The 69,741-nt window shown below is 43.3% G+C and overlaps 3 protein-coding genes and 1 non-coding gene across 5 annotated transcripts; 3 read left to right on the top strand and 1 right to left on the bottom strand.

Moving 5' to 3' along the window:
• Window positions 1-10,497: 10,497 nt before the first annotated feature.
• Window positions 10,498-26,603, top strand: Kel (Kell metallo-endopeptidase (Kell blood group)). The gene is made up of 18 exons (XM_036182844.1): window positions 10,498-10,521; window positions 10,773-10,914; window positions 11,186-11,362; window positions 11,780-11,904; window positions 12,217-12,363; window positions 15,050-15,112; window positions 15,196-15,384; window positions 15,821-15,969; window positions 16,729-16,858; window positions 22,383-22,493; window positions 23,630-23,728; window positions 23,910-23,987; window positions 24,385-24,485; window positions 24,611-24,721; window positions 24,870-24,937; window positions 25,145-25,314; window positions 25,641-25,736; window positions 26,442-26,603. The coding sequence occupies exons 1-18, from the start codon at window positions 10,498-10,500 to the stop codon at window positions 26,601-26,603; spliced, it is 2,142 nt and encodes a 713-aa protein (XP_036038737.1).
• A 1,035-nt stretch (window positions 26,604-27,638) lies between these two features.
• On the bottom strand, window positions 27,639-28,623 carry Llcfc1 (LLLL and CFNLAS motif containing 1). 2 transcript variants are annotated; one of them, XM_036180511.1, is made up of 3 exons: window positions 28,588-28,623; window positions 28,367-28,490; window positions 27,639-27,814 (listed from the first exon to the last, which is right to left on the bottom strand). In XM_036180511.1, the coding sequence occupies exons 1-3, from the start codon at window positions 28,621-28,623 to the stop codon at window positions 27,639-27,641; spliced, it is 336 nt and encodes a 111-aa protein (XP_036036404.1). The 2 variants fall into 2 exon arrangements, with proteins under 2 accessions (XP_036036404.1, XP_036036405.1); XM_036180512.1 differs by lacking the exon at window positions 28,367-28,490 and having other exon boundaries at window positions 28,588-28,600.
• Window positions 28,624-32,391: 3,768 nt separating this feature from the next.
• Window positions 32,392-58,419, top strand: Trpv5 (transient receptor potential cation channel subfamily V member 5). The gene is given in 16 exon segments (XM_036182727.1): window positions 32,392-32,501; window positions 36,258-36,355; window positions 36,495-36,617; window positions 37,120-37,257; window positions 37,482-37,580; window positions 37,803-37,975; window positions 38,118-38,264; window positions 40,437-40,649; window positions 50,638-50,724; window positions 50,820-50,896; window positions 51,726-51,891; window positions 52,081-52,147; window positions 53,842-54,110; window positions 57,342-57,448; window positions 58,121-58,196; window positions 58,198-58,419. Coding segments are annotated over 16 exon segments (2,172 nt in total).
• Trnak-cuu lies at window positions 51,087-51,159 on the top strand. The gene has a single exon. It is a non-coding gene; the product is annotated as a tRNA-Lys (tRNA).
• Window positions 58,420-69,741: the final 11,322 nt, after the last annotated feature.

A 69,741-nucleotide genomic window follows, 5' to 3' on the forward strand; every position in this document is an offset into this window, starting at 1 on the left:
GTGACTTGACAGCATACCTGAAAGCCCTTGAACAGGAAGAAGCAAAGTCTCCCGGGAGGAACAGATGCCAGGAAATTATCAAATTGAGAGCTGAAATCAATAAAATAGAAATAAAGAGAACAATACAAAGGATTAATGAAACAAAGAGTTGGTTCTTTGAGATCAACAAGATAGACAAGTCTTATCCAAACTAACCAAAAGACAGAGGGAGAGCATCCAAATTAACAAAATCAGAAATGAAAAGGGGGACATAACAACAGACAATGAGGAAATCCAGAGAATCATCAGGTCATACTTCAAAAACCTCTACTCCACAAAACTGGAAAATCTAAAAGAAATGGATAATTTTCTGGATAGGTACCACATACCTAAGTTAAATCAACATCAGATAAACCATTTAAATAGTCCAATAACCCCTAAGGAAATAGAATCAGTCATTAAAAGTCTCTCAACCAAAAAAAAAAAAAGCCCTGGACCTGATGGATTCACTGCAGAATTCTACCAGATCTTCCAAGAGGACTTAATACCAATACTCTTTAAATTGTTCCACACAATAGAAGCAGAAGGAATATTACCAAACTCCTTTTATGAGGCTACAATTACCCTGATTCCCAAACCAAACAAAGATGCAACAAAGAAAGAGAACTACAGACCGATCTCCCTCATGAACATTGATGCAAAAATACTCAATAAAATTCTGGCAAACAGACTCCAAGAACACATCAAAACAATTATCCACCATGATCAAGTAGGCTTCATCCCAGGGATGCAAGGGTGGTTCAACATACGAAAGTCCGTCAATGTAATATGCCATATAAACAAACTCAAGGAAAAAAACCACATGATCATCTCACTAGAGGCACAAAAGGCATTTGACAAAATCCAACACCCCTTCATGATAAAGGTCTTGGAGGGATCAGGAATACAGGGAACATACCTAAACATAATAAAGGCAATCTACAGCAAGCCATAGCCAACATCAAATTTAATGGAGAGAAACTCAAAGCAATACCAATAAAATCAGGAACAAGGCAAGGCTGTCCCCTCTTCCCCTACTTATTCAATATAGTACTTGAAGTTCTAGCCAGAGCTATAAGACAACATAAAGAGATTAAGGGGATACAAATTGGAAAGGAAGAAGTCAAGCTCTCCCTATTTGCAGATGACATGTTAGTATACATGAGGGACCCCAAAAATTCAACCAAGGAACTGATGCAGCTAATAAAAACCTTCAGCAACATTGCAGGATACAAGATCAACTCAAAAAACCAAAAACCCTTCTATATACAGTAGACAAACAGGCTGAGAAGGAAATCAGAGATACATCACCCATTACAATAGCCACAAATGTTATAAAATACCTTGGGGTTACTCTAACTAAGCATGTGAAGGACCTATATGACAAGAACTTTAAGTCCCTGAGAAAAGAAATTGAAGAAGATGTCAGAAAATGGAAAGATCTCCCATGCTCATGGATAGGCAGGATTAACATAGTAAAAATGGCGATCTTACCAAAAGCAATCTACAGATTCAATGCAAGTCCCATCAAATTACCCACACAATTCTTCACAGATCTGGAAAGAATAATACTCAACTTCATATGGAAAAACAAAAAACCCAGGATAGCCAAAAGAATCCTTACAGTAAAACAACCTCTGGAGGCATCACAATCCCCGACCTCAAGCTCTACTATAGAGCTACTGTAATAAAAACAGCTTGGTACTGGCATAAAAACCGACATGTGGACCAATGGAATCGAATTGAAGACCCTGACATTAACCCACACACCTATGAACATATAATTTTTGACAAAGAAGCCAAAAATGTACAATGGAAATAAGAAAGCATCTTCAACAAATGGTGCTGGCATAACTGGATGTCAATGTGTAGAAGGCTGCAAATAGATCCATATCTGTCACTGTGCACAAAACTTAAATCTAAGTGGATCAAAAACCTCAACATAAATCCAGGTACTCTGAACCTGATAGTAGAGAAAGTGTGTAGTACTCTTGAACGCATTGGCACCAGAGATCACTTTCTAAATATAACACCAGTAGCACAGACACTGAGAGAAACAATCAATCAATGGGACCTGTTGAAACTGAGAAGCTTTTGTTAGAGCAAAGGACACGGTGAACAAGACAAAGCGACAGCCTACAGAATGGGAAAAGGTCTTCACCAACCCCACATCTGACAGAGGGCTGATATCCAGAAGATATAAAGAACTCAAGAAATTAGACATCAAAATGCCCAACAGTCCAATTAAGAAATGGGCTATAGAACTAAACAGAGAATTCTCCACAGAGGAAGTTCAAATGGCTTAAAGACATTTAAGGAATTGCTCAACATCCCTAATTATCCGGGAAATGCAAATCAAAACGACTCTGAGATACCACCTTACACCCATCAGAATGGCTAAGATCAAAAGCACCGAAGACAGCTTATGCTGGAGAGGATGTGGAGCAAGGGGAACTCTCCTCCACTGCTGGTGGGAATGCAAGCTTGTACAGCCACTTTGGAAATCAATATGGCACTTTCTTAGAAAATGGGAAATCCATCTCCCCCAAGACCCAGCTATAGCACTCTTGGGCATATACCCACGGTATGCTCAATCATACCACAAGGGCATTTGCTCAGCTATGTTCATATCAGCTTTGTTTATAATAGCCAGAACCTGGAAACAACCTAGATGCCCTTCAAGTGAAGAATGGATAAAGAAAATATGGTATATATACACAATGGAGTACTACTCAGCAGAGAAAAAACAATGACATCATGAGGTTTGCAGGCAAATGGATTGATCTAGAAAAAATCATCCTGAGTGAGGTAATCCAGACTCAGAAGGACAAACACAGTATGTACTCACTCATAGGAGGATACTAGATGTAAAACAAAGATGACTAGACTGCTTCTCAACTCCAGAGAGGCTACCTAGAAAATTTGGGACTCTAGGAAAGACCCAAGGATCACCCAATGACAGAGAAATGGATGAGATCTACACGAACAACCTGGATGACAGTGGGAGTAATGAAGGGCAAGATTTGTGGGAAAGAAAGCTTAGGGGATCAGGAGATCCCAGCTGGATCAAGAACAGAAAGGGAGAATGAGGAATAACAGACCATGATAAATGAAGACCACATGAAAACAGGAATAGGCAGAGTGCTGGAGAGGTCCCCAGAAATCCACAATGATATATCCTCTGTAGACTGCTGGCAATGGTCGAGAGAAAGCCTGATCTGACCTCATCTGGTGATCAGATGGCCAAACACCCTAACAGTTGTCTTGGAACTCTCATCCAATAACTAATGGAAGTGGACGCAGAGATCCTCGGCCAGGCCCCAGGTGGAGCTCCAGGAGTCTAATTGTCGAGAAAGAGGAGGGACTGTAAGAGTGTGAATTGTTCAATCCAAGATTGCAAAAAGCACAGGGACAAATAGCCAAATGAATGGAAGCACATGAGTTATGAACCAAAGGCTCTGGAGCCCCCAGCTGGATCAGGCCTTCTGGATAAGTGAGACCATTGAATAGCTTGATCTGTTTGGGAGGCATCCAGTCTGTGGGACCAGGATCTGTCCTTAATGCATGAGCTGGCTGTTTGAAACCTTGGGCTTACACAGGAACACTTTTCTCAGCCTGGAAGGAGGGGCCAGGATCTGCCTGTACTGAATCCACCATGTTTAAATGAATCCCCAGGGGTGCCTTGATCCTGGAGGACATGGGAATGGAGGGGAGGGTTGGTGGAAAGGTGGGGGTGGGTGCAGGAGGGGGGAGGACAGGGGAACCCATGGCTGATGTATAAAATTTAAAACATATAATAATAAAGAAAAAAATTATTTATTAAAAAAAACTAAAAAGTAAGTAATAGACTTATGATAATGAAGGTGAATATAGGAATTTATCTTGGTCTTCCAGAAGTGAAGGATCTAAGTGCATGCAAACCAAACTATGTTACAGAACTCAGTCTGAGTTCATGTTTCATATTAGTGAGTGGCTGAGACATGCACTGTAGGTATAAAAGAGGGGGCAAAGGCAAGTGTCAGAATCAGTGCCAGAACAAAGGGCACCATCAAAGGCCAATATTAAAGCGTTGCTGGGAAGATGGCTTGTGGATAAAGTACTTGCTATGTGTACTTGAGGACTGGAGTTTGGGGTTTCCGGAATACACGTCAAAAAGACTGATGTCATACACATGTCTGTAATCCCAGCATGCTCATGGTAAAATGGGAAGTGGAGACAGGAAAATCCCTCAAAACATGTTGACCAGCTGGTCTGGTGTATGATGCAGTGAACAACAAAGGAACCCTGTCTCAAACAAGGTGGAGGGTGAAGACGAGCACACAAGAATGTCCTCTGACCTCTGCATACATGCTATGGCACACACATGCTCACACTCACAATCATGTACACACACATATACATACATTACTCACATCATATGCACACTTCATATACTTAATTTTTTAAATTTAAATATATTTATTTATTAAAATTTTTTTCATTTTCCATATCAACCCCAGGTCCCCCTCCCTCCCCTTCTCCTGCCTCCTCACCTCCCTCACACTCTACCCCCATCCACTCCTCAGAGTGGGTAAGGCCTCCCATGGTAGTCAATGAAGTCTGGCATACCAAGTTAAAGGAGAGCCAAAAAAAAAAAAAAAAACCTGTAAAAGTCTTAGAAAAATTATTCTGTGTAAAAGCTAACAGCATTTTGACCATGAGTAGGCCAAACAGTTTAAAGATTTAGAGATGAGGGCATGCTATGCTAACATGCTCTCTAAGATGTACTTTAGGACTAGAGCACATGAACGAGACTCCCTTTTCATTAGATAGTATATTTCTCAACATTTCCCTCATAAAAGGGTGATCCTGTCTGTTTCTTGGCATTTCATTTCTTTTGTAGATTTGATGGTTTTCTGTAAGAATCAATTATTATGATGATGTCAAACATGATGACTAAATTCCCTTATCCTTGCTAGAGAGTTTCTGAGACCTTCAATAAAATGAGTACGATGGTACAGATTCATTAATTGTCAAATATTCTTTTGTCTTGCCCTCTTGCTATGAGTAAAGCACAATTCTGGCCTATTGACTTTGCATTTGGCCAGTGGAGTGTTAGCAGACATGGTGAACCATCATTAGCTGTAAAAGTTGCACATGTTTGATCTGTAGTCTTCACTATGGTGAGTCTTTGTGGGAAGACATGACCTGCTGAATCTCAGCGCTCTGTATCTCAGAAGCTTAGCCTAGAAAAGCACGTGTGAGATAAGCCTGTGTGAGCTCGTGCTCTGGATTTAAACCCCTCTGAATACAGCCAGTAGCACAGAACACAGCAGGGCTCAAAAGAGCGTGAGTTAGCACACAAGGCTTTGTACATGTGAGGGAATGCTTGCTTTGTACCATTGAGCTGGGGTAGTTATTTCAAATCATTATCATAGTGAGAACTGACTAAGACAGGGGGGTTAGCAAAGTCTTGTGAGAACTCTTGTTGAGGAACCATAAGTTGAATTGACACAAGTTATTAGAGCTTCCTGTATCCAGAGTACTGTTTCAGCTACTGGATTAGAAAGAAAGAATGGCAGCATGGATGCAATAACAGAATAGGACAAGGATCTGCCTTCTGAGATGTGTCTCTGTATCCATGGATAGCAGATCTTCTACTTCTGAGTATTGCCTTTAATAGTTTCGGCATATCAAAGAACAAACAATCTCTACCACTCACCATCCCTCTCTCTCTCTCTCTCTGTGTGTGTGTGTGTGTGCACATAGTCTTCAGAAAGTAGAACTGAATGTTCAAGTATATATTATATACTCTATATTGATGCATATACACACACACACACACACACACATATATATATATATAAACATATGCCTATGTGCACACATATACACACATGCATACACACACACACACACACACACACACACACACACACATATGGGGCAACAAAGACTCACTAGAGTAAGCTGGCCTTGAACTCACAATTTTCCTGTCTTCGTTAACCGAGTGCTGGAACTAAAGGCACACATGTGCTAGCAAACCTGGCTTACTATATTTTAAATTTACTTACTTGTTGAATTAAATAGGGATGCTTAAATGTAATATTTCTCTAATAATCAACCTGTGGAAGAAAAATTCACATGAAAATTAAAACATTAAAAATGTTTACTGTTTTAGCAGTGAAATGATTTCATAAAACACTTTCTGTCCATCTGGGCATGATAATCAGAGCTACATAAGTGAGACCCTGTCTTAAAGCAAACACACACACACTCACACCCACACAGAAAGATACTCAAGTTATCTTCCTGGGTTTTCAATTTCACCTTCTGAAGACAGTGCCTTTGTTGCTGACCCATAATCAGCTGTAGTTTGTAGTACTTAGGGTTTCAAAAGTGAAGGACATTTATGTACATGCCATGGTACTCAGATGTGCACACCAGTGACGATTTTGAGATCATCTAATTACACTGACAACTGAGAAGCTACTCATGAAGGTGAATTATACCCAGTTCTGAATGGACCAGTGTAATCAGTGCTGATCTGTCAAGCAGTGCTGAGGACTTCAGCGAGAGGACAGGGAGACCCAGGTCCCTGCATACAGGTTTAGGACTTTATAATTTGTCCTTCAATGGATGAGAACTAGAAATCACAATTGAGATTAAAAAACAAAAGATGACTTTTTGCACTAGTATAAAGATCTGAGTTATAGTCCCCAGCACACATGAAAAAAAACAGAGTATGGTGGCGTGGGTCTATAATTTGAGCTCAGGAAAAGCAAAGATAGGAAGCTCCAGAGAGCTCAATGGCCAGCTAGTGTTGTTAACTGGTAAGCTCCAGACTCAGTCTCAAAGCTAAGGGGAGGCCAGGAGAGAAAGACACATGCTATTGACCTATAGCCTCAACACATTTGCACACATGTGCAAAAATATATACATATATGAACATGCACATCTACTATACACACAAATAAATATAAAAACAGAAGAATTTGAAGAATGTGGCTGTGGATGTAGATTAGTATTGGAGAACTTGTCTAGCATATTGTATGAGCATGGAAAACAAAGTTTTGGAGAATAAAAGAACACCACTCCCACCCCCAATCAATGCATAATAATTCAAGGCAATGAAGGACAGTTTAAAAATTAAAAGCAACTAAATTTTGACTTAAAAAATTCACTAAAACAAATTTAATGTCAGAGAGGCTTAATTGTTAAGGCTTTGGTTCAATTCCCAGTCCTGATTAATTGTTATTTTATAATAATGTACAAGCTTACCATACTTCCATATACCCCCACTTTCATCTGAAAAATGGAGTTATCAATAACTCTTATCTCCTCCCATAGAATTGCTATATAGACTGATAGGAAAAATATATATGGTTGGATTATTCTACACATACTTCACTCACAGAATGTGGTCTGTGGATGGCAGATACTATTGCCATCAAAATTACTACTTGCTGCTGATATGGCATCAGGAAAAAGATCTTGGCATTAGAATCAATGATAGAGAGGAATTAGAGCAGCTGGGCTGCAGTGTCTGCAGAGGGAAACATGGTCGCCCCACGAGGTATACTCCGTTCTCTCCCATTGCCCAGCTTCATGATTTGGCTGCTCTGCACATGTGTTGGGCATGGCTGTGGTGGTGATGAGTCACCCAGAGCAGGACACAGCAGATAAGGAGGCCTCGCTCCTGAGGCAGCTTCAGGAACAGTGGTTCTTTCACCATTAGGAGCATCTTGGTAGGGAGGGGTGAAGCCACTTCCCATCGTCATAGCTACTGAACCATTATGATTACTGGCTCAATTTCACCAACAAGGAAAGAACCTAAGTTCAGGCCAGGGAGGCTGTCCACAGGGCTGGTGTCACACAGCACATTGCTTCTTCAAGTCACTCTCATGTGTCAGCACCATGCTGCAGCAGGGGGACACCAGCTGACACTCATCTAATCTGAACTATCCCTGGGAATCACTTTCCTCGAGAACTGCCAACTAAAGACATTGGCTAGGAGCAAAACGGGAGAAAGTGAATAAAGTATGAGTGCTCATGGAGAGCATCAGACTTCCCGAGAAAGGAACACACCTTTGTGTGCAGCAGAGCTGAATAGACCCTTTTACATTTGTGAATGTGTGTGTGTGTGGGGTGGGGGGGAGTACTCATGTGTCATAATGCACACATGGACATCAGAGGACAATTTTTTTTCAGATTTATTTTTTAATTGTGTGTGTGTGTGTGTGTGTGTGTGTGTGTGTGTGTGTGTGCATATGTGCATGTGTGCCCCCATGTGAGTGCAGGTGCCTGTGGAGGCTACAAGGAAGGGTCAGATTCCCTGGTGCTGGAGTTATAGGGAGTTGTGAGCCATGTGGGTGCTGGGAACTGAAGTCAGGGTCTCTGAAAGTACGTTCTCTTAACAGTGAGCTGCTTCTCCAGCCTACAGAGGACAACCTTTGGAAGTCACTTCTCCCCTTCTGCCATGGAATCTGGGCATTAAATTCAAGTTGTCAGGTTTGCACACACAAGCTTTACCTACTGAGCCATCTTACTGGGCCCCAAACTCTTTTGACATCCTCAAGTAACAATTTTCCCATAGCCTGATCCTCATTCCCACCCTTAACCCAAATTTCACTTCCATCCCTGACCTCACCGTTGTCCTAGCCATCCAAGACCACACTGAAGTCTGTCTGTGACCTTTTTACAACCTCTGTACCCTAACATCAGATTCCATGACCATATTCCTACACAGGAATCTTTTTTGTGTGTTCTTTTCATTTGCCGTCAGCCTGGGCCAGATCTTACTTCATCATAGCACACTGCCAGCATAGTCACTGTCGTCTGTGTTTTCATTCAGTCCATCCAAATCCTCAGCACCGCATCATACTTTCTCAAACATTGTTTTATTTTGCCACATCTTTCCCAATGGACTCATTGTTCCCAATATCTTGCTTTCTGTTGTATGAAGTCTGGACCTTTCTTCATGACTTCCTTGGTACTACACCATGGCCCAAACATCACGCTAGCTTTGCTTTACTTTTCAAATTGCACAGCCACCCTGCTGCCTCCATGTCCCTCCCAATGAATCCAAACTGAAGATCCAAGTAAGAAGTTTTCCTTTCATGCCATTATCTTGGCCATCCTAATACATCACATTTTACCTACAAGAAAATACAGGGAACAGACACATGCTTGCATTGCTGAGACCGCTGATGAGGTCCCAGGGTGATATGGGAAGGAGGGTTTGGGCTTGACATTCCATCCATCCCTACTACATATTTATGAGACATCTTGAGAGATTATGAAGGAAAAGGAATACCGTATCTGCCACAAACTATTTTCAACCAATAAGGAGATGAAAAGACAAGTCTTCGCCATAATACAGTGCAGAGTAAGGAAAGAGATGCAAAAGGGCTTCATTCTTTTATAGCAGGTATGGAACTCCAGGAGGCGGGCATGAGAAACTATTACCTTCATTTTCCAGATGATAAAACTTGCTTACCTTCCTGAGAGTGCAAGAGGCTAGTTTATTGTTACAGAGCTAATCATTAGCAGATTGGGGTCTGCTAGCTGGGTGATCTTTTTAATGTGTGGCTCTGACTACAGCCAGCGGGGCCATGGCCCACGCGGAAAAGCAGTGAAGCATGCTTGGGAACAGTGGTGAATGGGTTTGGGGCTGAGAGGCCTCCCTGGCAAGTGGCATTTGCCTCGGGAATGAAAGACTCCAAGAGATTTCGATCAGGAAAGAAAGTAGAGGAGGAAAGGCTACTCTGAAAATAAACAGACAGGTGAACAAAGTTACAGACCCCACACAAGGAGCAGGCAAAGTGCAAGATTGCTTGCTGAGTGGAGATGCCTCCCTCTTCCCCCTCTGAAAAGCTGAGATAAAGGAGGAGGTGAGGCCTGAGTGTTCCCTCTCTGATAAGCAAGCTCCACCCAGAGGCCAACAGCACACATTTGGGGACAGAGGAGTAGACTGGAAGGGGTGCCCCTTCTCCAGGGCCACAGGGGCTGGAGTAGGGGCCAAAGGGATGCCATTTCCAGTAAGCTGGCTTTAGATACAGCACCTGGAGCAGAACCAGGGAGGATTCTGGGAGCCAGAGAGAAGCAGAGACAGATGGCAAGTGTCCTGGAGAAACATCCAGCTTCTGGAGCCAGAGCCTAGGGTGGGGGTTAGGGTGGCTTTGTGCAAATATCTTGTCCCCTCAACACACACTGGGGAGGAGGGAATATGAAGCTCTCAGAATAGAAAAAGGGAAAGGCAAGGCCAGTGATGAGCGCAAGGAGGTGGGGAAGTTGAACACCCGGGGAAGGGGTTCGTTCTGGGGACTTTCTTGAGACAAAAATGTGAGGAGGGTGAGTGTCAGTGTGGCTTGACAAATCTGTCTTTGACACGTCCTTCTTTTCCAAACCAGCTTCTCTCTCCCCTCGATCCTCCACTCACATCGGGAGGAGAAGGACAGAAGTGCGGAAAGGCTCATGGAAGAGAGCCAGGACAGTAGAATGGGACCTCCCTGGAGCCAGGAGGTAAGTGGCCTCTGCTGTGACCCTGGAGTCATCTCTTCTATCTCTAAAGTCCTACAGACCCTGTTTGATTCCGTTTTTTCACAGAACTGCTGTCTCATGTACTAGAGGTCTAAAGAAAGCTGGATCTTAGAGAGAATAAGCAGAATTACCCCTATACAAAGGGACACTAACATTACCCCCTCTCCCCCAGTTCTCATCATCTTATCTTCTCTGTCCCTCCCAGACGTGTCTTATTTGTTTTCGCCCACTAGAGTTCTCCAGAAGAGGGGCTTCCCACCGAATGGAGCAGACCGTGGACAAGAGGCAGACGGGTGCTGATAGCTGGCCTGCTCTGTGGCCTGCTCCTCGGTTCCTCTGTGCTCTGGGTGTACATCTTCCGGAACTGTGGTCCTCGTAAGGAAGATTCTGAAACACCCCTGCCCTAGGCAGCCCTCCTCATATGCCCTGGCCCTGACTCCTGAGGCTCCTGCCCCATGACTTCCTTGCCCCTATCCTCATGGTTCCTGAGAATCTAGAAGCTTTCACCCTGAATCCCACAGCAGGCCCCGGGCAGACCATTTCCTTAACTCTCCTTTGTTCCTCACTAGAAGTCCTTTGCCAGCCCCTTGGGGGAGCCCTTGTTCAGGTCGCTCTTCTTTCCTAGCTCTGAGCTTTTGTTTCACAGGCCACTGTGAGACACCTGTGTGTTTGGATCTCTTGGCCCATTACCTGGCCTCTGGAAACAGCAGTGTAGACCCCTGCACTGACTTTTTCAGATTTGTCTGTGAAAAAGCCAATGGGACCAGCGACTCTTTGCAGGCTCTTACAGAAGAGAACAAGAGCCAGCTGTGGAGACTGTTGGGTGAGGACACAGGATGGCAGACTCTCTGGGCAAGCAGACAACTGAGTCTCAAGTGATCTTGATAGCTCTAAATTCTGCAAAACCTCCGGCTTGCTCCTCCACATCTACCCAACATTCTCCTTTTCTCCCATCCCACTTAGTCTTTATCTTTTTGTTTCTTCTACCTCTTTTCTTTCTTGCTTCTCTTTCCGTGTTTCCTCTCTGGTCCTCCTTTTTTTGTCTTCACTCCATCTTTCTGCTCTAATCCTGCGGTCAAGCTGAGCTGTTAAAAACTGAGAACTCTCCTCACTTCACTCAGCTTGATCCTCTTCTTGGCGGCTGTGGGGAAGTTTCCTGAACATCTCTATAAAGTTCCCATCTCCTGTTTGTCCCTGTACCAGTATCCACTCATTCAATATCCCCATGTTTCCTTTCTAGAGACCCCAGGGTCTTGGCACCTAGGATCTGGGGAGGAGAAAGCCTTCCAATTTTATAACTCCTGCATGGACACAGATGCCATTGAAGCTGAAGGAGTAGGTCCCCTCCAACAAATTATTGAAGAGGTGAGAAAAATTGGGGTGTCAATGTTTCTGAGTAATTCACATGACCAGTGAGTGCTTGAGGGCTTGCCATGATTTTCTAGAACGCAGGTCTCTTTCTTAGGGATTCCAAGTTCTTGGAGGGAGACAGACAGACCTGGAAATACTTTCTGAAGCATTGAGACTTGGAGTAAAAGTAGAGAAAGAAGTAGAAGCCTAGAGGGAACAAAGGGCTCAGAAACCAGGAGCTCGTGGCTGTGGGGAAAGGAAAGATGAACATATTTGGGGCTAGCTCTCACAGGTTCCTAAATTCAGTTCTGTCTCTTTTCTTCCAAGCTTGGAGGCTGGCACATCTCTGGCAACTGGACTTCCTTAGACTTTAACCGAACTCTGAGGCTTCTGATGAGTCAGTATGGCCACTTCCCATTCTTCAGGGCCTATCTGCGACCTCATCCAACCCCTCCACACACACCAGTTATTCAGGTGAGGGATAAACTGACAAAACCACAGTTACACCTGAGCCTGTCTCTAACTCCAGGCTATCATAGCTTAGAAAAGAGATTTCAGGCTGGGAGATAAGACATCTGTGCAAAGTAGAGAACAGCCCTATCTTAAGGGGAAATTAGTACTACACGGATCAGGTGAGACTGGGAAAAGGTGTTGCAGGCTGGCTCTGAGAAGAGTGGAGTACTTTCAGACTTCTTTATTGTAAATAAGAATTTTTGTGGGACCTCTTCACTAGTTCTCCAGAACTGCCTTTCTCTTATTTACTCTTTATTTTCCCCTACGGCACCTTTCTAAATTTAAGAGATAAGAGCCTGTCATTTTAATCGATCACCCAGTCATCAAGATATGGCCCCTAACCTTCAGCAAAGCATTGCAAGTTTGTGATCTGACCCCTACACTTATCTCCTGTTAAGTTCCGTCTTCCCGTTATACTCTACGCTCTGCTGACTCACATGTAGTGTCAAAAATATTCCTCTTCTCTTTGCATATGCTCCTTTCTTGCCTGTAACAATGCTAGAAGGCTCCTACATGTTTCAGATGTTAGCTTGGAGAGCCTCCTCTTTCAATAAGTCTTTCCCAACTCACTTGTTACGATTTGGGTAAAGTCCCTCTGTCACCCGTTAAATGCTCTCAGCATCGACTACTCTGAAACAGAGTGTGGCCTCAACAGACTAGAGTTCTTCTCAGCAACCAGTGGCCATACTAGGTGTTTGTTTCATTTGTAAATAAGTAAATGACGGAGCTATTACTGCTGTGGTAAGCACTGCAGTGGTCTATAATTGTCACTGAATCCCACAGCTTTGTACAAGGTGATTATTCAAGAATTCATGGCAATCATTGTAAGGTATTCCAAGATTCTGCTTTAACATGTGGATTTGTGCATCTAACTTTTATGGTTTGGTGGGATTAGTTAAGATCTGAAATGATTAAGGACAGATTTAGAGAGGAGGATGTCAACAGAGTCTTGGGGTATAGCTAATTATTCAGGAGAAGAATGAAACTAAAAGACACCATCAAAGGGTTACAGGAAATTTCTGAGCCAAAGGAAGTATTTGGAGTGGTGGGGCTTCTGCACAAGGTCAATGAGAAACTGGCCTGGAGATTGGGTGTGAATGAAAATATGAGATTCAGCCAGAAATTATTGTTGGCCCAGCCAAGAAGAATGAATAACTATTAGCATATGGTAAAAAGAGGAGCTTCTGAATTCTTTCAGATATCACCATGGATTTGTGTAGAGCTCAAGAATAACCAGCTTTGCAGGCAACCTGAAGAAGCTGAGGATTCTAACTGAACATATTTGAGTTTGGTGAATAACAGCAAAAACGAAAAATAAGAGCTGAGCATGAGAACATGGTCAGTTTCAAGACATTGTAAACGGTCCCAGAGACTTTCCAAGGTTGACAATAACGGGAGGTGATGCAGAAACTACTGAGTCATGGAATCAGTCCCCAGTCTGGATAGTCTCTTGAGTGAGCTTAGGGAGAAGGAATAGACTGCAGAGGAGCCCATGGGATGCTTAAGCAGGAGGAGTGGACAAGTGCAAGCGATCATGGAGGTAGAAGATGGACCACCATGTGTGGGATCAGAAGGCAAAAGGGAGGAACTACTGAAAGGAACTATGAATTCCAGATATTCTCTCACATACAGGGTAGAGAACTGGAAGATGCCATTGAAAACGTGCAGCTAGTCACAAAATTTTTTTCTAAGACTAGACAGAGATTGTAGCTGGAGTTCAGGAGGACAGTAAAAAAATTGTAACAATAGGCAAAGATGCTTTCTCCTCTCTAAACTTGGGACATAAAATGCAATAAAAGGGTCAACTAAAAGATTATTTTCAAGATGGAGGAAAAGTGTGGAGGTCAGAGAGGAGTGGGACATTGAAATTAGAAGAGAGGAAGGAGTGCATGACCACAAATAATCTGCGAATCAAAGAACAATGGGGCCTGGGCACTTGACTGGAGTGCAAAGTTGGACAGATCACCTACATATAGTATTAATATAAACCTGAATACTTTTAAAAATATAAATTAATGCAAAATCTATGTGAACAAACTGTCAAGTTTTCAATTCTAAATATAATTTCTTTCAAAAATGATCAAAACTATTATGGTTCTTTGAAAAACAATTCTATTTACAAATAGAATAAAATAGTGTATGGAATTCGGTGCAAGGGGCCGAATCCAAGGCCGCATCTGTGATAAGCAAGTACTGTAGAACCATGCTTCAAGCTCCTAACATTAGAGAATTTATCTTTAAAAATTCATGATAAGGAAAGTTATGATGTTTTATTCATGATGGATTTTCTGCATTAATTTTGTTTTAAAAGCATGTATTAAAATGTGCATCTTGTTACTGAATTTGAGTACTTCTTAATTAGTGCACCTGACATGGGTGTCTCACATCCTGACTCTAGATCTACACTGGCACAAAGAGTAGCTTCCTCCAAACAAATCTGTGTGTTCCTCAGTTGCTGAGAAGCTCAAAGTTTGCATGCATAGACTTTCCCCATCCCCATAGTCCCTGTCTTTCTTTGTATAGTCTTTCCTCTCTCTCATTTCTTTATTCTCATTTCCCCATCTTCCGTGGTACCTCCCCCACCTTCCCACGCCTTCCCTCTACATCCCCTATGCTCCTACTTCTCTCCAGTCTCTCTTGTATCCAGATAGACCAGCCGGAGTTTGACATTCTTCTCCAGAAAGAGCAGGAACAGAAAATCTATGCCCAGGTAAGATTCCACACAACACACCCGCTCTGCTGCCAGGCAAAAGGCTGCTTCTAGCTTCTAAAACTAAGTTTGCTGTCTTCTAGATCCTGCGGGAACAGCTGACTTACCTGAATCGCCTGGGAACTTTGCTGGGAGGTGATCCACAGAAAGTGCAACAACACGCTGCCTGGTTCATCTCCTTTACCTCACGGCTCTTCCAGTTTCTGAGGCCTCTAGAGCAGCAGCAGGTCGAAGACAAGCTCTTCCATGTGGTTACTATTGATGAACTGCAGGTGCCTAGAACTGAGGGCCTTAGGGCTTGGTGCTTGATGGTTTCTCAAAACCTTTCTCTGTTTTATTTTCTTCCTCCTTGTACCCTGAATTTTTTTACTTAAAAAAATGCATGTGTTTATTGATTGATTGATTGATTGATTATGTGGAATGCTGGGCATGAATGTGTCAAGGTGTGAATATGGAAGCCAGATAACAATTTTCAGGAGTTAGATTCTTGCCTTCCATCATATGGGCTGGAGAGACTGAACTCAGGTGGTCAGGCCTGGTGACAATGCCTTTGACCACTGAACCCTCTTGCTGGCCCCTTACCCCTTTCATTTCCATTCTTCCATAGCTCCAGTTATGGGGAAATCCTCCAATCCTTCCCCATTCCCTCTCCATCCTGTGCCTTTCGTTGTCCTTTCCTTCTCTTCAAACTTGTGTCCTTTCTCTCAGGAAATGGCCCCTGCCATCGACTGGCTGTCCTGCTTACAAGCCACATTCACACCGATGTCCTTGAGTCCTGCCCAGACCCTTGTGGTCCGTGACCTAGACTACTTGAGAAACATGTCACAACTGGTAGAAGAGGAGCTGCTGGCAAACAGGTTTGCCCAGGTGGAGCTGGACAGATATTGAGCATGGAAGGAGAGTGAGGTCACATAGGTGTCGGGGACACCTTGAGTGAGAGGCACCAGCCACAGAGGGGGGCAGAGAAGGGTAGAGTGGGTAGCATCAAAGTAGACATAAAAACCAAGAATTATGTAAGGCTTTGGGGTGTGAGGACCACGTGACACTTGAAATGAAGGATGTAGGGGTGAAACAAGATGAGGTGTCTACCAGGAATTTAACATCCACCTTTAAGAAACTCCTGCACTCTAGGTAATGCCCGAAAGCCCAACTTTGAAAGGCACAAACCCAAGCCCTTCTGTATAGCATCTCAGGGGTGATATTGTCTAGAAATCCTTTATAGGGGAGGCAAAGCAGCAATCATGTGGCTTCTGCAGTTTTATAAGTGTGCCTGAAAAGACAGCTTCTGGCAGGACCAAGGCAAGCTCAACCCAGCTTTGCTGTACTTAGCCATCTATCTTCAGATGAGCTGAGGTTTCCTGGATGTGGAAATAGATAAATCAAGTCCTTCTCTCCCTGTAATTCCAGAAGGCAACTTCTGAACTCTCCTCTTCTGTCACCCCCAAAGCCAAATCAAGAAAGACTGTTCTTGATGTTTGGGGATATATGGCAGTTGGTCTTTGTAAATATAGAGGACAGGGCTGCATACAGGTATACCAAGGTGATTTACTGAAGGGATTCTTCATTGGGGCATGTTGAGGAGCACTGGTTTTAGGTTGAGAATTTTTTCTCCACAGGGACCTGATACAGAGCTACATGATCTTGGGGCTGGTGGATACCCTTTCCCCAGCCCTGGACAGTAAATTCAGGGAAGCACGCAGAGAACTGAGACAGAAACTATGGGAACTGAAAGAGCGACCACCCCTGGTAAGGAGAGAGGGTGATGGACTTTCTATATTGGGGAAAATATTGATGTATTTCCAGAGGTAAAAAGGCACAGGAAGAGAATTCCCACTATGTGGAATTAGTCAGGATTGGAAGACAGAGTCTCTCTTTAGAACCAAGATACCATCTGGCTACTTCCGTGGCATTTTGCTGAACATTGGAATTTCAATACAAAAGTGAAATAAAGAAGGACAATTCCTTTGCCATAACTCGTGAACAATGTGCTGTTTTCCTCATCTCCTGAGCTCTATGGTTTGAAGACCTGGACCTAAAGTTTAAGATATATTGTGTTTAATGGTATTTGGCACACAGTAACCACTTAGAAGATTCCATGTTTGGTTTCTAAATGTATATCAAAGAGTTCATCTTTATTTCAGTGAGATTTTATTTTCTTTTACCTTATTTTGGTTACAAACGAACTTGGTTGGTCAGATCTTCCCATATCTGAGGAGAAAGGTGTACAGGAAGTGTGTAGAACCAATCAACCAGTTAGATAAGTTATCTGAGAGGCACAGATCTGCCCTCAGAGAGTTCCTTGACATTCTATGTCACATCATTTCAAATGCAAGTGGAGATGTCTAGAGCATTGGGTACATCCTTACCTCAGTGAAGGTCTCAGTTTACAGTCTTGAGGGAAAATAACCATTCTTCTTGTTAATTTGTAGGCCATTTCTCTACTTCAAAAAAGTCCTTCAAAATATTTGTTGAATTCTGGGGAGATGGCTCAGTAGCTAAAATGCTTGCCACTCAAGGTTGAGGATTTGAGTTTGAATACCCAGTTTGATGTAAATTGCAGTAGTGGTGTCTATAATCCCAGTGTTTCTGTGGCAAGATGGGATGGAGACAGGCAAACCCCTGGACATTCAGGGCCTGGTGGTCTGGTGTATACAATGGCAAAACAAAGAAACCCAGTCTCAAACAAAGTGGAAAATTTGGGATTGGCACCTAAGGTTGTCTTCTGAACTCTACTCATGCATGGGTAATTAATGCATATTCTCTCTCTCTCTCTCTCTCTCTCTCTCTCTCTCTCTCCTTAAATTTATAAAGGGAAAATGTTCTCATAGAGACTGAAATGTAGCTGTTGATTGTTTATGGTTTATGAAAGCTAGATAATTTCCTTTATTGGCTTAATCCTCAGTTTTTTTATGAGGTAACATAAATACCATTATATGTTTTTATTTTTTTTTTAAGACAGACTCTTACAGTTCTGGCTGTTCTGGAACTCACTCTGTAGACCAGGTTGGTCTTAAACTCACAGAGATTTGCTTACCTCTGCCTCCCAAGTACTGGGATTAAAGACGTAACAATACACCCAGTTCATTTTATGTTTAGAGATGAATCATTGACTCTGAGGGAACCCGACTATAGTAATAAGTTAGATCATCTCTGGCTGTCGGCTTCAAGGTTAGTTTGCTTCTTCAATGCCTTAGACCATTTTCCTTTAGGACAGTCACTCAGTGTGGGGCAGATTCACCAGAAGCCTATCTCTTGATCAGATGTAGTCGAGCATAACACCAAATGCAAACTTCCTGGCAAAAATAGCTTCCTGTAAATGCCAACACTGTGGCATTAGGTCATGTCTTGGAAGTTATAAACATGTCAACAGAGATTCATGCGTAAAGAATGTAGAAGGCTTACAAATCCTATAATCACCATACTTTCATTGGGGGTATATAACTGCAAAATATGTATCATGTTCTGCCAACACATAGTAATATGACAACCTTGGAGAAGCTACTTCGACTTTCTGAACAGTACAAAAAAATGACACAGTAATAATGTTGATAGCATCTGACTCTTAAGTTACTATCAGGCATCTGTGAACACCACTCACTAAAGATGATTATATTTAACCTTCCCAGAAATGCTCTGGAGTTTTTAGTTCCCATTTCTCAGATCAGAAACAGGTGTGAGAAAGACAAATAACTTCCCCAAGATTGCGTTGCTCTCAAATGAAGAAACAGGCTCCAAAACAAATCTGGTTGGCTCATGAAACTATGTTTTTAACACAATGGGCAGGATTGAGAAACATGTGGGTGCTATAGCATTGGGTTAGGAAACTCTTCTATAAAGGGCAAGACAGCTAAGTATATTTGGCTTTATGTTCCATATAGTTTATGTTGCTAACACTTGACTATCCTAGTGTCACAAAAGACAGAGCTGTGTTCCTAAAGAACGCAGTTTGGACAGTGCATAACTTTGGTGGTTCCTAAAGCAGGGTGATTGGAGAGGGTTTGTGTATCAGTAGGATCCTTTAGTAGCAGGTGAAACTGAAGCAACGTTTAAAAAAAAAAAAAAAAAAAAAAAACAAGACATTTCCTTGCCTTCTCTCACAGGAGTAATTCATGAAGCAGACTGGTTGAAAACTGGTCTAGTGTGTAGGGTCATCCTCATGCCTCTGGCTGAAAAGTAACAACGGGACTTTGCATGTAAGGCTGTGCCCAGTGCTACTGCTGAAGTTTACTCTTGGTAGTTGAGAACTGGATCAGCAAATAGGATAACATTGAGGTGGAAATCAGAGAGCAGAGGGGCTGGCAGGATGCTTGCTTTTCTTTTCATGAAATAAGACATTTATAGAATTTAATCTGATTTATATTTTAGAAGAACATGTTTCAAGATAAGCAATGGAATTTCCTGGTTTGTGTTTTAAGAAGTAAAATGGAGTCAGGGGCAATACCAGATTCTGGGTTTGATTTTTAGTTCCAGACAGTGATTATCAATTGAAGACCTCTGACTCCTCTGTGAAATTCTAATGTATGTCCTTAGTTTGAAATCCCAGTAAGTGTCATATCTGAACTATTTATATTCCACCTAACATCCAAATTTATTTAGACAATTAAAAAATTTGTTTAAACAAGTCATTTCAGTTACCTTGTTTCTTGGATCTTGGGTCATCTGCAATTTTACTCAATATTTCTTAAATCAGACTATTATTAATATCTTGTTAGCAAAGCATTAGGTCAGGCTTTATTTAGCTACAGATTCATCTATTCATTTATGTGATATTTTGTTGTTTTTCAATTTTTTTTGAGATAGGGTCTTACCACATCACCATGATGGCTTAGAACTTCTAATCCTCCTGCCTCGGCCCTTCCACTGTAGGATTACAGATGTGTGCCACCATTCATGGTATGTGGGGGTATGTGACAATATTTGTTGAGTACCTATTATTAAAAAGAATGCTTCTCTAGGCACCCATTTTGTAACAGTAAACTAAATAGACAAGCATCCCTGCCTTTGGGTATTCATAGTTCAGGAAAAAGAGAGATAATAAACTGTGTCTGCTGGGTGGTGTTAGGAAGAAAAGCAAAACATAAAATGAAGAAAAGGAATGCAAGAGAAAGAGCAGTTATGATTATCGGTAGGCAGGTCAGAAAAGGTCAAATTAGCTGCGAGTCATTCTCATGGCGTTTGGTTATGGTTCAACCAGACAAGAGTCCACTCACATTGCACCATCATTCTACATCTATTTCTTCATCTCATTTACCAGGACATGATTTGTGATTTAACCAGATCCTTTCCTGATAGTGAGATGATGTCACCAGAGTGGCAATAGAATTTAAAGAGTAGTGCTAATGGAATTCCAGTGGAATTTAGAATAAACAGTGTGATTTTAAGGACTTATGTCACCTGATCTTTAAATCTGAGAGGAAAGTAGAGAAGACATTGTTCTTGTTTGTACAACTGGTCTACCTGAAGTACCTGGATTTAAGTTAATAGCTCACATTGGTAAATGCTGGAAACTGTGTTTAAGGGCAATATTGTAGTGGTCTTTTAAGGACAAATTTAGTTTACAGACAGGTTTCATTGGCATTTGAAGTAATTTATGTTGAAAGATAAAGCAGGTGGCATTCTAATAGATATCCATGTGTGCATTTGTGTAAGCAAGCAGTCCTGGACCAACCTTCTTCAGTGATGCTGCTCATTTCTGATGGGTTCACTCTCCAGTTTAGTGCAGCGCATCTGTGTCTTGTGCTGCTGATATGCGACTCTGTTATGTTATCTCAGGGTCCTTATCTATGTTTTTAGAAGGCTCTTATCTGTGTGTGTAGCTCCTAGTCTGTCTTGTACCCCAGTTTAATGAGCCCTTCAAATAGATACATTTTTATTATTTTGGCATTTTTGGTCCTCGGTGACCCTAATCTGGCCTTTAACAGTTACACATTCTTTTCTGTGCCTTTAAAAAACACTCATTTAATAATTCATTTGAGAATTTTATCTAGAAGTCCTTACATACTCTTGCGATCTTTCTTGACTTCTATCATTTCCTTATATTATTATCATTCATGGTTTGTAGGAGATATATGCAACACTTTTCACTGCCCTGAAATGAATTTACTGAGGTTGATTATCTTACATTTGAAGTATTTCTTCCATCCTTTATATTCCAGAGATTTCTCCCTCCTCTGAGGTTGATTATCTTGCATTTGAAGTATTTCCTCCATCCTTTATATTCCAGAGATTTCTCCCTCCTCGATTTTAACATTCTCTGAAACACTGTAGTACCCTTCCCTGTCTAGAGAGACAGCTAGGACTCTAGTCTGAGTGATGTTTATTTTACTTAGCATTTTGCTTTCACCTCTTCTAGCAGTAAACATTGTATCACCTAAAAGCCCAGATTTACTGATCTATTCTGCAATATAATACACACATTTTGAGACTGGGCATGGATTGTGTAGAGAAAAGGAGTTTCTCTCTTCAGTTTACAGTTTAGAAATGGGAGTCTGGGAGGAAGGAGTGTGTGGTGCAACTCCCGGGCCATTTCTGTGGTGGGTGGGGCCCAGGTGAGTCACTCAGCATTAGATACTTCTTCTCTCCTCCACAGGAGTCTTTTAATCCTCAGAGAGATACCTCTCAAGGGCCTTGCTTTCATACCAATAGACAACAAGCATGGGCCCTGAGGGAGAAGGGAAGCCTCTCTCTGCTGAGTAACAGTGGATATTGCCAGATAAAATGATAAATGAAAATCTCTCTCTCTCTCTCTCTCTCTCTCTCTCTCTCTCTCTCTCTCCCTCTCTCCCTCTCTCCCCCCTCTGTTGTGTGTGCTATTGTCTTCTACATGTGTAGTATATGCATACATGTATTGTATATGTACTTGTGTGTGCATATAGAGGTCTGAGTTGACATCAGGTATTGTTCTTTTATCCATCTCCACCTTTAGTTTTTGAGGTAGTATCTCTCACTGAACCTAAATTTCACTGATTAAGATAGACTGGATGGCAGCCAATCAGTTTCGGGAGTCTGTTTTTCTCATTTCCACCCTAGGCATGAGCCTCCATACCTCACTATTTATGTGGGTTCTGAGGTCCTGGAATCAAGTCCTTATATTTGTGTAGTTGGCACTCTAACACTTGAGTCATCTCCCCATTCCTGGGAAACAAAAATTTAAAACACCATCAAAGGGAATAAATATCCTGCGAGATGAAGGTCTATGAAAGACTGGTGTTGAGATGTGATGAAAACAGAAGCCTGAGCAGGTCTCACTCACTCCAGTATGTTTTTGCAGCCAGCCTACCCACGATGGATGAAGTGTGTGGAAGACACAGGAGACTTCTTTGAGCCTACCCTGGCAGCTCTGTTTGTTCGGGAAGCCTTTGGCCCCAGCATCCAAAGTGCTGTATGTGAGAGCTTTTCCCATGTGCAGCCCTCCACCCTTCCCACTCAACACACTTTGCCCTAATTCTATGGAGTGTACCCTTCTCTGTGGTGTGCAAGGCAGGAATCAGGCAGAAAAGAAATTCAACTAAGAAGGAACCCAGAGAGCTGTCCAGTCTCTTGGGCAAGTCCAGTTTAGCCACAGGACACAAGTATTCACAACATGAATTAACTTGAACACCTCACTGGACTTTCCTGGTATTGTGTTTCTTCAACCATAAAAAGTAGGGGCGGGGGAAATCAAACTCCTTGACTTTTAAGGCTCCTCCCTGTTTGTCTAGGAGTTTCGAACAACACATGATAGACTATGAGATCAGGATGATGTAATCTCATAGAGGGCAAATGAGTAACTTCTGAACAAGAGGGGGACTTGGTGAGAAGGGGACTCAAGCATTTTATGTGTAATATTTTTTAATTGAAATCATTTTCCTGATTTAATAGGAGAGGGAAATGAGCCAAGGGTAGTGGAACAAGGTGCTTAATGTCATGGAGATCCCAGGTAGCAGTCGGGATTTGAGCTCAGTCAGTCTGAAGCCAGTCATTTTGGAGATTGTCACCCAGTTCCTTCCACCAAGAAAGAACGTGCATAAGAACAGTGAGCATTTGAGAAATGAGGTGTATGGGTCCAGCTGTGGGCCTATAAAGACACCAATCTGCTGAGAAGCCAAGGAATGCAGAAGATAGGAAATATGTCTTCAGTGGGAGAGTATGAACACAAAGGCTCCAAAAGCAGAGGCAGAAACAGTAGCTTCCCATGCCCTTTGCTTTCTGAGAAAGTTGTCTGTCCCCAAAAGAAAGTACCCATCAATCTCAGATAACCCAATGGCAAGGTACTGTTATTATGGCTCCTTTTGGGGGACAATCAACTCATTATCCTCTATGTGCTTGGCACTGCCTTTGTGGCCCCACAGACCTTCAGGCCCTGGGTATTTGTCATACTCTGGGAAACAGACCCTATTGTGAGCTCTTTCACATTCTCTGCTAGCTTCTGGAGCCCAGTAGGCTCTTTAGGGCCAAGATCTCTTCACAAGCTGCAGCAAGACCAGGGCTCAGACTGGTCCTAATACCGTTTTCCTTTTCCTGACCGCATCCCCACAGGCCATGGAATTATTTGCTGAGATCAAGGATGCTGTCATCCTACGCCTCAAAAAACTTTCCTGGTTAAGTGAGGAGACCCTGAAAGATGCCCTGAACAAGGTAAGAACAGGAGTCCAGGCCAGTTTGAGACTGTTTAAGAGACAGTTGATCACTGGATCAAGAAATGGGAATGGAGGACAAGAAAAGGGCACAGAGCATATATGTGGGTGACAGCGTTAATGGCTCTTGGGGGTTTCTGAAGGAATGTTGGATGCTTACAAACTTTTGTGTCTCTTTCCAGCTCACCAAACTTCAGGTGGAGATGGGGGCCCCAAAACAGGCCTTGAAGCCAGGTCTGGCCAAAGAGGAATATAGTGATGTGAGTCTTGTTTCTTTCATTGTCCTTATATCCTTAACTTCCGACTTCCTGACCCAGCTGAGTCTGAAAAGCAATCCATTTTCTATGGGAAATTCTGAGCCAACCTCTTCTTGGCCCTGGGGCTGGAGGGATCTTACAGGCAAAACACTGGAGCATTCTAGGGCTGTTATGTGTACATGCATGCGTGCACACACATGCATCCTGTAATGTGTCTATGTTTATCTGCACGATGATGCGTGTAAACTTTGTACCAACATGAGGTGGTAGCACAGGGTGGTTTCTGCTGCAGTATGGTTGCATATATGTCAGGGCTTCCATGTTCAGGTTTCCATGTGCCCAGCTCCATCCATTTGTATTCACGTCAGTGCATCTAAATGATCTGCTGCCTTGTTCCCAGATACAGCTTGGTCCCAGTTTCCTTCGGTCTTTCCTGAGCTGTGTCCGATCCCTCCAGGGCAGGAAAGTCCGGCACTTCTTGCAGCCTTTTCCCCACCACAGGTATGAGAACAGACACTCCATCCCAGAGATGGGCTTAGAACAGTGACAACAGTCACAGAGCCCATGACAATGGTTGGGAGAGACAGTAAATGACGGAACTGTGCTTGCATGTACTCTTCACACAGGTGGACGGGATCTCCCTGGGGAGTCCATGCCTACTATTCAGTATCTGACCACGTGGTGGTCTTCCCAGCTGGCCTTCTCCAGCCTCCATTCTTCCACCCTGGCTACCCCAGGTATGGACCATTCTCTGAAGGTGAGTCTTTTGGTGGGGGATCTCAAGAGGGGTTAATAGCTATTAGGATGGATGAGACTTAGAGCTGGAAAATTGGCATAAATACTTTTGAAGGATTCTGGAAGTACAGTGAGACTTTTTCTCTCTAGAGCCGTGAACTTTGGCGCTGCTGGCAGCATCATGGCCCATGAGCTGTTGCGTATCTTCTACCAGCTCTGTGAGTGATGAGTCATTGGGAGGCAAGGTCACAGGGATCACTAGGGAGGATATCAAAGGAGGCCTGGGGAAAGGGGAGGGTTATTCAAAGGCTTCAGGAGGGACAGTCTGAGAACTGTTCTGTGTTCCTGGGAGCCAGGTCAGTCTGTGGTATCCCTTATGGTCCAGTGATCTTCACCACCTCATTCTCTTCTTCCATTTTCAACAGTACTCCCTGGGGGCTGCCCAGCCTGTGACACCCATGTCCTACAGGAAGCACTTCTATGCCTGGAGCACCATTATGCTGCCTTCCCTTTACCCAACATGTCCCCCTTCAATGGTTCCCACACACTCCTGGAAAATGCTGGAGATATAGGAGGCCTGGCCATTGCATTTCAGGTGTGCCAAGGTCCCTGTCCTTCTGTTTTCCTTCTACTATCCCCCAGGAAAACATAGTTGCATAGCTTTCTGCCCTTCACATTCCCACTGAACAGATGACAACTTGGAACCCCCTTCCTACCCTGTAGACCCCCCACCTACTAGAACAACTGTAGGTCTTCTGGTAAGTAGCCTTTTTTCTTGCCTCAGACAAGTACATCAGTATACATTTAGATAAGAAGGCTTAGAAACTTGTTAAGGTACTATGCTATATATCTGGGATCTGACGTCTAAATGCCTATAGATCTAAAGCCTGAAAGAAATTTCTCTCCCATACCCACATCTAGGCATACAGCAAGAGGATAGTAGAGCACCGTGGGGAGATGACCCTGCCCAACCAGGACCTCAGCCCCTATCAACTCTTCTTCCGCAGCTATGCCCAGGTGAACAGCTACCATTTCTCTCTACACTTGCTTCATATCAGTTCAGGACCCCATCCCCAAGGCTGAAAGGATGTTTGCCCCATGCTACCCTGCTCCATACTCACAAGTCCACTGTCATGGATCCCCACTTTTAACATTTCTCATTTGCCCCTTTGGAACCATCCTTTAGTTGATTACAGGTTCTTTAATCAAATTCAGCAGCTGGCTCCCCACCCTATCCCCAAAAGAAAAAGACTCAACTTCCAAGTGCCTCCATAAGACAAACATGTTGTTTCCTTCTTTTCTCACACTTTAGAAATACAGACTATTTTAAAAGGAGCCAACAGCAGGCTGGACATATGACCACACTACTCAGAGACCTCAGTCCTGGGGTTAGTTCCAAACCAGTATCATTCCTTTTAGGACTTTATTTTCTGTCAACAGCATGGCCCACAATTTTTCAACATGTCAATGACTCCCTTATAGAACTCCATTAAACCCAACTTTAGTCCCTTATAAATGGTAGCATTATATAGTCAAGTTTCTTCCTACACAGCCAGTGCTGTATTGAATGATTTGCACATAAGTTCACCACGTGGTACCTGAGCACCCTACTCCTTCTTTTGTTCTCTATAGTGATCTCCTAGTCCTTGTATCCAACCTGTCCCTGTCACCCTATGAGACTTTCTCTCCTCCTTACCCTTCTTTGACTATCTTTCTCCTCAGGTGATGTGTAAGGAGCTGAGTTCACAAGACCCTCAGGACACTTACAGCCCTCCCAGCCTTCGAATCCATGGACCCCTCAGCAATACCCCAGCCTTTGCCAAACATTTTCATTGTCCACGTGGTACCCTTCTGAACCCCTCTGCCCGCTGCAAACTCTGGTAACTTGACTACCAAAGAGACTGAGATATACATGCATGGCATGTACCTGGTCCCATCCTTCAAGTCAGAACAAATGCCTTTCTTTTTTTTTTTTTTTTTTTTGTTGTTCTAAAATTAAAATCATGTATTTAGCTTTTGCTATCTTTTTCAGTGTGTGTGTGTGTGTGTGTGTGTGTGTGTGTGTGTACTGTGGCCATATGTGTGCTACAGCTCATATGTGGAGGTCAGAGGACAACGTTGGCTATCAGTCCTTGCCTTCTACCTTGTTTTGAGACAGGTGTATATGCCAGTGTGTATACCAGGCTGGCTGCTCCACCAGCTCATAGGGACTCTCCTGCCTCTACCTCCCATCTGTGTCTGTCACACTGTAGAGTGCTGAGGTTACTTATGTGATGACTGCATCTAGCTTTACGTGAGTTCTGGGGATCTAAACCCAGTTCCTTACACTCGTGCAGCAATTATTTACCCCAAGAGCCATCTTCCTGAGCCATTCGCTCATTTCTTCACACTTCTTTCCTGCTATGTTCTATTCCTAGAAGTCAGGAAGGGTAAGAGGGGCAAGTGGCAGGAAAAGCTTCATGGACACTGGAAAAGCAGTTGGTGAGCTGATGGGTCTGAAGGTCACTAAGTGGGCAAAAGGCCAGGCAATTCAACAGCACAGTGAGAGAAGAGAGCTTAAGTTGCAGAAAGTCACTCACAATTGTTTTCAGGATTTTATTGCTATTGCTACTTTATTGTCTCCTCCCTCTAAACTGCTGTTTCAGACAAAGCTTATGAGTAAGAAGAGTGTGGGTGGGTCTGGTGTCTTTGGCCCTGGGACGTGACATTCTGGGTTGGAGTGACACTTGGGTAGTGGCAACAAGAGTTGGGGAAACTGTGTTGCTGCACTCTAAGGCCAGGTGCTTCTCAAAACCAGGGAGCAGGGTGTGCATTCCGAGGAGGCATCTGGGAGAGGAGGTCAGTAAGCAATCACGAAGGGGAAGTAGACTTCAAACTCCTCATGCAGGACCCAGACAACTGCCTCCACCACAAAGTCTCTCATAAAAAAATCATGATGCTGGCCAGGTTGAAGCAGAAAGCTAGATCGAAGAGGTGGTCCCGGATAGTTGTTGCCTGGGCGATCGTGTCCTCTTGCTGGGCCATATCCATCACCTGCCACAGCTCACCCACTGAGGAAGCCACAAAGTGTTCTTCGAACTGCTCTTGGCCCTGGTCTGGAACATGAAAGAGGGGCAACCCCAATCTCACTCCTGGTCGGCACCAGAATGGGGAGGAGGTCAAGGATGGAAAGACAAGTGAAGGCCAATTGCCAGTCATAACATTGGCCTTGACTAGAAAGCAAACACCCTAACTAGAAGGCTTTTCAGATCTCACTTCAACCGTAGCTCCATCTCAAACACCCACAACCTTCCCTCCTCACACAGGTTCCCTCCTCCAAAGTGTTACACTGTTTGAGGAGTGAGGCACATCTTCAGGCCTGAAGGCAAAGACCTCCCTTCTTTAGGCAAGCACTCTTTTTACTTCCCCAGCAGCTTTGGACAGTTGCAGCTAGTCCATGCTGTAGCCTAAGAGTCTCTCTAAAGCCAGACATTTTTACCTGCAGCTATTATTACATAATTATGGTGATAGAGAACATAAGTTATCTCATGAAAACCAAACCCATCCCAGTTAATCCTGACTCAATCAGCCACTAGAGCCTGAATTCAACCCAAGCCTGCCTTTACTTCCACCCCGCTCCCCATACACCCTCTCTCTCCACTGCCTACCCGCAGAGACCAATTTCTCTCTCTGACTCCTGTCCTCATCCAGGCTGGCGCTGCCCTTCAGACTCTTCACCTCCTTCACTTGCAGCAGCAGCAGGACAGCTGTCAGGAATGTTGCCCTGTGGAGCTGGGAGCCCAGGAAAGTCATGGGCCTTCTCTCCCATGCCGCCTCTGGCCCCACTCCCCACGTCCCACCACCACCTTGTCCCTGTCTCAGCCCTTACCCCTTGCCAGCATCGTTTTTCCTCCTTCTCTTCCATAGGACCTCTGACTCTATGTGTTCTGTGACATCACTGCCGTGGGCCTAACCCACGTTCTAGATCATTACACCATTCCAGAATGGTGGGCAATGGCAGATGTTTCAAAAGATGGCCATATGACTCACCTTGTAGATCACAGCCCAAAACAGCTCTAGAACTTTCCAAGTATCATCACATCTATTACACCATTGGATGTGCATAGTTGTGTGTACTCCAAAGCAACAACATTCTCATAGTCTACTTAGATAAAAAAGCAGGTTCACTGGGAAAATACATGTCCCATGTAAGATCACAGCCATCAGTGGGCAAAGTAGGATTCTCATTAGTGCTTCTGAGTCTAAATGTGATATCTGCCTATAATTCCATGTAGCTTTTCTCTTTGTAAAGTGGTTGGCACAGATGAGGCCAATGACTTTCTACACACCAGTATCCTCAAGTCCAAACATGTGCCTTGTGCTCTGCATGAAACTTGAAGCCTATTGAAAACTAGGAGTAAGAATTAGGGCATAGGGGAAGGATGAGAAAGTACAGACACCATGTAAGACAGACAGACAGAGAGGCAGAGAGATGGAGACAGATAGAATTTGATGCACAGTATATAGAGTTTCATAGTGATAGAGCTGAGAGCTGGGCATACAGTTACTTCCAGTTACTCTAGAGGGGAGGAAGCAGTAAGAAAATCACAAGTTTGAGGCATGCCTGTGACTTCAGTCAAGTTTGGGAAACTTGGCAAGACCCTGTCTCACAAAAGTGCACTTTTCAAAGGGCTGGAGGTGAGGCTCAGTGGCAAAATGCCCGATGTGGACAAGATCTTGGGTTCAATCTCCAGTACTACAAACAAATGGAAAAACAAAACCAAATGAACACATAAAGAAATAGATGCAAAGAGTTGATTATCTTGTCTGTGAGTAGAGGGTACTCCTTTTTACTCTTTCCCTTATTATTCTTCATCCTTAGACTTTGTCCTGTTGTACATCCAGGCTGAAATACCTTCTTTTATTTTGTATCTTCTTGTACTCTCAGACATAGAGAGGCTGTTTCAAGAGTATCTGGCAGCTACTTGCTTGGTAGAGGAGTGAGAGTCTATAGAGAGAAGGCAGCATGGCAAGGAGTCAAAGACCCCAAATAATGGAACTAGGGACGACCTGCACCTGTGCCTGCTCCCTTCAAAAGTCAGACCTATCGGATAGCCAGCAGATGGTGGGTTGGGAATACACTATGAAGGTCTTTCTTGGAAAAAGTAAACCAGACATGGGCCATGAGCATCCAACTGGGTACAAGGATATGGAAAGCCCATTCATATCACTTTCTTACATGCAAACACAGGTGTCAGGGTATATACATGAACATATACTTTTGTGCAAGAAAGAATTGGAGAAACGAGAAGATAAGATGAGAGATGAAATTCCTTCCCATGAAGGGAACCCATGCTAGCAGGTACAGTCACATGGAACCTGCCAGACTCTAGCTCTTACTTCCTTGAGCTCCAAACCAGGTGACAGGAGACTAGGGACACTTTATGGTGGTGGCATAAAGGTGTAAAAATGCAGTGACCTCACTTACCCCAACCTCGTACCCATTGACCTGCAGATCCAGCGAATGATGAATGAATGGAAAAAAATAAAACCATGAATCTCCTCCTGGCTATTCTGGAGGAGGAGCTTCTTGGTTCCCTGGTATGCAGGGAAACCTACAGCTCCGGAGACATGAATGAGGAGGGCAATAGTGGGAGGGCAGCTTGGAGTGGAAAGAACCAACGCGGGCCCATTATCAATGACTTCTACCTCTTTACCAATTCACCTGCCGGACTCAGCTTCAGTGAATCAAGCAGGAACCACTAATTCCTTAATTTTTCTCTTCTTACAAAATACAAAACACTCAAAAGCACAAAAAGCCCTAAAAATCCCACCATCTAATGATACCTGCTGTTAACGTGGTGTTCAGCTGTAGTGCTTATTTCCTCCTCCTAGATACTTGTCAGCAGGTGGGAAACATCCCCTGGACTCAACAATGAGGTGACAAGCCTGCCACTATTAATGCAGCTGCCATGCTGGGGGCACAATGACCAGGGAAGGCACTCTCTGGAAAAGAGGCTGCAGTGGTGCTCAATGCAGAAAGCTGCAGGGGCACTGAGTAGAAAACCAAGACAAGAAAGGGTGACAATGTGACAATATAGGCTACTATCAGAAGGCAGGCATGGTGGAGAGAAGCCAAAGGAGGAAAGATTCAAAACTCTGTTTCACCTACTGAGATCGATGGTGATGGGACAAGGGACAACTTGGCCCCCACCCAGGTTCCTTATTCATACCCCTCCAATTGAAGAACCTAGATCGGGCAAGAGGGGCAATAAAAGACTGAAGACCTGTGGGTGGTTGCTCTTTCTCTTCCTTCAGGAACCTATGGACAATGTCCTTGATGACTGCACCTGCTCTGTGTGTCCCTGACTGAGCCAGACTCCTCCACCACAGCCCCTCCCCCCACCCCCTCAAGGATTAGCTTTATGGGCTTAGTAATTCCTTGCCAAGTGCACCATTCTTGACCGGCTCCCCCTCTACTTATCAGCACATCTATAACCCCCACCTCAATCTTATCGCTCCCTCCATCTCCTTAGGCTGGAAGTCCACAGGTTTCAGAGACCATTAGCACCCCCACTGCCCCAACCCCCAGTGAGGCATAAAAATGCCCCACAAGGTGACCCTCCCCACTCCCTGGGTAAGAACAGTTTCTCCATGTCTCAGGCACGTCCTCTTCCTTTCCATATTTCCTTTCCTTTCCATCCTTGCCCTGTTGTAGAGGTTATTTTGCTCTCTGGATCAGAGCGTTCTTGCTTATGTCAAAAGAAGGAGGCAGTCCCAAGGTCCCAACGTTCTCTATGGGAAGGTCTCAACTCTCTCGTATCTTTCCTGAGTCTCCTAAAAGTTTCCCATGAAGCTCTCAAGTATATCCCACTCAAGTCTCTCATATCTTTCCCGGGTCTCTTAAAAGTTTCCCCAGAAGCAGAAAGGCCCAGAGAGCAATGAATTGGGAGCTAAGATGCCAACTTCAAAGCCTGTTTCAGTCTGTCTCCAGCCCAGGGATTGAGACTGAACTCTCTCTCTCTCTCTCTCTCTCTCTCTCAGTACAGTATCTTCTCATTCAAAAGCAACTCTTGCCTTATTTCCACTGACCTCACAGGTCCTTTGAAGGAGGGAGTACATTCAATAATAGCAACATGTCTCATTAAAAACCATAAGAAGGCCAATGCAAGATACTGTTTGATAAAGTAACACTGCCTTATCATAACCCACTCCTCCTGCTTTCTCACTCCTAAAATGTTTCCCATGATTTCTCTATACTCTAATCATTTTCAATTCCTGCTCTCCACCATCAGGAGTCACAAACAAGCCCCTAGGAGTCTTCTAAGCTCTGCATCCCAGGGTACCTGTTTCACCTTCAAGATTATCTTCAAATTCCTTGGCCCAACCCCTCAGCCTCTCCCAGTCTCAGTTGCCCAGCCCACGGCCAAGAACCAAGAAGGTTCCTCCCCTTTCCCCCTCCCTCCTCCAGGCTGCTTTGTGCCCCCAGGCTCAACAATGTGAAGGTCTCCTCCCCTTCTCCAAGAAGGTAGCTAATTCTTCAGTGCACATGCAACACACTCACACCCGGCAGCCACCTAGGAGATATATTGACCTGGGTCTTCACCCAGCAGACTCGTCTCTTCAGCTGCTGTCATTCTAGACTGGCTCCTTCCATTAGACTTGCACTAGTTGCAAGTGTTTGCAAGAAGACATGGGGGCAAAAAGGCCTTGGATCCAACTCCAGAAACTTCTCAGCTGGTGGGTCAGAGAACAAGACTGGGATCAGCACTTGGATCAGCTTCACATGCTACAGCAGAAGAGGTAGGCTCCTGAGGGTACCCAACCACCATAGATTCTTAAGTCCTTTATTACACAGCCTGTTCGCCTGAGAAAGCACTCAAACTCAGTGTCAGACCCTTGCCTATTATTCACCCCTTCCAGGCTAGCTGGCATAATACTCCACCTAGCCCATGGTAGTGGCAATAGAGTGTATGGCACTGTACAGAGAGAGATTTTGAATGTGGATGCAAAAGCTGAAGAAGACAGGTGGATTGGTGGGGAAGCCAAGCAAGAGAAGGTTGCTAGGAGTAGGTTTTGTGGGGAAGAGATCAAATCTTAGAGGTTTTGAAGTAGCCTTTGTTTAGAGGACTTGATGACAGAATGATGAAGGAGTTGTCATCAGGAAGAATGAAAGCTGATTGCCTGGGAAAGGGGGAGGAGGGGTTTATTTGTGTCATACCTGGAGGTGGCCAGCTGAGCAAGGCAGCTCAGGTGAGACTGGAGTGCTGAGTTCAATTCTACCTTTTAATGTGTCAGGCTTGCCAGAGATCAGGGAGATAGCTGAAGGCCCTTAGTCCAGGGTTGCTGATCCATCTCCAGATAGATCATTCCAGGAATGAGCTCCGAGGTCCAGAAGTAGGAAAAGCTATCCAGCCAGGGACCAGAGATCTTCCCTCAGGTGAGCTTCTGCATCAGTATTTGTGGGATTGGCTTCCCCTTAAGAGCTGGCTGGAACGCAGAATGAGCTGAGGAAGAATGCTTGCGTTGCTTCAGAAGAGCCTCAGGCTTGGCTCAGTGTCCAGTTCGCCCTGTCTTGAAAGTTTTGATGATCATGAACATGGAGTCTTGCATTTATCTTTCTTCCTGAGTCCTTCCACAGGCACTCTGTGTACAGAGCTCCTCGCCAGGTTGTGCAATGGGAACTTTGGCTTCTCGGTTCCTTGAATTAGAGTGAGACTAGGGGAGTCTTTGAGTTCATTTGACTTCTGCACCGTTCCTCAGCAAAGGTGCAGTGGGATCAAGGGTTAGGATGGACAGAGCTTTATATAGCAGCCTCAAGAGAGAGGGTAAACTCGGGAATCCACCTGACACCCTGGGCTGGTCAGGGCCACAAGGCTCAACTGGGACCAAGAACTTAGGTGAGCTAGGTTAGGGTCTGACCTCTGGCTCTGTAAGTCTCTCCTTATAGCCCATTATGCAGGATAAAATGATTCTTTAACTGTGAAGTTCCTTTTCCCTGGAGACACCAGAAAAGAAGAATCAGGGACTGAGAGGCATCAAGGAGAAATAGCTAGCAGTCTGTCTCTCCTGCTTTCCCTACCACCCCCCAAATTGCCAGACCCATGTTTTCCTCTGGAGCCTGAAATATGTTGTCTAGGAAGATTGGGATCAGTCGGCTTTATCTCCTATTCCATGGATATCCAGGCTAAGTCAAAAGCAAAGATTAGCCTAGGGGCATTTGCAGGACCATTTCAGGCAGCTGAGAATCCCACTGCCCATTCCTCTTTGGGTGAAAACAAAGTATCCAGAGTCTTAGGTCTAAAGTTTAAGTACAGGAGGAAGGTGTGGCCTATGGGCACCCCAACACTCTATTCCCAGCTGAGAAGTGCATTTAAATAACCCACAGTCGTGGTGAGAACATGGGTAGGGACCGATGCAGGAATCCAGAACCCAGCTTTCAACAGCCATTAAATCTAGGTGATGGATTTCCCAGAATTTGCAAGGTCTAGGCTAGTCCAAGTCCTTCAGTGTCTGGTCATCAAACTCCCCTTGGCTACAGAGAGCAGGTCTAGCTGGCCTGGGAACCTGGGGGACTGACAGAAATGTCCCCTTGTCTGCCTTCCAGGCTCCTGACATGCTTATGTGGCTTAGATGAAGTCCATTAGGCCTGCCTGGGGTCCTTTTTTTATTTTCCACAAGGATACTCTGAAACCCATTGCAGGCCCCAGACTCTCCTTCCTCAGGAACTATCCCTTATGTTTTGCTTATGATTAATTTATTGATTATTTTTTATTTGTATGTTTTTCATTAAAATATAATCACTTCACTATTTCTCTTCCCTCTCCTCCCTCCAGCCTTTCCCAAGCCACCCTCCCCCTAAATTGATGGCCTCTTTTCCTTTGATTACTATTGTTTTACACACACATATACACACAAGCACACACATATTTGCAAAAATACAAATACAGCTTGCTGAGTACACTTTCATTGTTTGTGTGTAAATAATTTCATGTTAACCAGGCTGTATTAGACAAACATTTGTGGAGCTCATCTCTGGGACAGGCTGTTTCTTCCTCTCAGCAGTCATTAATTGCCCAAAGTTCTTTGTCTAGGGGTAGGACTCTGATATTTTCTCTATTACAAGTTAATATGTCTATTGATACTGGCACTGTTGAAGTCTTTTTTAGACAGTCATTTATCAGAGACAAAGTCTCACAGCAGACTTTCTGGTCCTCTGGTTCTTACAATCTGTCTGTCTTCTCTTCTGCTATGTTTCTGAGCAGGAGTTGTATGGAAGATGTATTCACTGGGCTTGTATCCCCATGTTCCACTGATCTGTGCATTGTGTCCAGTTGTGGTTTTCCGTGGCAGTCTCTATTTGCTGTAAGAAAGGTCTTCTTTAATGAGAGTTGGCAGCTATACTTAGCTGTGGGTATAAGGATAAGTATTAGAAAGTTGTTAAGAATTATGCTGGTCTAGCAAAATGATGGTAGTAGATTCTCTTCTAAGATCCATGATCTCATGAGCCCTATGTAGTTGGCTGTTTCTAGTACCAGAAATATTTCCCTCATGTTCATTGGAACTTAAGTTTAATTAGACAGTTGTTGGTTACTGAAAGATAGGTATGTCACAATTACACCATGTTGGTCAATGCTGCTGTTCATAGATGTCACAGCTGGATAGGACTATTGATTGCTTTTGTCCCTTGGCAGCTTGCATGATACCTTCTGGTACTATGGAAGATAGACCATAGCAGGAGGTTTTCAGGTTAAATCCAGTTTGAAAAATCTGAGAGCTGTGTCCTAAGTCCAATGTCTTCAACAATATGAAGAATTGTCCTTTTTATTTATCAGCTTCAGCTAAGAAGTAGGCCACATACAAGCCTTCACTTTCTGGGAGGAATTAAAGTTAGAGGAACCACAACGAAAGTCAGAGAAGCCTGGAAATAAGCTCTTACCCTAGTGTCCTCTCGTCCCTTGAGTCCAACAAAGAACTTGAGAGTGACAAAATTGATTTAAGTGTACTGTGAGAGTCGTGATTGTAACAGGAATCTTAGAAGGTCTAATTAATAAAATCAAACCTGAGGCCAGTTATTGGGGTGAACACTGGAAGATCAGAGAAGCAGAACCTCGCCAGTTCCTCAGCTGATCCTGTTTCCTCAGACTGGAAGCTTCTGAGTCCTCACCCAAATGAATCTCAGCTGAACTGCTGTTCCAAAGCCTGAAAGCTTAACCAGCCAAATGCTTCTAGTTTCTGGTCTTCATGCCTTATATATCTTTCTCTTTCTGCCGTCACTCCCTGGGATTAAAGGCGTGAGTCACCATGCTTGGCTATATCCTTGAACAGATGGATTTCTGCTCTGGAATGCTAGGATTAAAGGCGTGTGCTACCACTGCATATCCTCCATGTTTAATATTGTGGCTGTTCTGTCTCTGACCCCAAATAAGTTTATTAGGGTACACAACATTTTGGGGACCATAACCAGCACACATGACCATATTAGGGAATGGCTCTGCCTCCTCTGATCATGGCTTGTCTGTGATGGTCCCTAATGGACTTCTATTTATCTTCCTTCAGTATTAGGGAGTCTCCACTACTTAGAGCAGCCAAGGAAAATGATCTGTGTACACTTAAGAAACTTCAGCTTGACCAGAACTGTGACTTTCGACAAAGAGGTAAGATCAGGAGTAGAGGGATAGAGGTGGCTTTGGAAAAGGCCACCTGGAGAGGCTGCTGAGGTGCTTCGGAGGTCAAGAGCCTCTGTCCTGAAAGAGATTGGCAAGTGTTTGGTATTCTTGCCTTGTTTCATTCCAGGAGCCCTCGGGGAGACAGCGCTTCATGTAGCAGCCCTCTATGACAACCTGGAAGCTGCTGTAATGTTGATGGACACCGCCCCATACCTGGTCACAGAGACCACACTGTGTGAGCCATTTGTAGGTGAGGAAGGAGGCTTCACAACAATTCAAAGCTGAAACAGATGTAGGTAGGCAGCCTACCATTTCTAAAATGTATCTGTATAGGATGGGCTCAGGGAAGTTGTGGAGGTTCCTCATGAGCTGAGATAAATACAAGATCCTTTATCGTTGCTTTTAGCCTCAATGGCTCCCTTTAGTCTTTTCATTGTTCTCTTTAGTTTTCTTAGAGTCCCTCAGGCCATTAACTCCATAGTTCATCGCTCTCTCTCTCTCTCGCTCTCTCTCCTCCTCCTCCCATTCTCCTTGCAACAAACACTAGACTGATTATACATACAGAAACCCCTCAATAAATGAAGGGTAGAGACACTGATCCAGGAGCCTGAGGGATTAACTGTCCTTGGTCCCTGACTACTCTGTAGTCTACAACAGAAGTTTGTGTGACAGGCTCTCAGGGAACTTCTGTAAAAGGTTCTGGGGTGTTGTGCCCCAGACAGAACTGTGACTCACAGCTCTCTCTGGGCCAGGTCAGACTGCACTACACATTGCAGTCATGAACCAGAATGTGAACTTGGTCCGAGCCCTGCTTGCCAGAGGGGCCAGTGTCTCTGCCAGAGCTGCAGGCTCTGCCTTCCACCGCAGTCCTCACAACCTCATCTACTATGGTGAGTTCCAGGGCCAGGATCAGAGAAAGGGCAGGTGGAGAGCTGGGCTGGGCAAAATTCCCTCCACAACACTTTGCTGCATTTTTACCTTGGGTTCCACTGGGCAAGTGATCCCAAGCCACAAGCTGAGATAGGGAAGGAGGAGGCAGTCGTTGGGCTGGAGGGCAAAAGTCCCTCTCTTCTGATCCTGCTGTCTTCTGTCACATATCTCTTTGTGTCCACAGGAGAGCACCCTTTGTCCTTTGCTGCCTGTGTGGGCAGCGAGGAGATTGTTAGGCTGCTGATTGAACATGGAGCTGACATCCGGGCCCAGGACTCACTGGGTAAGAATGGGGATGAGAGAAAGTACTGGATGCTCTGTGTGTGTGTGTGTGTGTGTGTGTGTGTGTGTGTGTGTGTGTGTGTGAGAGAGAGAGAGAGAGAGAGAGAGAGAGAGAGAGAGAGAGAGAGAGAGAGAGAGAGAGAGAGAGAGAGAGAGGCAGAGAGGACACTGGGATGGGTAGTGAATCATCAGGGAACCTGATGGCAACCTCTGTCTTCACCAGGAAACACAGTACTGCACATACTCATCTTGCAGCCCAACAAAACCTTTGCCTGTCAGATGTACAACTTGCTCCTGTCCTATGATGGGGGAGACCACCTGAAGTCCCTGGAACTTGTGCCCAACAATCAGGGACTCACCCCCTTCAAGCTGGCTGGGGTAGAAGGCAACACTGTGGTGAGACTCATGCCCTAAGGTGTCTTTAAGAACCCTTCCCTTCCTACCCCATCACTAGCATGGGTAACTGACGTGGTCCATAGGTGTTCTCTACACCATCTTCTAACATACTCACTATTCAAATCTTTGCTTACTCCACCAGATGTTTCAACACCTGATGCAGAAACGGAAGCATATCCAGTGGTCATGTGGGCCACTAACATCTTCCCTCTATGACATCACAGAGATTGATTCCTGGGGCGAGGAGTTGTCATTCCTGGAGCTTGTGGTTTCCTCCAAGAAGAAAGAGGTATAGACGTCATACAGGTCCAGAACCTTCATGTGAGAAACACATATTGAGGCACTTCTTGCTTTTCCAACTGCTGAGACACTTTGATCCCAAGATACTTCACACTTTATAATAGAGAACTGTGCATAGGAGAAAATAGTTTCCATAGGTACAAATACCACCCAACATTCATCTTCTGAGACCACTTTCCCCCTGCTGGGCTCTCCTCTCTCTGCTTACTTATCTTATTTTAACCTTTTAGATAAAGAATTTTTAACTTGGAATACTTCCCTTCCTCCCTCCCTCCCTCCCTTTCTCCTTCCCTCCCTCCCATCCAGCATTTAGTGTATTAAGTACCTGCTTTGTTCTAGACAATACACAAGGAACCAAAGGGACAGAGAGAGGCAAAAATATGTATCTTTTCAGCCAGTTTCTTCAGTTTTGGTCTGATGTTCTCATAAATTGCAGTAGAGTTTGATTTGTTCCATGATGGGGCTGCAAAATGGAGGTGGGAGCCACTCGGCACACGTGATGAGACACATCTAAGGCAAATGCAAAGGAGAGGAGACAATGGATGAGACAATGAGGCAGCTGAAAAACTAGGAAGAGGCAGATTCAAATTAAAGCAGGAGGGATTAGCCATAGGCAGGAATTTTTTCACCTTTGAGGGGGGAGAAAGGAAGAGTTTCCAGACATGCTTGACAACCCAGAGCAGGAAGTTGAAAGAACCCTCAGAAAGGAAGTGTACCGTCCCCCTGGGGCCTCTAGGGGGAGTTATATGTCACTGGGAAGAAGAAAATAAACAAGCCTCGGACAAACAACAACAAAATCCTGAGTTTTGCATCAAACATACCTGAGACAGAACAACGCAAAGACAGTTGAGACATAGTGGACCGAACAGACTGAAAGGAAGGTGTTCTATAGTGGAGAAAAGGCCTCTGTCTTCAGGAACCTATAGATACTGGTGAAACGAGTTTCTGTTGACTATCTGCTCTATGACAATCTCCTAAGGACCCTTATAGAGCCACAAATCATGAAAGATTATTACAACCAATGAGCAGAAGAAAAATGGACAGCCACTTTGTATGGCTCTGGAACAATCCTGGAAACACCTAAAGTTTGAGCAGGTTTCTTAGGACTACAAACCCTCACTGACTATGAAGATCCTTAGACCCCTACCCTCCCCCCACACTCTTTGATATCCGGTATTAATCGCCTGCATTCTCCTATGGGCTTCACACAGCCTGAAGTAGCTTCTCCTATGGCTTCATACAGCCTGCACCAGCTGCTTTTCCTTAACACCCTCTGTCTTGCTTCTGCTTCTATTTCTTGCAGTTGTCATTCTTAGTTTCATCTGAAGAACAAGATTTTTCTGTTTCATGGCAGAAATTGGTTCTCTGGTTGGGGGCTCCTCCAACTTGCTGCCCGGATTGTTAAGCGTACCTGGAAAGTGTCTTTCTTCCTCCCTCCACCCTCAAGGAAACTTGTTTGTTTTTTCGTCTGAAGCCTTTCTGCTTTATTTTGAATGTGCCTCTTCCCAGTGTTTCAGAGGCTTCATTCCATCCATGGTCTTCTTTCACTTGCATCTTGCTGTTTGCTTCTCCCAGAGCACCATCGCATCTGGTTTTAACCATTGCCACATCCTATCATCTTCTTACTGCTTTTTGCCAGATTAACCATACTTCTAATGCAAATGGGACTAATGCTTGGAATTCCCAATTGCTTTCTATTTCATTTAGGAAAAAAAATCAAATTCCCTACATGTATGATGTATGCATTGCATCTGCACAGTGATCTTTGTTATTGTTTATTTCTCCCATGCAATTTCTACCCACTAATCTCAACAGATGTTCTCATAGTCCCAAGTACATCTTACCCACAAAAGGACAATGGCTTCTCAGACCTTCTTTTCCTAGTGACTGCTGCTATTTGTGGGATGGTCTTGCCTAAATGTCCCTTCAGTCACCTGGCTACTGTTCATCTAGCATAGCCTCTCTGTTGCTGTATGCACTGTGTTTACTGCTGTAGATACTTTCTCCATAGCACTAGTGCAAAACCTAGCCTATAATGGAAATTGCTAGTTGCCTGTCAAAGAGATGAGGGACTGGATGACTCCCTGTCATCTGGAATGTAGTTCAAAACTCAACGCTGCTCACCATGCTGTTCATTCGGTACTATCACTCTTTCTGACAGGCTCGCCAAATTCTAGAACAGACCCCAGTGAAAGAGCTGGTGAGCCTGAAGTGGAAGAAGTATGGGCAGCCGTACTTCTGCCTCCTGGGCGCTGTGTACATCTTTTACATGATCTGCTTCACCACATGCTGTGTTTACCGCCCACTCAAGTTCCGTGACACCAACCGAACACATTCTCGAGATAACACCATCATGGAGCAGAAAACACTACAGGTAAATTCTTCTACAGCAGGATGACAAGGAATGGTGGCATGGGGTGATGGTGTTGGAGACCATATGGATGCTTTCCAACAAAAGACACTGTCCACAGGCCCAGGAAGTTGCCCACACCTTGTTACTAACATCAGAATTAGACAGGACATAGGGGGCCACACAGATGGAGCCTCATCAGTAAATGTGTTTGTCCCAGGAGCTACAAATTTTCTCACAAAAAAACTTTTTAAATAAGTGTTTGGTGTTACCAACTTTACACATTTGTGCAATTCTATGTAATTTACCAAGGAGTTCTACTTCATAGTGGGTTGTCTAGATCTCTGTTGGAGACCCTGTATAAAGATGCTCAGAAGAGATAGCAGTTGAGTACAAATCACCTATATAGGACTTGCCATTCTGTGGTGTCCTGAAGAGGTCTGGGGAGGTAAAGATGGAAAAAGTAAAGGTGTAGAATAGATTGAAAACGATGCCAAATAGAGAAAACTCTCCTTGTATTGTTACAAAATGCATAGATTCTGATTGATGAGTAGCTTTGGACAGACGTAGTCAACCAGTAGAATACCATTTGGGGGGGTTATTTATGAAACCCTGAAATTTTTGTCCTGGTGCCTTAAAATAGTCTCCAAAAGGATAAAGAGATAGGACAAACAGAAAAAGAAAATAAAGAACTGTGCAAGCTGAGCAAGATCTGGATGCTGGAGACTATGGTCTATATTAGTGAGTTTTGGTCAAATGACCCTTTCACAGGGTCGCATATCAGATATCTTGAATATCAGATATCTACATTACAATTCATAACAGTAGTAAAATTATAGTTATGGAGTAGTAACAAAATAATTTTGTCATTGGGGGTTACCACAATCTGAGGAACTGTATTAAAGGGTCACAGCATTAGAAAAGTTGAGGACCACTGGTCTGTATAGAGACCATAGGAAGAGTTTAGTACAGGTAAGAAAAGGAGAGATTTCTGTCCCAAAGAGAAGATAAATTTCCTGTAATCAAGAAGCAAAACAGTGAATTTGTTGGATTAGATAAAAGTAGTACACAAACAGGGACAAGGACCCCAAACCAGGTGAAGATACTCCACTTTTCTTATTTCTAATTTTGATATTTTCTCTCCTTTTCTATATCATCTACTTATCTCTTTTTTACATATATACACACATATATACATATATATATAGACACACACACACACATATATACACACACACACACGTGTGTTAGTATGTATACAGAGCATATGCTATATAAAATAAATGAGTTACATTTATAGTCTTACTATATATATGTATCTTATATGTGATACCTATATAATTAATTTGATTTTAATATGCTGTATTATTCAACTGTAAAAGTCATTCTGAGAGAGAAGAGAGGAGAGGAGAGAAGGAATGATAGAGAAGAGAGTGGAGAGAGAGGGAGAGGGAGGAAGAGTGGAGGAGGAAGGAGGGAGATTGTTTTATCACAAAGCACAAAGTAAACGATGATACTGCCAGAATATCAGGGCTAGATACAGGTGCTCAGAGGAAATTTTTTTCCCTTGGCTCCATCTGGGCTTGAAAGCTCTGACCAAATAGAAGCAAAGAGACATTTAGGAAAAGAGAGTGACACTAATGGAGAAAGTATAACCATGAAGAAACCGAGTAGATAGGCTTTACCATTATCGCTGCCCCTGTGTCCTCCCACGTGTTCTTCCCCAACCTTTGTCTCACACTAATACAGGGATTACACACTGGTCATGCACATGAGGTTCCTCCCTACCTACACTTCAATGATGCTGAGTAATGAACGACTAAGTCTCACATGTCTTTCTCATTGGGGCAGGATGAATTATGCATAAACACATTCCTTTGACTCAGGTAGTCAAAATTATGTTTGAGAGCTCTCTTTCCTTTGCCTCCAGACTGAAAATCGCACAGTTATAGCTAAGTGCCACAGCCATCCTTCTTTCTCTTCCCTTGTTCCTCCTTAACATTTCTACTCTTTTCTTTTCTGCTTAAGTCAGGCATTCTGGACAAAATGGGAGACTCTTATTAAATATTACTTTCTTAGCAATGGGGTAAAGAGTAAGAAGGTCAAGGATACAGCAATAAGGGATTTAGATAGCAATTGTACATCAATGAATGGTGCCTACTCTTTGCTATTAGTCTTTAAGCATTGGCCCAGAGTTTCTAGAATGTTCTGTTTCTAAGTCAATTTGAATAACATGAGAATTTGTCACCATAATTTGGAATATTCTGCTTTCACATTGCACGAAATTCTTTGAACAATATGAAATTCTCTCTTTTTTTCTTCTTAAGCATTGCTTGAAAGCCTCAGAAATACAAAGGTATAAAAATATGCTGTTTAGACTTGAATTCAATTGTTGGTCAATTAGTTACCTCAGGGAGCTTTTGCTGAAATACATGAACACTTAATAGTCAATGACACTAATAGTGTTGGCAACACAGGGCTCTCAAGTCACCCTGAGACTACTTTTGTGGATCTTTTAGGGTCTATAGAACCACTGGGCTTCAGGAACTTAAAGAACCATTCTAGCTTTGTGTATGGGATTTTATGTCAACAGTCCAGCAGCTCCATGCTGAGCCATGTAAGGGAGGAGCTAATTTTAGTTCCACTCAGATTTGGGAGTGTCAGAGTGATCTTGTACTTTGTTGTTCAGCCATAGGTTTCAAGTAATTGAGAAGTTCAAGGCTTGGCAGCTTGGGTTCATGGATTTTAATACTAACTGAAATTAAACAGTTGGGTGACCACTAGTCAGTCTTGTCACTTTCTAGATCTATGTATTGTAAACAAGACTACATGTTACAGACTTGGGAAGCTAGTAAAAAGACAGGTCCTTGTGCTACAAGCCAGACCTAAAATTTCAGAATTTATGAAGTAGAGGCCTGGCCATGGTCTTTTAAAGCAACTCAAGTGACTAATATTCAGGTAGAACTGAGAACTATCAGATTCCATCCTGGAAGTTTGTTTTTAACTTTCCAGTCACAGGGTCACTTTGGTCTTTAGTGTACTATTTGTGTACTATTCGTCATGAGAGTATTGACTGACTCCCATCATCACATCTGGGCACGGTTACAGTTATTTTTGCATGCCCATTTCCTAGCACTCAAGTGGCTTGCTTGATTTTATACACAGAGTACCACTCTAGCCAGGACTATATAGCAAGATTATCTATCACCCATCTATCCATCTATGCCTATCTACCTATCTATCTACCTATCTTTCTTTCTTTCTTTCTATCATTATCTATCATCTGAGGTTAATCTTCATCTTCGAATTTGCAGGATGCAGGGAATTTTAAATATGAAAATAGCTCTGTCAGAGTGCCCTGCTTTTCTCTACACAGGCTAGGTAAGCCTCAAACTCTTGGCAGTCCTCCTGTCTCAGCCTTCTGAGTGCTACAATTATAGCCTTTTCCTACCCCAGCTGGATATAATGATGAGCATTAATAAAAATCCTCATGCCAAATAGTATACCTGGATACAAAACAGACTAGAAATGACTAAGAAACTATGGAGATACCAATCAGGTGCCTATTATAGTTTACCAAGCAAGAGAAAATGGTGAATTGGCATAGTGATTTCATAGGGATGTGGTGAGGAAGAGCTGGCATCAGGAGATTTAATGAAGGTAAAATCATTTCTTTGTGATGAATGTGGAGGATGAGGGGGGAGGACAGTTTTAGAAATTATACATGGTTTCCTATCTATTTTAAATCATTGATTTGGCATAGTCAATGTGATGATTTCATATGACCTTCTCTATCTTAAGCTCCAGACAACCCTAGACACCATAGCCCTTTGAAAAGCCATCTGATCTCCAATTCTGTACAATCCCTTGTTCAAGGCTTCTAATCAGCTCCCTGGAGAACAAGCATCCCAATTAAAGTCAAGGAAGGAAAGAAGAGAAACAAGGAGCCTGGGAGATAAAAATAACTACTACCAAATGCTTATGATGTGTACCCTGCACATACTTGTCAAGCTTTGGAGACCTTATTAAGCTCACCTGAAGTTTCTGGCAGCGAAGTTAGGATAGAATCATGATATTACATTTTTCATAAGCTACTGGGTATGGATTATATGATTTTGTAGATCATTTTTTATACAGCAAAGCATTTTATCATTTGATGTTCCTCTTACTCATAAATAAAATGAGCACCATTGAAATAGTGGTGACTACAAATCCAGAAGATACTAAGCACTTTGACAGAGACATTTGGTTGGCAAAGGCAGTGTAGGTGTTAGTAGACTTCAAGTGTCCATCTTCTTAGACCTGTGAATTATAACTGCAGGAACATGCAGTTTCTATCTCCAGAGTCATATGCTATATCCTAGTCTTTTTTCATTGTAGATGCATCACATAAGAAATCACTATCTCTAGGCTTTGAACTAGCCCAGGGTCACCACCCTCACCTTTTATATAGAAATACTTGTAAAGGTGAGCACATCTAATCAGATATGGAATATCTCCCACTCCCAGCTTCTGAGATACTATCTGTTCTCCATTTTTCATAATCAGCACTTTGATTTATGTAATTAGTTAGCCTATATAGAGTAAATCATACTTCTTTGGGAATGGGTAATTGTTCTTAAACCAACATAGAAATCAGTTTTATTTGAGGTTCCCAGAACACTTGGAAGATGCGGGGGTTATTGATCTCAAATCCCTCTCTGGAGGTGCTCAGGTACACTACAGGATTTTATGAAAATGTGTGGAATGCAGGGCAAGAAGATTGTGTGTTGGGCAGAATTTTTTGTGTTACATGGTGTCTTCATCATCCAGAGTGCCCTTATTCTCTGATCAAAATATTGGAATGGATCTTAATCTTCTGGGGCTAATTTCTGTAGTTCCTTAGACACACATCCTGCTGTTTTACAATTAAAATTTCTCAGTGAATTCCACTGTTCCACATAGTTAAAGTGGATGAAAGAAGGTGACCAGATGCTCTAGGAAATGGACAAAGGGCAAAGGGAAAGGATGTTGGCCAGCACTTGCCGTGGTGAGCCAAGATTGTGAGTTCTGGGTCAGCCTGAGCTATATAGTGAAATCCTACATCAAATGACAAATCAAAGCATATCAGAACAAAGTAAAACAAATGTAGTGGAGGTAGGGGGCAAAACCTTTACAAGAACAACTCATAAAGGAGTGGTCACTGTTACCCAATGATTTCTTAGAAGAGAGAGAAAATTTCCCAATCAACCTTCCCGAGAAAACACAGAGACTGGGCAATAAACTCTGAGTGGGTGAAATTTCCTGGGAATAGGATCCTACTCTCCTAAGGCCAGCAGCCCTTACCTCAGGATACAAACCATGAAAACCTACAGGACTTCTTAAAGAAAAACAATGAGTTGGCATAAACTGTCCTGGGATCCTGCTTTGCCTTTGTATTGTGGTAAATACTTGCCCATTAACACTTGACAGTCCTGTTTAGGAAGCTCTGTTCAATTTAGAAAATGAGAGAAATCCTCCATTAACTGCCAGTGAGGCCCTTTGTAGGTCTGATATGGGAGGAGAAAATCCAAAGTGTGAACTGGGATTCTCAACCTCTTCTTGTGCTCTGGGACGATCAGTACTGCTCATCTTTTTCCACATGGTGCATGTGAAGACCTTCCAGCTCACTGGTGGCTCAAGCTCTGCTATGCCTTCTCCTGAGCATCTTATCCAGAAAAGTCAGCTCATTTGGATAGTGTGTCAATGGGGTGTGGGGGACAAGGGGTCCGGTTACTGACAATTAAATCCCAGGTTATCACAACTCCCAGGCTGGTAACAATTCCTAAAATTCTAAGCCACGTGGAAATGCATTAAATTCTGGGTATTTGTGGAAAATTCTTATTTTTAGAGGAGTGGAGTGGAGTGTCTTTTATGTTTCCGGTGACCTTGAGCAAGTACTCTGGAAGTCTCAGAAGAACCCGGTCAGGTGCCATCTTTTCAATTAGTCTGTTTCCAAATAGATTTCTCTATCCCCACTTACTGATTTATTTCCTTCTTCAGCCTGCAGCTTCCAGGGAATGCTGTTTCTCTGCTGTTTCCACAGCCCCTCTTCCTTCTTGCCTTTCTTGCTAAATGAATACTTTCTCACAATGTTGTAAACTGTGAATAAAAAATAGGAGTAATATGCTAATGTCCTCAGGGCACTCTAAGAGATGTGGAGAACACAGATTCTTTGGTGCCCTCGCTATAATCAGAACAGCACCAGGTGCCCACAGGGGACACATCTGAGCTCACTGAAAAAGGGCATTGAAGGAGAACCCAGACGAATGTTGGCCTGACCTGAATCCTAAAGCATAAGGAAGGGTGAACTAGATAGGTGTGGTGTCAGAGGTTTCTTAAGGGAAAGTAAATCCTGTTTTCAGGCCTGGTTAACACAGGACACCGTTGGCATGTCATTAGTCCACACACAACATAAAACACAAGGCAGAGGATAGAGTAGTGAGTTTTGTAAATCATGTTAGTCAGTCTAAGATTTACATTTGATTCTTCTCTCACAATGGACACTTTTAATTAAAAGAACACATATACACAATTTAAAAAATCAAATGACAGTGTGATGGCAACCACACTGGAATTCTAACATCCAGGAGGTAGAGGCAGGAGGACCACCGTGAATTTGAGACTAACCCAGTCTATACAATGTGTTCCGGGCCAGCCAGGGGCTACGATGGTAAGACCTTGTCTCAGAAAACAAAAACAGAAATAAACAGACAAAAAGAATCAAATCAAACAAAATCTTAGCAGTCACAACCTGGCCTGCCACTCTTCCCCATTCATATCTCATTCCAGGCGGGTCAACCAGGTTTTACCCTCTCTGAGATCCCCTGCTTTTAAGTCTGTTTGTTAATCCTGTCCAGACACTATGTAGTGACTTTCTACTCTGGTAAGTATTTAGGGAACATTCTCTCATACCATCTGTGTTTTCACCCTGAAGGCACTGGACAGCTAGGAAGGGCATGAAAGAGAAGTCATGTGATAATGTTCACATTTCCAAAAGAGTAGTCTCAAAGCTTGGAGGAGAGTGGAATGTAGGGATACAGGATGAAGAAGATGATGGATAGCACTGTGTGTGCCTGAAGGCATTAGGGCCTGTGAAATGAAAGAAAATGAGGCATCAAAAGGACAGGTTGGCTGAACAAACAAACAGGAGCCGAGACTGGGTGATTGTGTAGCTTAAACAGTTTACCAAATACAACCTTGATCCCCCAACCTTTTTTTCTAGAACCACAAATATAAAGAACTATGAACTGGATGCTTAATTTAGGCAGAACATCTTGAGTACAATCCTTAAAGAATGAAATTTTGAAACTTAAAAAGGCAAATTCATTATTTGTTTAATTCTAGGGAAGCTTGGGATAGTTAGTTAAGAGTAATGATAGTTAAGAGTAAAGAGTGATGTCTCATCACTTCCTGAGAAATCAGAGATGTATCATTAAAATCTAAGGTCTCTGCATTTTTAAAGCACTACCATTCTCTTAATGCCATAAAAATAACCGTTCTAAATAAAAAGAAGTTTGTCAGTATGAAACTCTACAATCAAAGGCCAATGCTTCAAGTACCTAAAGCAATTATTATGACACATTTCACACACACACACACACACACACACACAGAGAGAGAGAGAGAGAGAGAGAGAGAGAGAGAGAGAGAGAGAGAGAAAATAGGTTTTTTTTTTAAGACAACAAAAAAAACCCTTTGTTTACTGGTCTTGAAGAACAGGAAGAAGTGGGCTCACAGAAGACCCCATACTCTGTAGACTGATTTAAGGGAGAAAACTCTGGGAGAAAGGGTAGCAATATCATGCCTGTAGCTTAAAAGCAAAAGTTTGAAGTTTCTGGATGCCTATCTGACTGGTGAATTTGTGCAGGAGAATGTCTCCATGTAAAGGAATCTGCTGAATAGGAAAAGAAGGGCTGATGGAGTTGGGTGGGGAGCCCTAGCAAGGGAGATCATCACCTGTTTGCCTACAATTTCTTATTTTTCTTTTAAAGGAAGCACATAGATGCTGTCATTGCTTCACTGGCCTCTAGGGGCACCTGATCATCACAGCTCTGTGCCATCTTCTGTCTTGAGCATAGTGCTCACCACCTCCTGCTCCCTTTCTTTTACAACAAAGTCTCAGGTTGTCCAGGCTGGACTCAAATTTATTGCATAGTCAAACAATGGGCTTGAGCTCTCAACTCTCTTGAATTCACCTCTCTGTTGCTAGGATTTGGCCTTGAACTCAATCCTTCAGCCTCCACCTCTCCGTTGCTGGAATTACAAGATGTTACTACCATTCTTGGTTGGGCAACTCATCTTAACTGAAACAAGCAAAAGTTGATGGCATTGTCTAGATCAATGGTTCTCAAACTGTGGGTCATGACCACTTTGGAGGATCAAATGACCCTTTTACAGGGGTCACATAAGATCATCCTGTATGTCAGATATTTACATCACAATTCATAGCAGTAGCAAAATTACAATGAAAATAATTTTACGGTTGGAGGTCACCACAATATAAGGAATTGTATTAAGGGTCACAGCATTAGGAAGGTTAAGAACCACTGGTCTAGATCCATTCACCAAGATACAAAGTTTCAAAAGGAAATTTGACAATATTTGTACAAGAACAGATTCACTTGTCTAATTTCTGTATTTAAAGTTATTTCTAAAGTTAATGTGTTTACTATTTATTTTTCCACTTACCCACAGTCTAAAAATGAATTGGCATGGTATGCTGTAAGAGATAGCTGCAATAGACTCAGTTGAGAGTAAAAGGACATATTCTGTGAACTGAATTTCAGTGGAGAAGAAATTGAATTCATATAGTTGCAAGGGCTGAGGATAAAATAAGCAAACAAACCATATTACCAGCAAACAAGGAACTCTGGGGCAGGCCCAACACTGCTTTAACTTGCTCAACTCAGATGTACAGTTCCATGTTGAAATTGTCTGTACATGAATTTTTCCCCCAAAAAAGCAGTCCAAAAACTTCCTTGTATTCATTCCAATGAGGTCATGGATTCTCAGTAGGTAAGGATCATGCACGAAGAATTCCATTATCAAGTCCGAATGCTATTGAAGTAGGATGGCCTTCAACCCACCTTGACCCCAGGAATATCTTGGCTTCTCAGGATAATCAGGGCCTTTCCAGAAAACCAAAACCCATATCTAGGCCCATTTTTATCCTATTCTATGTTACCAAATCAGTAGTACTACAATAAATATTTCTAGGGCTTTTTATGGTTTAAAGTACACTCCAAAGGCAACACCTACTGTGACCTTTATACTATCTATAGGAAGTAAGCATTAGAGTTCCCCTTTTCCAGATGAGAGAAGCCTTAGGTTCAAACATCTTCAGTGCTTCAAGGTCTCACTAGAGCTAGTAAGTTTTGGGCCCATAGTGGCCCCTGAATTCTGAGATACCCTTACAATATGTTAAAAATGAGTGGAAGTCACAGTGAGATTGGAGCAATTGGATTTGTTCTGTGGCAGAAACCACCATCAACATATCCTAATCTCTCTTACCCATTTGGCATGCTTTGTTATTTTGTTTGTTTTCTTCTGTCATTTCAATAGACAAGGTTTCACTATGTAGCCCAAGCTGGCCTTGCATTTGTGCTCTGTTGTTTTGTCTCAGTCTCTGGATTGCAGGCATGTACCACCGTGCCCAGTATTTTATTTGGTCATTTTAGTGCTTTGAAATATTGTCTCAGTTGCTCAATACATATGGAAATTGTTACTACAACATATATAAAGGAGGCAGCATTGCCACAGACTAGATCAAGTCATTAGCATACAACATTATAAGAAAATCTTGGACACGTAAACTCATGTCCTGGTCCCGGAATTAGACAGAGTAGAAGTTACAATGGGGTGACTTTGATAGTGACTAAAAAAAAGAGCTTTTCCTTCTCTTGGACACAACTTGACAGCTTCAGACAGTAGGCACTAAAGGTTACAACTCCTCACATTAAGAAATATTTCTTGTTCTGATTTCCTTTCGTAGGAAGCATATGTGACTTACCAGGATGATATCCGGCTGGTGGGGGAGCTGGTGACAGTCATTGGGGCTGTGGTTATTCTACTTCTAGAGGTGAGGAGCAGGGGAGTCTTTGATAAAGCAATCTACCTAGGTCCCCTATTGAATTGCAATCTATATTTTCTTTTTGCTTTATCATCTTTCCCTAGATCCCTGACATCTTCAGAGTTGGTGCCTCTCGCTACTTTGGACAGACAGTTCTTGGGGGACCATTCCATGTCATCATGTGAGTGTCTTCTTTCAGGCCCTGATTTCACTTACTAGAGTTTTACAAGTCTATAGTTCCCTTGCTGAGACCTGGATATGACCTGGAGGTGACACTTCAGGGATTTCTGCCCAGTGGATTTGAATCTTTGGATTTATGTTTTATCTGTTAAGACTTAGCCTGAATGTGTGGGTAATTCTAAATGGACTGAGCCCGGCTAGCTCAGTTGGTAGAGCATGAGACTCTTAATCTCAGGATTGTGGGTTCAAGCCCCATGTTGGGTACCAAATGTAGATGTATTTCTAAAGGGTTATATTAAATAAGAAACACAGAGCCAAATGTAGAGTTAAAAGCCCTAGAGGTCAGAGAGCAGTAGCCAAGAGATGAGACCACCTTCTTACCACCCATTGCCACTGCTGTCCTTCCATGGAGAAAGAGACCTACTTCCTGTGTGTCTGTCTTTTTATTGACTTTCTGTTCTGCCTTCTTATGGGTTGTAAACCCAACCACATGACCTCCTCATCACTGCCTGTCTATACAGACCTCTAGGTCTCTATGGTTGGTATTGAGATTAAAGGCATGTGTCTCCAAGCTAGCTATGTCCTTGAACACACAGACTCTGCCTGCCACATGATCGGATTAAAGGTGTGTGCCACCACTGCCCAGCTTCTGCTATGGTTTGCTATTAGCTCTGACCCCCAGGCAACTTTATTTATTAACATGCAATTAAATCACATTTCAGCACAAATAAAATATCACCATAGGTGCTAGCCAAGTCACCATCATGTTATAGTAGATCCAGAATATTCCCAGCTCATACCTCACTTTTTGCTTTCTGTTCTCACTCCAGCATCGCCTATGCCTCCCTTGTGCTGGTGACCATGGTGATGAGGCTTACCAATGTGAATGGAGAGGCAGTGCCCATATCCATGGCCCTGGTGCTGGGCTGGTGCAGTGTCATGTACTTTGCCCGAGGATTCCAGATGTTGGGCCCCTTCACAATCATGATTCAGAAGGTCAGTGCTTTCCCAAACCTCCCTCTGATTAGGATACAGGACCTTCATAAGTGGGGAAAGCTGCAAAGAAATACTGTTCAGAGCCTAGCTGGAGGCATCATGGGGCATTCAGATCTGTTAGCAACAGCTGCTCAGAGATGGTGGAGAAAGAGTCACCCCATCTTTCTTCCTCTTCTTTGTTTCCTGTAGATGATTTTTGGAGACCTACTACGCTTCTGCTGGCTGATGGCTATGGTCATCCTGGGATTTGCCTCAGGTAGCAGCCCTACTTCTAGACTGTTAGAGGCAGTTTTTCAGGAAGATGACTCTCTTCTCAGTTCACACTTCCACTTGATTTTGTTGTTTTCATTTCCTATTGGAAATTGAGTCTAAAAACACACCTTTCTCCATAGAAAGGAACCATCCAGGTTGGCCTGGAAAGTAGACTATGAGTTCTGAGCCATCAAGATTCATTTTCACTAACTGTACTACAAACCCCTTAAAGGAATACTGGAGAAAGACAGACATCAAATGCTGAAGAGTCATAGATATTTTAAATACTATCTAGGCAAATATGGACAAGGCCATGTTGAACTCTGCTGTATTTACAGTTCAGAAGAAGAAATAGAAGGCATGCAATAGAACAGAAAGTGCCCTCTTTCTATATTCAGTCATTTAAAGTATGGAGAAAAGGGAAGGATTATAGAAAGGAGGTACATAATGAGAGTTTGGAGAGCCCAAAACATGGCAGAGAATGCAGACAGAAGAGCTATGATGAGAGACTGAGAGAATGGGGACAAACAGGTGCAGTGGGGAATGCCAGGAAGCCGAGAAAGTCCAGCACAGGAAGGAAAAGTCATCTGAAAGAACCTGGGGAACATTGGCAGGCACAAAAGAGTTTGCACTCGTAGGAAGAAGCCCCAGGTCTGATTCACGGAAAAATTTAAAATTCTAACTCAGTCTTCTGTGTCTGTAACTGGTCACCCATTAGAAAAGAGGATGCCCAAGAAAAATGGTCTCTGAAGAACTCTGCCCCATCATTCCAGAACCCTATCACTATCTATAGAAGTTTCTCTGTTCGATGAGGTTCCCCACAAAATGATAGATTAAAATATATATATATATATATATGTATTAGGACCTTAAATGTGAAAGGATCAAACTGGCAGTCTGCATGGAGTACTCTATCCTGTGAGGCCTGATGCAAGTTCTCTTCCTTCTCCCTACCCTAAATTTACTTGCCCATAAATTGCTTACCCATATACAGACTGCAATTAGGAGAACAGCGGTTATTTCCTGAAGATGTCCTACTTTTTTGATCCCCTAAATGATCACCCTGCACTTGTGCTTTTACTTAAAGAAGCAAGTGTTTCATATAGACTCTTTTGTATGCTCTTGGGACCACCTTGTCACATATTTCAGTACCATACAGAAAGAAGCCATTTAAAGGGCCTGGTGCTGTTGTAAGGATCCAGAATAGCCTGCCATGTGGTAGGGTGCACACCAGTGAGACAGCTTTTTCCATAATGGTCAAAGCTCACCCTGCAAGTCTCAAAGTGATGGGTGGTTATCTGGAAGTCTTGAAGATTAAAAAGTGTTCTTCTTTTAACCTTATCAGTTGCTCTGCTCTTCAAAGTCATTGGAGATTCAATACATTCTTTTAATGACTTACCTTTCAAATATTTGGTTTTCCAAAAGGTAATAATCTGTTAGGCAACTTATTATGCATATACGTACACATACAATTCTTTGTGATAAACGGCTGAGTGTTATTGTTACCCAGAACAGTGAACTTAGTCAGGATTCTTAGGTTTAGCCAGTTCTAAGGTAACTATATTGTAGATGCACAGTCATATGTACTCATATATAAACTGATGGAGATATATAGATAAGAAACAGAACTAATGGCCACCAAGTCCATACTTATTGTGACAATTTCATTTCCCATCTGCATCTTCCTGGGCGGAGCAGCCTTCTGTATCATTTTCCAGACAGAGAACCCAGATAATCTGGGGGAATTCTCTGACTACCCCACAGCACTGTTCAGCACATTTGAGCTTTTCCTCACCAACATTGATGGCCCTGCCAACTACAGTGTGGATCTGCCCTTCATGTACAGCCTCACCTATTCTGCTTTCGCCATCATTGCCACCCTGCTCATGCTCAACTTGTTCATTGCCATGATGGGGGACACTCATTGGCGAGTGGCCCAGGAGAGGGATGAGCTCTGGAGAGCACAGGTGAGTCCATTTGTATTGCTCTTGCAAAGGGGCAGGAGCTGAAGGGAAATATTCCAGTAGGATGTGTTCATTGTGAACCACTCTTAGTGGAGTCCCAGGACAGCCCCACAAGGCTATTGTTTCAGTTATACAAACCTGAAGCATGTACTGATGGAGTGGAGGGCCTATGCAGTTGGGATAGTTATTACAGGTAAAATGTGGATCCGGGAGTCTGAATCCACAGAGAACAAGAATATTTTGTTTTTATATAATGCAGTTTATAAATTTAGAGTTTCTCTTCTATTAGATTCTATAAATCCCTAAATCCCTATTATATCTTTTCTTTGTATCACAATAAGCTAATCAAATACTAGAGTTACGAGCTAGGTTCCAAAGACTGATAAGTAATTGAGCTGCTTTTCAGCATAATTATGTATCTGTGTGAGAGTCATTCAGTATATTCTTTAGTCTAATTATGACCTTATTATTTTGTAGATTTGAGTAAGGTTTCAGAGACTAGGAGTTTTCCATATTGTGAGAAGTTTATTAACAGAAGCATCCGTATTACAGTGAACTGAACCCTATGTTGCTCTCATTCTGCTCTTCAACTTCAGACTTTTCCCTCCATGTAGCAGAGAGCACATATCTTTCCACATGAGTAATATATAAATATTTGAATATAACCAATGTTTACCCTTCAGATAATTATATGGTGTGTATGTGGCAATACTCCTCAAAAGCCTGTTGTATGCAGGGAAGTGTCTAGGAGCTGGGACACAAATACAGTCATCACAGACATAGGAGGTCCTCCAGCTGAAGTGGCAAGCTCTAGAAAAGACATACACTAAGTAAATCACTTCACAGGAGGCTGAAAATTCATAGAAGTAAAATTGCTACAGAGAAGTACATTGTGCTAAGAAGAGATGCAACTGAGGAATTTAAGTAGAAAGTTAGGAAATGCTTTTATCAAGGGAGAAATGTTTAAGAGAGACGCTAAAGACGGGTAGGACTAGCTAGCAGAAGAGAATAGTGGAGAGGGTACAAGTCAAGGTTTATATCAATGAAGGTGCATGACCACAGAGAGAAATAGACCAAACCCAAACAGCTTTTTGTAAGGAGTTGAAGGTGGATGAACTGATCCTCATAACTGGGAAGTTTAAAACATTAAACTAGATTTGGATATCTGTCTAGAATCCAGTCTTTACCTTACACATCCCATTAGTGTCCCTGTTCTACCCATTCAGCCTGACTTTCTCTTCTAAGATAAATCACCCCATGCTGACAGCTTCTAAGAAGCTGAAGACACCTGAGGGAATAGGGGCAGGGTACACTTTTTTTCACAATTCTATGGGTCCCATTAGAGTTGCACCCTCTGACTCTTCTGACATGCTTTAAAATGCAGGCTTTAAAAGAATGCCTTTGGACTGGAGATGTAGCTCCATAGTAAATTGCTTTCCTAGTGTCTTAAGGTTTCTATTGCTGTGAAGAGTTGTGAAGGTTGCCATGACCATAGCAACTCTTATAAAGGAAAAATATTTCACTGGGGTGGATTACATTTTCAGAGGTTTACTCCAGTATCATCATGATGCAGCATGGTAGTGTGCGGGCAGACATGGTGCTAGAGAAGGGGCTGAGAGTCCTATATCTTAACCCATAGGCAACAGGAAGTGATCTGAATGTTACACTAAGTGACACTTGAGCAAAGGAAACCTAAAAACCCATCCCCACAGCGACACACTTCTTCCAACAAGGCCACATCTGCTCAAACAAGGCCACACCTCTGAATAATGCCACTCCCTATGAGCTTATAGGGGTTGAATTCTCTATATCTCAAAACAATAAGATTAAAAGCAAGCTTGGCCCCAGACAATTCATTCTAAGTTCCATGGGACTGTAACAAAGTTTAGGTGAAAGGCTTATTTTTGAACCTAAGACAAGATCAAGTGCTGGATAGTAGAGGCCAAGTGGCAGTAAGAAGATGAGATCCCCTCTTCTCCAGTCTGTTAGGAAGAACCAGCTAACTGTGCAGCCCCATCTACTCTAACCAAGTGTCTAAAAGTGGTTAGATTGTAATGATGCCAGAGTGAAAGCGTCAAGGGAAGGCTAAATGAAGAATAACCCTGAGGACTCATTTCAGAGGAAAGAGGGCTAGCTATTCAGGAGAAGAGAACAAAATGATGGGAAGGAAGGTGGGGGAGAACCTGGTATAATGAAGGGCTCAAGAGACAAGACAATGAGGGAGCATAGAAAGACATGTCACAGAGAGCAGGCTGTTAGGAATTGATAGCTCCTTCATCAATAATCTCTTGTCCCCAACCCATCTGGACTGCACACTCTACTCAAGTCTGTTGGATGCTAGGATAGCTCCTAATGTGGTGGGAGTGGTAAAGTCCCAGAAGAAGCTTCTTCTGTTTCTTATGGGAGAAACACTACTTACCGTCAATGACATGTGCAATGGAGTCAGTTTGTCAACCAGATGTACAAGTGGCCACTCTAAACTCACAATCAACTATCACCCTTGAATCTTTGTTACATGAATGAGCTAAATTCCTTAAAAGCAAGGTAACAACACTTCTCATTTTGTTCTGTTAGTTCTTTGTGTTGCTGGCTTTAGAGAGGCATTCCGCTTTGGTGAAATCATTTTATATTGCTTTGGTCACTCCATGTATTACGTATCCCTCCCAGTTTTGTGTCATGGACACATTTGATAAGCTTGATGTCTGTTTCATGTAGCTAGTTAATGAGGTCAGGACAAAGGACAGAACATAGGACATACTACTAGGAACTTCCTTGCCAAGTACACAGACATTAATAAAACCTTTTTCTTCTTAAGATATGGATTTTTAATTTGTTAGGAAGTCCCTGAACTGGAGCTGCCTTGTTTCATTTCTGACATCATACAGATTCTATTTAATCATTTTATTTAAGTCAATGCCATTGGTCTGAGCTTTCCTATGGGAGGTAGGAAGGAAATCACATTAGTTTTGAATGACTCACTTTCTGTGAATATGAATAATAATATAGAACTCTTTGTTCTATTTAAAAATATTCTCTGTCCTGTTTTGATGAGATAGGGAGGTTAGCATAGTTCTGGGACAAGCTTAGATGTGGATGAATGGTGGTAGTTCTTACCACGGGCCTCCTGGGTCTTCCTTGAGCATATTGGTCTTTGTTTTCTTTTTTGGTTGCCTTCGTGTCTCTCTGTCCCTTGTGGCTCTTTCTCAGATCTTTTGCTACCTCATCTCCTTCCAGGTTGTGGCCACCACAGTGATGCTGGAGAGGAAAATGCCTCGTTTCTTGTGGCCTCGATCCGGTATCTGTGGTTGCGAGTACGGCCTGGGGGACCGCTGGTTCTTACGGTGAGTGACAGTTTGTATGTGAAACCTGCAGGTGGAATCTCTGAGATGGCAAGCAACCAGGAAATGTCATGGGATTGCATTAACCTGTTGTTGGGCGAGTGGGGGAGGTGAAGTGTCAGTGGGGGGGGTTAGAAAACAATAGCCAGCTGTGTTTACTACAGGGCAGTGGTATGTGAAATGGTATGCGTAACAGACATGTAAATGCTCAGGTGTGGATATGGGTTGTCCTTTTTTTTTTTTTAACTTGTGTTTACTCATGTTACTTCCTTATCCTCATTTCCAATATACTTTGGCCTTGACTCTAGCTTCTTCCTTCATGGACAACCCTTATCCCCGACCTGCTCTACTCACCCCTCACTGGTATGCCTTGAATTGGACACTGGAAACCTCTTGACATACAGATCTCTTTATTCATTCATTTATTTATTTTTCTTTCATCGTGCCACATATAACACAGCCTGCATTCCGTGTTGACTTCTTACTTCTCTCAACTCATTATCAGGTTAACTTTCACTCCATTCTCTTTCAGCCCCTCCATCCTAGATGCTCCGCTTGCTTTGGTTCTGGTTCCTCCTTCTATTTCCTAATATCCCATCTCCTCCGCATTCACCTCTGCTTCTCTCTATGACCCACCTTCCTCGGCTATCATGAGTCCTTTCTGTTTCCTCCCAGGGTTGAGTACCACCATGACCAGAATCCTTACCGTGTGCTTCGCTATGTGGAAGCTTTCAAATCTTCAGACAAGGAAGGAGGTGCAAGAGCAGCTATCTGAGAAACAGCCTTCTGGGACTGAGACTGGGACTTTAGCTAGAGGCTCTGTGGTCCTCCAAACACCTCCTCTGTCTAGGACTACATCCCTAAGCAGCAGTAGCCACCGTGGCTGGGAAATTCTCCGTCGAAATACCCTGGGACACTTGAATCTTGGACTAGACCTTGGTGAGGGGGATGGAGAGGAGATCTACCATTTCTAAAGAGGATCCTGTTACTTTAGAACTAGCCCCAGGTGGGCCAAGGTGTGGGAAGAGAGGGGGTAGGGAGGAAGAGGGACAGAAAAAGGGAGAGACCTGGTTCTGCAAGAATCTGACTATTGGCTGTGAGTTGTGGGAAGGTATATATAGAATATTCTTTAAGGGGCAATATATCACCCTTTACATTTCATCATTTGTAGAGATAGGCAGTGGGCATCTATTGTACATACCTTATGGGTTCCTCTAAGGCTCATATCTTGAGAAATTGCAACTAAGGACATGAAATGAGGACACTGGCATCTCTGATTGACATCTGGACCATCTTTCTTGTCCCTTGAAAGAAGACAGAAAGCAGTAAGCCCAGAGACTTGCCTGATTCCACAATGCTTAAGGTGAAAAGAACCATCATGACGCTAAATTCCTTCCTTAGGACTCTGCCCAACTAGCAAGCAAATCCCAAGTAGAAAACTACAAGAAGAAACGTTCCTTATCCTACTGCCTTTAATTTTTTTCTTATGTCGAAAATATATATCATAAAAATTGTCGTTTTAACTACGTTCACTACAAAGTACATTCAGACTATTGTATAAGCATCACTACTATTCATCTACAAAAGTTTTTCATCTTCAGACACTGGAACTCCTATCCATTGAACAATACCTCTCTGCTATTCCTACTCTTTAGTCCTCAATAACCATTATTTTACTTCCTACCTAGGAATTTATTGTAGGCACTTTATCTAAGTGGAATTGCACAAGGCCAGTTCCATTGTGCTTGCCTTGTTTCATTTTGTATAATAATTTCAAGGTTTCTTCTATTCTGTAAAGGTATCAGCACTGCATTTCTTTTTAAGACTGAGTGCACACACACCTCACTTTGTTTATCCATCTGTCTGACAAAGTGTATTTATGGGTTTTCCTATCTTCTGGTTATTGTGAATGTTGCTGCTATGAAAATGAGAGTGTGCATGTCTATAGAGGTCCCTGTTTTTAATTGGTGTTGGTAGGGTTGATATGCCTAGAAATTGCATTGATGGATCACACAGCAAACCCGAGTTTAATTCTTTAGATAAATTATCATACTGTTTTCCATAATGGCTTTCAGCATTTTATAAAGCCTGGTAGTGGGTGTGAAATGCTATCTCATTATAATTTTGATTTGCTTTTCCCCACAGTCTATGGATATCAAGTCTCTTTTCTTGCTCTTATTTATGGAATAGTTTTTACCAGTGCACTGCATTCTTCTTTCCAGAGGCTTCGAGTCTGAAGTGTTTGCATCTCACTTGTATCCTGATATGTTTTATGAGTGGTGAAGTATATCTTGCTTTGGTTTGAATGGTCTAGTCAATCCTTCCATAGGACCTTCTCTGCTCTATCCTTTAGGGGATCCTCTGCAAGTTATCATCCTTTTTCCTGAAAACACAGGCTCCTGTTTTTATCTTGAGGATGCCATGACCCACAACTTTCTCCCGTTACTTTTACACTGTGCTGTGTAATGCTGATCTGACCGTTCCTACCTGGAGGGAAACTTTGGAGCAAGTATCCAGAGCACTCGTTACAGAGGATGATGTATAGATAGCCTCTTTCTTGTCTCTAACTCTTACATCTCATCTCACTCCTATCAACATCTCAGTCAAAATGTGCTTGTTGGAAATAGTGACGAGACAAGTAAGATTTGGGAAATTTCAGACATTCCAATACACATTTTCAAAATGGTACGCCTAACATTGAACTACAATGTACTTATACCTTTGGTGGTATGGAACATTACAGGGCCGAGTCATCATGACTCAGTTTTATTCTCTTTCACAGTGGAAGTACATCCATCTTCTGTGTAGTTAAATTCCATCTGTTGTAACTGGAGACCTTCTCTCCAGCCCCCGCCAAGCCCTGTTATTCTAACAGTCCACTTATAAAATAAACACATAGACGTTTATATTATTCAAACTGCTTGGACATTAGCTCAGGCCTACCATTGTCTAGCTCTTACTCTTATATTTAGCCCATTTCTATTAATCTATACTTTGCCATGTTGCTCGTGGCTTACCAGTACCTTACATCTTTCTTGTCATGGCCGTGGCTGGCCATGTCTCTCCGCCTCTCTTTCCACTTCCCAGACTTCTCTTCTCTGTTTGTCCCACCTATACTTCCTACCTGGCTACTGGCCAATCAGTGTTTTATTTTAACCAATCAGAGCAACACATTTGACATACTTGAACATCCCACAGCAAACTGTGTTCTAAATGGTCCCAGATCCAGTTTCTTTTGCATTTTCAGATGCCAGCAAGGGAGCCATTACTGTGTCTTCCAGCCCTTCTCACTAGTATCATCTGTAACCCCTCCTCCATCACCTCTGCCAGTAAGCATGCTGTACTCTTTAAACACCCTCCTCCAAACCACCTCCCTTTTTGACAGCTGCCCTATTGTTCAAAGCCAAACTTCTTAAGAGTTGATTCCATTATCTACTGGCTCCCACTGATTTCTCAACCCTTTGTGATTTGATCTGGTCTTCTCCATGCTACTGATTCCACTCTTGTTATCTCCCTGAAGGTAAAGCCACTCAATCATCTCAGTTTTTTTTCTTATTTGAACTCTATAGAATACACCAGACTGTTCAACACTCCTCACGTTCCTACCTCTCTGGGTGCTTTTGTTTTGCCCTGAAGTAATTTTGGCCCACCGGGACTTTTTTTTTCTCTCAGTACAATAGGCAGTTACACTCACTACTGTGGAACACCACATAGTAGATGACCAAGCTCATGATTCAGAAGGGCCTATCTTCAGCTCTGCCCTGTCTTCTGAGCTCTAGGCATGAACTACTTAGATGCTCAACTATTAGACTTGCTCTACTTGGGTGTTTTGTAGACACCTCAGGCTCAACATGTCTCAAGCTGAGCATTTTTTCTTCCACACCAAACCTTCTCCTCTACCAGTATTCTCAACCAAGTTAAATGTGAGGATAACAGACCAGGTGGCCTAAACCACAGCTCTGGGCATCACCCTTAATGCTCTGTCTTAATCCTCATATCTAGCACTTTCAAGAAAAGTGGATAGAAAGTCCATTACTTTTCTTTAAAGTAACTAATTCTAATTAAATACAAACATGAATTTTTCTACCACTGTCTCAGTTTCTTATATATTTTCTCTGTGGTAGTTACTAATAAAATTTTGTTATGTGTACTTCCAAAGATATCTTCAATGTGAACAAGCATTTGTATGTGCACATTTCTCTTAAAAAATATCAAAGTATAATATATTAGAAAAGCAGTCCTTTTTTTCCCTCATGTGATATGTTGTAAAGACCAACTTCATATCATTGTAACCTTAGAAAATACCTTTCCAAAGCAAAGTGTGACGGTGTACACCTTAGTCCCAGAACTCAGGAGAGAGTGGCAGAGACAGAAGATGTGTACATTCAAAGCTAGCATGGGCTGTACAATGAGACCCCATTTCAATACTCAAAGAAGCAATGAAAACCTTTGTTTGGCATTCTTCTAAAATAGGCCATCAACATCTTCTTTGTGACGGGATCATATTTCTACCTGTTCATGTTGCACATGGTCCTGGTCTTCTCTTTGTAACTTTTTATTAATCTTATTATCTCTGCTTAAAGATGATACATCTGATGTGTGTGTGTGTGTGTGTGTGTGTGTGTGTGTGTGTGTGTGTGTAATCCCTGATCTAGAGGGAAAGTAGAACATGCTCATTTGGTTTCTAGATCATTTATATTTTCTTTTGTATGTTATTTATCTTCACTTTATTACACTTGTTTAATATCTTGTTTTTCTTACTAGACGATGTGTCAAAAAGGCAAAACAGTGTTCATGTTATTCACTATTGTGTTCTCAGGACCTTGTACAATTCCTGGTACCATGTATTGTGAAATAAATATTCATTAACTGAATCTATGAATGATAGACCTGTTTTAAGTTTTACTGGACAAAATAACACATTTTGTTATTTTGTTTTGTTTTTCTTCCCTACCTCTTTCCTTTGAGTGCGGCTGTAGTAAAGATGAACATAACAAGAGTGGAGAATTCTGCAAGGACACAAAAGAGGAATTTACTAGTGGTAATTCTTTTGTCAACTTAAATATACCTCTGTGTGTAAGCATGCATGAGTGTATGAGAGAGATAAAGCAGGGGAAGTGAGAAAAGGGCCAGGAGGAGCCCAGGGCCCAGGGTTTAAACGAAAGAAGAGGAGCCATGAGGAAGAAGGGGGAGACTCGCGCAGCAGGTCTCTGGATGGAACTTTTGGAACCTACCCGTGTGTGATGCCCTCTGTGAGAAGCGTTTGGGTGAGCTCCTCGTTTTCCAAGTCTAGCCTCCAGGGCTCAAGAGGAGGAGAGAAAATACACAAGGACATCCTGGTACCGCCCTGCAGAAGTGGCAAATTCCCCATGTACTGAAGGGTTAAAGCAGGGAGCAGATGTTCCTGTGCTTCCAGCTTTGCAGAGACAGCAAAGGGGGTGGAGAGTAAGAGAAACTCTGCTGTTCTTGCCTAAGGAACTGTCCCTGTAAGACTGTGAGTGGTTCCCATTTCCCCTCCTGCCTGCCCTCTTCCTGGTTCCTTCCTAAGAGAATAAGTACTTACTCCTGCACATCTCAGAGGCCAGAGGCAGGGGAGAGATGAAGATGTTTTGTTACTAGAACAAAGTGTCACTGAACTTAAAGAGATGCTCCTCTCAGATGTGGGCAAAGTGTGTTATTGACTTGACCAGGCTCTGGTGATGAGGGTGAGCTGCACCTGAAGAATTGTTGTCTTCGGTGTTGAGATAAAAGGCCAGACAGAGGTCAGCGTACCTTCAGTGGGGTTGGTGTACATAAAGAAATTCAAGATAAATGTGAGGGGCCGAACAGAGAGAGATGGAGAAGAGAGGAGGGAGAAATAGGAGAAAGGGTGGCTTGGCCTAGACCAGGGAGAGAAAAGGAGCTGGAAAGAAGAGCCAAGCATTGGTCCTTTTGCCCCATGAGGATCACTGTAAAAAACTGAGAGAACACTGTGATGTGGGGTCATGAATTCTTTACCACTCTATCCCAGACACACTTGTTTCTTAAAGGTTAATGAAGACAACGTGAAACTGTGCAAGGAAAGGAGCATTTTGACCTGGTCACAAGTAAGAGTCACCCCAGTGGGAGAGGTTCAGGCTGTGGGGGCCCCCATCTCTGTTTTGCATAACAGCCAGGCAGGAGCCACCTGGGGAAGGGCTGGACATGCCTTCTTTACTCCCTTGTAGGCTTTCTTTGTCATCCCAGAATGGAGGAGGCGGCAATTAGAGCCAATTGGGCCTGAGGGTGCAGAGGCTTAGGCAAGGCTGGGCTGCAGTTGGAAATAGAATGGGAGTCTGCTACAGGTAGAAGGATTCTGCCTAGTTATTTCTAAGGACCAAACTTATCCAATAAATCGGCCCCTCATTCCCTGCCTTCTGGAGCCGCACTCCTGACACCTTCCTCACCCAGTCAACTATGGGGCTGGCACAATGGTTTCATCACAGCATCATGATTCTTGCTCCGAGTCCCAGGGTAGATTTCTCTGGTGAGTCCTAAGCATATCTCAGGTCAACTCAGGAAGCAATTTCCTCCTTTCTTGTCCCTGTGAACTGAGCCCTCTCCAGAGCTGGGTCCTTCAGGGACAATACACTCAGGAATAGATTCAGTTCTAACCCCCAGCTCTGCTAATGGGATTAGCTGTGGGGACTTGGATAGGAGTCAGTGATCATCTTGATTTCTGACTTGTCTACCTGGCACGGCTGTGAGGACAAAATAGCAGCATGCATGTGAAAGCGTGCAGGCTGAGATTTTATGATACCAGGAGGCTCTGCAATGTCTTGGCCTGTGCCTGGCTCTGTCTGTTCTTATTCACTCTCCTTTTCTTCAGCTCCCAGCTGCCTCCTAATTCAGGATTAATAAGGTAAAAGGATAAGAATAAGAAAAATATCAAAGAAATATCATGAAAATATCTGTGACCCTTTCCCTCTAAGTCTTTCTTGAGACCTAGGGTTAAAAACTATAACCCCCAGTGAATGATTAGCTCCTCTAGGGACTCCTCAGACTCCACACTTCTCCTAGGCTCTCATTTTTTTCTCTCATCTGCTCATATAAGGCAATTTCAGAGATGGTAGCTGCAAAGGAGGGCTGAGACTAATTGTACTCCTTTTCCTTTAATGGAACTCTCCTTCTCCTTCTCCCTCCATGGACAAAACCAGGTCCTTGAGCCATGTGATAGGCCCCTATATCAAGGATCATTTCTTCCCATCAGGCCACAGGTGTCTAGGATGAGGGAGCTCACATCAGAAAAGCTGGCAGCAGCTAGGAAACACAGGTACCTTTTCTACATGCCCTCCCCTCTAGATCCCACGTGCTGCACCCTGCTCACCTCCAACACAATAAATCTTTCAGGAGAAGATGGCCAGACACCCCCAACTCCCATAGACTCCTCCACCCATTAGTTTTTGTCACATTCTGGACCCTCTCTTCCCCACTGACCTAATTTTACCCTGGAAAGCAAATACACACACTAACTGATTTTGAAGTCCCTTGGCACAGGTTGTTGTTTGCAAACCATAGTTCAACTCTATGCCATGTCCACTAAAGGGGATAGAGAAGAACACAGTGTGGTCTGGCCTCTTCCTTGGAGGATCTGAAAGTGGAAGAAATAGTAAGGGGAGGGAGGCTGTTCATGTGGTAGGGCACCATGCACTCTGAGCAGAAGGGAGGTGAAACACACAGGAATGAGTCTGGATCGTTGGAACTGGCTACAGCATGTGCAGTGTTTGGGCTGCCCTTCAGTGAGTGAGCGGGGCATGGAAGTGTAGGCAATTGCATTCTCAACCTGTGGATCAACATCCCTCTGGAAGGACTGAAGGACTTTTTCCACAGGGGTCCCCTAAGACCATTGGAAAGTACAGATGTTTATATTACGATTCATCACAGTGGAAAAATTGCAGATATGAAGCTGCAATGAAAATAATTTTATGGTTGGGGTCACCACAACTTGGGGAACTATATTAAAGGGTTGCAACTTTAAGAAGGTGGAGAACCACTGTCTTAGGGTATCTTTTTGAGCTTGGGTAGGGCTGATCTGGACGAAGAGCCTATCATGGAACTATCATACCTATTTAATCCAGGAGTTTCTCCTCCACATTAAGTCAGTGGCCATAGTTAAACACTTCTCAGCATGGATGAGGTGTGTGGTATAGAAACTTACCTGTATGGGTGCAACCGTCTAAGTTTGGATCTATTCTCCCATGAAATGGAACAAAGAGTTTGTTCATGGGAAATAACCTGGTCTCCAAAAGGCTCTAAGACAGGAAAGTAGTCTCAGAAGACCAAGGGATGAAACAGAGGCCTATGTTTTTCACTGTGCATTTTAAAGGGGTCAGGTGCCCTGCACACCTGCCTCATCTAATTCCCACAGGCCTATAAGTTAACTTTTACACTCATTCACAGACAGGCAATCAAGAGCCAAAGAAAGATGACTTTCTTGCCCAAGGTGAAGTGACTATTACTGTGCTCATTTTGCAGACAAGGAAGTTGAGTCTCAGACAGATGGACTGTTTGCCCAAGATCACCCAACCAGTAATTAGCTGAATCTGACTTTACGTTGAAATGTATCTGGCCTCAAAGCCAATGCTTCCATTATAAGATGGCAGCTTGAAGCAAGACGGCCCTAACACCTGTCAGAAAGCTATCTCTTTCAGTTCCAAATTTTCCCACCCAAGCAAAGATGATCACGCAAGTGGCTTGCATTCCTACCACACTTTATAGTACATAAAACCTTTTCATGCCCATTATCAGCTATATCCTAACAACAGCCCTATAAAGTTAACAGGGCAAGATGAATGTTCCAATTTACAGACAAGGAAGTTGAATCTCCGGCTGTCCAGTTGAGGTCATAGGCCTGAGGAGTTCAGAGCAGGAAGATAATCCAGGGCTTATGGGCTCCTGGAAAGACTTACCTCCCTCCTCTATATGGACAGGTGGACGAACCCAACCCAGGTATGTGGGACACTACCTTTTTTTACAAATTCTGAAACCCAGTGAGACTTCAAAGCCATGCTAGCTCAGGGGCACTTTTATACTTCTCATAAGAAATGTGCTTTACCAGATTGCCCTCTATATAGGCAGACAACCCTGGTCAAAACTCACACGCCAGTGATTTCGATGTTAACTGTCACTGACAGTCTTGTGTTCTGGGGGTTGGCCTTGTATACTCTGATCTGTGTGTAAGGACTTATGGCCCAGTCCAGACAGCAAAATAGTTCCAGACCTTGTGGCTGCTTGGAGACAGAAAAACGGAAGGAAGCAAAGGGAAGCAGATTGGAGCCATGCAGGAAAATTGTTTTTGAGGGACAGCATGTGGCTCTGTGATAATGTGATGACTGTGTGAACAGGTCCCTATCAAGAGCTCGTTACATATTCCAGCTGATGTTCACTCAGCTCATGCTCAGCTCATGCCCCCCTACAGCCCTATGCATGCTCTAGTACACCTATGCTGACTAAGCACCTGTGTAAGCACCAATGACTTCTCAGGCATCGATAGCCTAGTGTATATAGGGATCTATACATGGGAGAGCACCTTGTCCCTTGTCCTGGAACTGTGTGCCTCGTGGTAGGGAGAGGATGGGCAGGAGTTGCAGAATAACTAAGAACTCTCCCTTCAAGCACCTGACTTCTTTCTGTTTCCTTTTATTTTGGTGACTGACCACGGACCTCCCATTCTCTGCCTAGGTAGACCCAGAATTGCCCAACAGCCACCTGGAGAATGTGCTGCTTGGCTTCAGGCCTTGCCTTGCTCTTCACCAGGTCACCTCTTCTTGGCCCCTCCTTGGCTGCTACTTCTCCACTTTCCTCTCAGCCTCCCACCACACCCTGCTCAGGTATCTACTCAGAATCCCTCCAGCCCCTTATATTCCAGCTTGGTGCTAACTTGCATTCTGGAACATGCTGACAGTGGACCTCAGCTTCCATTTCATCCCAGGTTGAGTTATAATCCCCACCTGTGAGAACCGGGACCTCACATCTGGATTCCAGGGCTCAGAATCTTCCCCCGGTCTCAGACACGCCTCCTCCCCCACCCCTCTGTGTCTCTGACTCGGACCCCTTAGTCTGATGTCACCAAGAAGAAGAAGCAGTCCCCTCCCACAGTTTTACACACGTCTCTACACATTAATCACCCCTACTCTTGAACAAGTCCGGCGTTTTGCTTGGTTTTATGACGGAGGTGCCTGGGTGTTTCAGTGAGTGCTTGTGTTGAATAAATAGAATTTGAAAGAGTTCTTATCACCGGCTGCCCTTTCACTGAGTTTGTTGGGGAAAAGAATAAGTGCAGGTGGGAGCAAATCGGGGAAACTCTCCTGATAAAATGTACCACGGCAGAGCTGCTTCTGAATATCCTCTTTCCAAGGCAGGTTGGATTTGAGCAGCCACAGAGAAAGGTAAGACCATCTCCTGAGCTCTAAACAATTGTTTATTGCCACATCCATCCCCCCACTCCCAAATCTTTGGCTGAGTGAACAGATAATCCATACAGAGCAGAAACCGATGTTGGATTTGAACCTGGAATCCAGAGACATTGTCCTGGCTTCCTCTTGTTTGGCCAGAGTGGCTACACACCTTGTTTCCTCCTCTATTTTGATTTCTGGGAATTCTGAAAATTGCCAAGGTTGGGAATCATCATTCATTCCCTACCCAGAGCTAGACAGTGATCAGAAGCTCACATGCCCAGATTCACCCTGTTGAAACCTTCTCTTTTTCTTCCCGGCCTAGTGCAGTGCCTGCGTTGTTATTTCTACATGGACATCCAGACTTGATCAGAGAAGGAGAGGTCCATTTCTGAGAAGCTCCTCCAAATGAGAATGCCTTCATTCCCGCACAGGGAAGTTGAGGGAGGAGGGGGGATGGCCTGAAAGGAAAGAGAAAGGAATGAGGAACAGGTGGCCTTAAGTTTCACAAATCAGGAACCCTGATGGTCAGTCACCCTCAAAGTCACCCAGGGAGTTCTCCCAGCATTGAAGCTGGAGTGCAGCTGCCACACCTAAAAATCAGTAGCTTTCTCTGCTATCCTCTCCTAGGAAGCCAACCCACCCTAGCACATTTCGCACAGCTTAGCAAAGCTCATTGGCTTGGAGGGCTGTGTACAAACCTGCAGTTTTCCTCCTGTTTGGTTCTGCAGACCAAGAGACACAGGTACAGTGACTGGGGGTAAGACCGTCGATGTCCAGTTTTGGAAGGCGGATGACCTCATGGTTGATGAGGAGGAGAGACCAAGAAGGAAACAGCGGAGCAGAAACAGGTCTGGGGAAAGCAAGGCCAATAGGACCAGCAGCTCACCCAGGCGCAGGCTGTGGACTTTGACACCTTCTTTCTTACATTGTATCTCCAGGGGGCCCCTGCTGGGGCCTAAGTCACATCTAGCCAGAAGCTGAGTGAGTGAGGTCAGAGCTTGTGGAGTTCCTGGGATTCATGGTCTTCCTCTAAAGTAACCAAGTTCTTTCACAAACCCACGAGACCCATTGACAAGTTCTCAAACCAGAGCTCAGACCCTCCCCTGATATCCCCAGGGTGGGGGGGGACTAAGGAACAAGTGCCAGACTTATTGACAGAGTCAGACAGGTGCCACCATCAGCATAAGCATTCTCAAGGTGGGACTTGTCTATGGTCATTGCACCCGGACCAGACCGCACCCTATTTCGTCAAGGTGGAGCCAAACAGTCTTCCACTGGTAGTGTGGATAGGAAGGTGGTGGGGTCAGATTAGGTAGTCAATACAAGAAAGAAGGTAGATGCCCCCATGCATCCATACATCCATGCATGACCTCTGGAAGAATCCTGTAATGTATAAGGCAAGATGGATCTTGAAATGTAAAGACAATTTGAAGGGAACCAGAAAACAGACATGTGCTCATTTACACAGTAAACTGAGCCTCCAGAGGGGAAAAATATTGCTATAGTACACTGATCCATTTTCATATGAAAAATGCACTAATTCCTGTCCAAAAAAAAAAAAAAAGGACACACATATACCTCAGAAAGTAGAAGTAGCTTCCTAGTATGGCTTAACATGGCCTCTGCCTTCCCAGTGGCCAGTGGCTGCCACCTTGGTGTTCAACCACCTTCGTTTTGGCCCTTCCCTAGGACTTCCCAAAGAAGCAGAGTGAGAAGCTCCATGGTAAGGCTCACTGGGGCATGGGCAGGAGAGAGCAGGACATGAGGCTGTGGGGCAGACTAAGGAGCTACAACTGTATTTGACAGAAGGAAGAAAAGGTGAACAAAGGCATGTTTCAGGGGAAAGACGGACAAAGGCTCTGTAATGAATTGGAGCTCCTG

The sequence above is a fragment of the Onychomys torridus genome, chromosome 3 (genome assembly GCF_903995425.1).
Source record: "Onychomys torridus chromosome 3, mOncTor1.1, whole genome shotgun sequence".
In the NCBI taxonomy this organism is placed as follows: Eukaryota; Metazoa; Chordata; class Mammalia; order Rodentia; family Cricetidae; genus Onychomys; species Onychomys torridus.

Coding starts and splice junctions, on each gene's coding strand:
- Llcfc1 (XM_036180511.1), bottom strand. CDS start 28,623: ATGGAAGAGAAGGAGGAAAAACGATGCTGGCAAGGG. Junction 28,491..28,587: donor AAAAACGATGCTGGCAAGGG/GTAAGGGCTGAG, acceptor CTGGGCTCCCAG/CTCCACAGGGCAACATTCCT. Junction 27,815..28,366: donor AGAGAAATTGGTCTCTGCGG/GTAGGCAGTGGA, acceptor TTCATGTTCCAG/ACCAGGGCCAAGAGCAGTTC.
- Kel (XM_036182844.1), top strand. CDS start 10,498: ATGGGACCTCCCTGGAGCCAGGAG. Junction 23,729..23,909: donor TGAAAGATGCCCTGAACAAG/GTAAGAACAGGA, acceptor GTCTCTTTCCAG/CTCACCAAACTTCAGGTGGA. Junction 24,722..24,869: donor TTCCACCCTGGCTACCCCAG/GTATGGACCATT, acceptor TTTTCTCTCTAG/AGCCGTGAACTTTGGCGCTG.